Consider the following 72,089-nt stretch of genomic DNA (forward strand, 5'->3'; position numbering starts at 1 on the left):
TTAATCTTTCTTGTCCCGAACGTGAAGCTATGAGAGTGTATATCCAGGAATCCCTGGCCAAGGGTTACATTCGTCCCTCTTCTTCTCCGGTAGGTGCTGGCTTCTTCTTCGTAGGGAAGAAGGATGGTGGTCTTAGGCCATGCATTGACTACCGTAGCCTGAATAAGGTCACGGTAAGGAACCAGTATCCCCTTCCTTTGATTCCTGATCACTGTGGTCGGCATTGCACATACGGTAGTTTCCCTTGCAGTGTTTTTCAATGGAGGGTGCTGTTTGATGTGTCTAGTCACATGCCCATCCATCAGCGGCCATGTTGAAAATGGGAATGCCATACAGTCCTTGGAGAATGCTGTACTAGAAAGGGGGCGCTGCTTCACAGATGAAGATATCAGCACTGATCTTGGAAAAAATATGTTTTAGTTATCAGTGGCCATTTTCAGAGCGGGAGTGCCGTACAGTCCGTGGAGAATGCTGAAAGGGGTTGGGTATAGTTCTCGAAGACATCAGAGTTTTCAGGGCAACCAAGGCATTTGCGATGCGCGTAAAATTTATTTGGACCGATTTGAATCAGATCCGAAACAAATGTTTGGAAATTCACTCATCTCTAGGCACAAGTAATCTTTCAAATCTTGGAATTAAAAATATTTTCCCTTCCATACCTTCTAATAAAGGCCAATTGTCCACCACACAATGGGGCAGATTTAGTATTTAAAATACACCATAATTCTGGTCTATGTGCTGTGTGCCACATTTATTAACTGTTTAGACATTTTTTCTACAAGCTTAACAAGCCAAAAATGCGCCAAACGTTTAGCACAAAAAACTGGCGTAAACTAAGCCAACTAATTGGTGGTAGAAGGAAGAGAAAAGTCTCCAGCAAGATGACCCAAATTTATCATACAGCATGCACCACTGTGATATATTTGCCACATTTACACTGTCTAAATCTTACACAGTATTAGTAAATCTGCCCCAAAGTTTTTACCCAGGGGCGATCACAGACCTTCAGCTGTTATTGGATGTTGAGGTGAAGATGACGCGAGTGGCTACTGCTCCACTTTACAATATCTTCCACAAATTTTGTTTTTATTGTCCTACATTTTTTATATTAATCAAGCATTAATGTGCTAAGCAAAAAAAACAAAACAACACAATCTATTCTGTGTCCTGTAAATCATTTTTATTCTCTGCATCATTTTAGATTTATCATATTTTAGACAATGTTTCATGGAGATGTTTGTGTATCCCGTATGTTACCCTCTTAGTCAGCAGATGCCATTACATCCCTCAGCTGTTAGTTGAGGTTCATGAACTGGATGTCTTGAAAGTCATCTACAGTATTTGCAGTTTTCTTTGTTAATCCTCCTGGGATGACGTTTCATCACAGGAGACTGATGCAGCCTGTGATTGGGCTGTGATTGGCTGCAGCGGCCGTCACATGAGTTGAAGCATCATCCCAGGAGGCTGGCCTGGAGGAACAAAAACACAGACTTCTGGGTAAGTATAAGATTATTATTTTTTTATGAGTTGCGTTTTTTATGGAAGAATCGTGTGCTGAAAATATTATTACAGTATGGGACAGTTTTCCCGGATCGAGGCATGGACTCCTGGCGTCATACATAACTATGATGCTAGGAACCCGGCTCCCTGCACTGTGTTTAGTCCGGAAAATGCGGCCGACATACGGACCGTATATCACGGACTGAACATGCTCGTGTGTGTGGGAAGCCTTACGAATATATGGACATGAGGAACAGCCCCAGAGTCCCTGAGCAGAGCGCTAGTAGAAGATCTGCCTGAGGACTCCAGCCCTGGGAATGTGCCATATCCCACTATAGGCCTTCCAGTTGGATACGTTTTGGCTAAATTTAACAAAATCCAGGGCATTAATTGTAACTGCCTGCTCCATGGTTTTGTTCACTGTAGTTGACGTCATCACCAAAATCGATTAACGCGTATAACGTACAAACATGAGCGCCACACTTTCCATTGTCCACCCTCGGTAATGGAGGGGGCCCAGACATCTTGGATGTATGAGGCCAAGAAATTCCTGATGGCGGCCCTGGCTTAGAGACAATTTAGTATTAGAGATGGAGCTTGCAGAGGGGAAAACTGCTAAATAAAGCCACATGCAAGTCACATAATGGCCGGAAATGGTGTTATTCCTCATACACACACATATGACAGCTTATTCTGAAAAGTCACCTGAAAAGTTAGGTACACTTTAATGCCCTGTTCACACAAAGTTTATTGCAGGCAGAAATAATCTGCCTTCAGAATTCCTTCAGGAATTTTGAGGCAGATTTTGAACTGCCTGCACTTTTTTTCCCCGCGTTTTTGAGGCGCTTTCTGCCCACGGCCATTGAAGCTAGGACTGCAGGCAAAAAATGCAGCAAAAAACACTCAGATATGAGCGCCGCAGGTTTTTTCTGAGAGGAAGAAACCGTGGCAAGAAAGGACATGCCACTTTCTTTCCCCGAGACCGGCCAATAGCCGCCCTGGAAAAATCGCCTCTGCTTCCCATTGAAATCAATAGGGGGAGATTTCGGCCATCTTTTGGCGCTTATTCCGATGCGATTTCCGTGTCAAAATCAGCTCCAAATAACTCTGTGTGAACTGACCCTAAAATTATAGATGGCATTTTGAGGCAGATTTTTCTGCCTGCAAAAAAGTTCAGTGTGAACGGGGCCTAAGTGTGTATTCATTTATTGTGCTAGTGCACAGCACGAAACTGCTACACTATTGCTATACCAAAAATACATGTAGTTTTGTTGCACTTTTGTCACATTGGGCCATTGCCATTTATAGCATGATGACGGTGATCGGAGATATGCCTATAGGGAATATTGAGTCTGGTCACCTAATACTTAGACATGAAGGGGTTTGTCAAAATGTTCAGACACATCTGATTGGTTGGTTGCATTAATAACAAGTGGGGGTAATTATACCGGCTCTAGTTTAAATTACACATGGTCTTAGCACATGGCATACAACATACACGCGTAGGGTGTGGGAGATAAATCCCAAAGTTAATAGGGAAAGGTTCTTTACATACTTTACAGACAATCCATGGCACTGTAAATATTATGACAGCACAACATGTTCAATGTACCTTTTAAGTACTGCGGTTTTCTGCTGTTGTCTGCCGTTTTACTTTTCCCCACTGTGTGGCAATGATCCCAAAGAGTGAGCGGTGGGTTGAGGCCTTTGTCTCCCCATTGTCTGGTTTCCGATTGTGTGAACAGTGGTGGGTAAAGGTGAGATCCTGTCCACAGAACAGCAAGTAGTGAGCAGCCATTTTGCGGCCTACTCGGCCTGATTGCTAGACAAAACCCTGTACCAGGGAGGGACACTCTTGGCCCTGTCTGTGACATGTACTATAGCAAGCCACCATCTTAGCCTGCCTGAGCCATGTCTAACTGTAGCGTCTACCATATTAGAAGGAAAATATGTGTGGTCGAGTACACTATTGGTGCCGGCCTGAAGATAAAAGTTGGAAGTTCGCAGATACCTTCTGTCTTCATACCACTTATTCTGCAACATTCCTTCAGGGGGCTGCATACCACCTAGGCCGCACCTTACACGTGCCTCCAGGCAGGATGATATTTTAGTATGTGCTCTGCTTTTTTCTTGCAATGTTGATACTCTCCCTTGATAAATTGCCATTAGGCAGTAGAAATGTGCATGGACGTTTTTAAGATTGTTTACTCACCTACTAAGTAGTAAGATGAACTAGTGCCTGATAGCGGGAGTTGCGGCGTTGGTTGCCCTTTTCATCAGGGGTGCTCTGATTTGAGGTATAATACTGTAGTGAACATTGCGGACAGTGTATTTGATCCCACTGAACTATATCTGAAAACACCATGAGTTAAGCCTACTGTCAGTGAAGAAAAAGACTGAGATGACAACATTAGGAGCATTAGGACGATTTCACTACCATCACATAAAGATGGGGTAAGAGAAAAACAAATGTTCAAGATATTTTTCTGATATATGGCTTTTGAAATGGTGTACCTGCCGTAAATGATGTCTCGGGTAGCTGTAATATTTGTGATATAGCATCAAGGTTACGCTATATAAGGCTGGGTTCACACGAGCACATTAACGTCCGTAATGGACGGACGTATTTCGGCCGGAAGTCCCGGACCGAACTCAGTGCAGGGAGCCGGGCTCCTAGCATCATAGTTATGTACGATGCTAGGAGTCCCTGCCTCTCTGCAGGACTACTGTCCCGTACTGTAATCATGTTTTCAGTATGGGACAGTAGTTCCACGGAGAGGCAGGGACTCCTAGCATCGTACATAACTATGATGCTAGGAGCCCGGCTCCCTGCACTGAGTTTGGTCCGGGACTTCCGGCCGAAATACGTCCGTCCATTACGGACGTTAATGTGGTCGTGGGAACCCAGCCTCAAGATTAGAATTGTGTGTTGTAAATAAATTGTACCTGAATGTGAATATTGTTCTTTTAATATAATTTGATTTTAGTTTCTTCAGACTCTTCGGTGAATCCTATATACTTTATATAGTCAGGTAATTATGTAATCCAAGAGTATCTCTGACCTCTCCTGACACATCTGTTTTAGTAAATACTTGTATTTCTTAAAGAATAACAATTCTGGAGCATCTTTTCTTAGAACTAAGGCCTCATGCACACGACCGTGCTCGTGATTACGACTCGTAATTATGAGCACGGCCGTTCACGGGCGGCCACGGGCAGCCGGCCGCTTTTGCGAGCCGTGCTGTCATTATAAAGTATAGCAGCACGGCCCGTAAAATAGAAAAATAGAACATGTTCTATTTTTTTAACGGCACGGGCACCTTCCCGTGAGAAAACGGGAAGGTACCCGTGGCTAACAGAAGTATATGAGCCCGTTATTGCGGGTCGTAATTACGACCCGCAATAACGGGTGTTTTTACGGTCGTGTGCATGAGGCCTTAGCGTTCTGCTATTCTCTTTGATATTACTCTTGTAGATGTGTAAATAAATTGACAACTGAGTGTTGCCTTTCTTTTCCCCTTGTCATTGGGTCGTGTTCCTAAAAGTGCTGACAGTGTCACACTGTGTAGTGATACAGCCTATTGACCAGGGCAGTAATAACGCCCAGGTGTCTATTTATTCATACTTTTCCAGGAGCAATAACCGAGGAAAGCAGAATTCTAAGAAAATATGCTCCAGAATTGTTGTTTCATGGGGAATACGAGTATTTACTAGAATAGAAATGTCAGGATAAGTGACCATTCCATTTCAAGATTGTATGTTCGGTAAAATCTATGAAGGGCTGAAATGAATTTTTTATTAACGAGAATTTATTAGAAAGTTTTAATTTTAATATCGAGATCTGATATGTTCTGTGAATCAAAGGGACGCAAAGTTGTTCCTTTTTAAAGTCATCGCTGTCTAGTGTAAATTCTATTAACAGATAGTAGATACAGATCACTAGTCCTGCTGTAACATAAAATAACGGCTGTGTGCTCCAGCTCCAAAACCATATGATCCAGAGTGATGGTGCGAGGACACGTCTTATGGATCGTACACCTCAAGTGTAAAAAGGCCAAGTCCTTGGTTAAAAAATCCAAAGTATATTGTGCCATCTTAAAATTGGTAGAAAAATGCAGGAATAAGAACTGGTCTACATGTTTCAAGCGTGTAGCACTTAGTCATGGCCATGTTAGATGGCATAATAAACGTTGGATTTTTTTAACCGAGGAGTTGCTGGACTGTGCCCTATTTACACTTGATTTACAAATGGACAAAGTTACAAATTCGACCTGATTATTATTTGTATTTTTTTTACATTGTTTGTCCTTATTGAAGGTAATTTTTATTAGGCATTATTCAGGACGTGATTGGATATGTATTTGACGGCCAGCATTGTTTCTTCACAGGTCTCCTTAATCTCAGACTCAGGCAGAATAAAGCCATATTTTCCTGTGTCACGCAACTCGAATGTAAAGGAATATTTAATGCCCGCATCATAAGCCCAGTCATCAGAGCCCCCGGATGCTAGGTCTGTGGAGAAAACAAGTACATAAATAAGCATAAGCAAAATTATTATAGCAGAGGAAATGCAGTGTTTGTCACATCAATAAACAGCAGAAAATAAAACTGTGCTGTAGTTTTAAATAAGATTTAGGAAGTATGAGTAGGGTTGGACTGACCCTCCAAAAGGCTGTGGGGATACCATGGTTGGATGAGATATTAACACAATAAGAAGGCCCAAGAGATTAAGCAAATGACTACCTGACTTAGGGGTCATTTGCTGTACAACATCAAGTTGAAATGCATATGTTCTGTGTAGCTGGAGGGTTAGCCAACTAAATAATTTTTTTCTGGTGAGTCCAAGCTTTGATATAATAATGGAGCTTAGCCACCATAGGGCTTACGAGGACCAGTAGTGGACAATCCCATAAAAAGCCATCTCTCTACCAAGAATGGCAGCGTCTATTTGTATAAGTGCAGTTGTGGCATTTTTAGAGTAGGAAAACAAACAAAAATCCACTGGCTCTAGTGGCACCGAGTGTTCCCTTCAACGGTATTAGAACAGGGTTTTGGTTGGAGGCGCTGGGGTAGGGAGCTCTGGGAGGCTGCAGGTTATATACGAAGCTGCGTAACGCCCAGGCTCAATTAGGTTACCTCAGTGGAGCAGTTCTTATGAGGCATCCAGTTTGTTTTATTTCCCAGTCGCTGGCATTTTATCTTCCAAATATTGGGGGATGTTCTAGTTTTAGTGATTGCTGAGCTTGTTTATTTTTCTCTTATTCTTATTATAAGTTAATTGTATGGTTATTGATTTATAAAGATTTAGAATTTATTCACAACCCATAATAAAGTGCACGGCCATATTTATACCATGTGGCCATTACATGCAGATTATATATGCCAGTGTATATAGCAATTTAGTTTACTACTGTATATGGACGTGTGTGTTAAAGCATACCTCTCATTTCCGTTGACTTTCAGAATACGCCATCATATGTGTTTGTATGTGAGGAACAATAGTGACCATTATATGACTTAGGCTTTGTTTACATCTGCGTTGGGGTCCTGTTCTGACGTTCCGTCAGAGCTTATCGTCAGAAAGGGACCCTGAACAGACACAAACTGACACCATTGAAATCAATGGTGATGGAAACGGAAACCCCTCGTTTCCGTTCGTGTCAGTTTGTGTCTGTTCATTGTCCCGTTCTGACGGAAAGCTCAGACGGAACGTCAGAACGGGACCCCAACGCAGATGTGAACAGAGCCTTAGATAGACTTAACTGCTATGATGCCCATAAACAGTACACACAAAAAGAGGAGATAAAACTATAAAATTATTTTTGAGCAACACTGTTTTGCACGTTTTTGTTGTCACTTTTACACTTTTTAGTGGTTTATGTTGCACGTGTTTTTCTTTTTTTCACTTTTTAATTATTCAGCTTATTATGAATTTTTCATTCATTTATTTATTCTTTCACCTCACATCACTTTAGTATTTCTTCACATCACTTTCTAATTATATGTTTTTGTATTTTGCTTGTATATATATTAGTCTTTCTGATACTTATTATTTGTATACACATATATGTCTATTATTATTATTATTAGTATTGTATTTTTTAGGGTACTGCCATTCTACTCATATTCCCCTCATTTCATATCAGTCCCACCTAATAGTAGTTTCCATATGCACATTTTGTCTTTCATCCTGGTTGTCTTGGCTGTGGTATGTGCATAGACGCTCGATCGCGCATATGCTGTGGGACCTGCATCCGGGAGTGCCGCTTAGCTTCGGCGTTGTCATGGTGACTCATGTCTGAGGTCATCATGCTGCGCCCTGTCATCTTGACGTGCGGCGCGTCCTGTGATGCAAGTGTCTCTTGGCGGGCGTGTCGAGCACCAATTTGAGCTCATCACAGGTGAGAATAACCATCTATATACCTATATAAACCACTCGAGTTTTATTGTATGTAGCCTCCTGACAAAGCCGGTCTATAGGGCGAAACGCGCGTCGCGGCAATTTTTTCATCCAGTTACTGAGGTTGCCAGTTTTACTCCCCACTATGTCTCAGGGTATATGTTTACCTTCATTTTTGAACAATTGATTATTTCTGACGATTATTTCAGTTCACCTCTTTGCCTGTATTCTTTGTCAGGACATCCTACATTATTTATTGTGTATTGCATTTAGGTAGCACTTCCACCATTCATATGTGGGCATAGTATTCTAGTGCACACTATTTGTTTATTTTCTTTGCTGTGGGTAATGTGGGTGGTTTCCGGCCACTGACGGTTGGCTGTCTCTGTGTGTTACTGGTCTTTTACATCTGACCTTACCATCTTTATCTCCGTGTATGGTCCATCCTTTTTATTCCATATTATGTTATTGTATATTATATCTAATAAATATTTTCTACTTTTGCAAACACTTCTGCATATAATTTTTTTAGGGGCTATGTTCCCTTATGGTTCGCGTTTAGGTTGTCTACTTGTATAATAGGGACCCCTGTTTACGCCATTGGTTTGGTTAGAGGTTCTTGTAGGTTGTTCATTTTTCCACAACTGCATGAAACTTTTGCACAGTACTGTATATATATTCAGCAGTAGCATAAAGTACATTATTCAGCAGTAATGAGCAGTATTAGGGTCAGTTCACAGGTTGCGTAAATACCCCGGTTTTTCGGCATCGGAATTCATTGCGGAAAATCCGCAGCGAATACAGTAGATTCAAAGTGTATGAGATAAAACAAATCTCATCCACATGCTGCGTAAATTATGAGCGGAAAAAACGCTCAGAAATTGACCTGCGATGTGGAATTTTGTTCAGCAGCATATCAATTGTATTTGCGTAAACGCTGCTTATTTGATGCGGGTTTTCCCCATTGAATTAAATGGGGAGGTAAATCTCGCAACAAATAGCGTTTTTTTGCGGCGAAAAAACACAACTAAAAAAAAAGAAATCTCATACTTACCGAGAAGTCTGTGTTCCTCCCTCCAGCCTGGTCTGCTGGATGATGTTTCATCCCATGTGACCGCTGCAGCCAATCACGGGCTGTAGTGGCGGTCACATGGGATGAAACATCATCTCAGAAGGTCGGTCTGGATGACATCAGAGTACCGGCCTCCTGGGATGATGGTTCATCCCATAGGACTGCCGCTGAAGCCGATTACAGGCTGCAATGGTCTCCTGGGATGAAACCTCACCCCAGGAGGCCGGCTTGCTAGCAGACCGGCTAAGTACTGCTGTTTTCCGCAGCGGACTTTCTGTGAGAAAAACTGCACCACAGTTTGCGTGCTATTATGCAGTGTATCCGCCCCGTGTGAACTCAGCCTTTCTGTGAATACAGCCCTGGGGTGAGACAGTAGGACACTAGAAGCACCAGTGGTTTTTTTTGTGTGCGCTTCTCTCTTTCTCGCTCACTCTTTCTCTCTGTCTCTTTCTCTCTCTTTCTCTCTCTCCACATTCCCCTCCACCCCTACACAGACATCTATAGGCAGTAGTTGTAAACTGATCCCTGATCCCGGTGAGGCTGAAAATCTGTCAAAATGTGTCTTGAGAGAGACAGAGATTAATTCAGAGTGACTGATCAGTGCAGGAGGCAGGTGAAGGGGCAGAAGAGTCTGATAAGTGAAAACATTTACATTTTTCTGCAATGAGAAATATTACAAAGTTTCTTATCTACGCTTGTACTATTAATTTAAAGGAAAGGTGTCATGAATTTTTTTATTTTGAATCATTTATGTGTTTTTATTTAATAAAATTGTATTTGTACTATATTTTTTCCTGTATTTTTTATTTTTTTCATTAACACTTTTTTAATTCACTGTGGGCTGCCATATTTTATTTAATCTGTGTATGTGTCTCTCCACTCAGTGGCGTTGCTACCGCTGTAGCAGCCATAGCAGCTGCTAGAGGTAACACCGGGCATGAGGGCGCCAGTGCCGCCCATTGGGACGGGCCGGACGGGCCCACCCCATGGCCGGCGGTGCCGATAGCAACCGCTGCTACAGCGGTAGCAATGCTACACTCCATAGTATCTGCGTCCTTAGGACGTAGATACCATTGAACACTATAGCAGAGCAGGGAGGCCTCTCCTTGCTCTGCTATCTACTAGTGCCACTGTAGCTCCCTGAAGGAGCGGAATCCCTGTGTGGCCAGGGATTCTGCCCCTGGAAGGAGCGCTTGATGTCTCTGTCCATATATGTGTGGCACTAACTACAGGGGGCTGTGTGGCACTATCTACAGGGGGCTGTGTGGCACTACCTACAGGGGGCTGTGTGGCACTACCTACAGGGGGCTGTGTGGCACGATTTACAGGGGGCTGTGTGGCACTACCTACAGGGGAATCTGTTAGTGGGGACTTATGGTCATTTTACTGTGAGCGGGGTGCTGATGGTCATTTTACTTTGAGTAGCTGGCTGATGGTCATTTTATTGTGAGTGGGGGGCTGATGGTCTACAAGTGGTTTCCACCTCTGACCTCCAATTGAAATTAATAGGAGGCAGAAAATACCTGCGGCGCTCGTTTGGAGGGCTTTTTTGCTTGTGTCTTTTGCATTAGCTTCAATGGCTTAAAAAAAACTGCAAAAAAATGTCAGGTAACGCTGAGTTCCTGAAGGAATTTTGAGGCAGATTATTTCTGCCTTACAAAAAACTCTGTGTGAAGATACCCTAAGAGCGTAGTGCTTGTTTTTTTTTTTAGCAATTTCTGGCTTTCTCAAAACAATTTTTCGTAGGGGTGCCTCGAGTCCAAAAAGGTTTGGAAACTCTGTACTGGGCTACAGGATCACACCGGCCTACGCAAGGATCCCGTAGTGGAGCAGCTCAGTTCGTAGTGGGAACTGGGCCTAGGTGAGTCATTTTTTTTTGTTTGGAGGCACTGTCTACAAGGGGGAGGTGGAGGCTGTATGGCACTGTCTACATGGGGGAGGTGGGGGGCTGTATGGCACGATCTACAAGGGGGAGGTGGGGGGATGTATGGCACTGTCTACAAGGAGGAGGTTTGGGATTATGGCACTGTCTACAAGGAGGAGGTGGCAGATTATGGCATGTCTACAGGGAGGAGATGGGGGATTATGGCACTGTCTTCAGGAAGGCTGTATGGCACAATTTACAGGGGGGCATTATCTACAAGAGGGGATCTGTGTGTGGCAGCCAGGGGAGGGGGACATTATACTGTGTGGAGGCCACTAAGCGGACATTATACTGTGTAGTGGCACTACAGGGGGCAATATACTGTGTGGGCACAATTAGAGGACAAAATAGTGTGTCCATGAAGGGATTATAATATATTATTAAATATTATTGTTATTATACTGTATGGGGGGCACTAAAGGGACATTATACTTCGTGGGGGCACTATATAGGGCATTCTACTGTGGGGGCATTATACTTTTTATGTAGTATTTGTTTTATGATGGGGTGGAGCGCCGAAAGATAATTTTGCACGTGGCGCCATCTCTACTAAGGCCGGCCCTGGCTACAGGGCATAGGACATAACAAATGGGAGCCGTTCGTTACAACCTCTGCCGTCTCCCTCTGCACTGTGCATGCGCAGTTCAGAGCGACCCAGAAGAGAAGGTGGTTTGTAGGGGAAAAGCCGGAGTAATTTTGGAGAAGACCGGCTGCAGGTAAGGTGTGTGTATGTGTGTGCGCGCGCAGGGTGGGGGGGTTTGTGTGTGTGTATGTGGGTCTGTGTGTGGCGCAGTTTCATGTTTGGGGGGGTTTGTGTGTGTGTGTGTGGAGTACTCGCCGGAGCAGCGGTGTCCGCCGCTGATCCTTCAAAATAGCTGATTGGTGGCTGTGAAGGATCAGCGGCACACGAGCGCCGCTGATCCTTAACAGCCGCTTATCAGCTGTTTTGAAGGATCAGCAGTGAGCACCGCTGCTCCATCGAGTCCCCCCCCACACACAAACCCCCCAAAACATGCAGGTAATGTGTGTGCGTGCGTGATTTTGTGTGTGGGAGTCTGTGTGTGGCGCAGTTAAATGTTTGGGGGGGTTAGTGTGTGTGTGTGGGTGGGCGCTCGACAGAGCTGCGGTGCTCGCCACTGTTCCTTCAAAACAGCTGATTGGCGGCTGTTTTGTAGGATCAGTGGCGAGCACCGCTTCTCCGTCGTTCCTTGCTCCTACTGTGAACCGTCGTGTAACTACATGGCGATTCAAAGTAGGAGCAAGGAATGAAGAAGCAGCAGCATATTATTAACTTTTTTATTATTGTTTTGCAGGTTCATCTGGACTATATGGACTACGTCATAGATTTGTTGGACTACTTCAATGATCTACTATTTTTTTTTCTTTTAAATAAAATGCTTAACGAGGATGGTATGGGGGAAGTTTTATTTAAATAAAAAATAATTTTCTTATGTCTCTGTTTTTTTTAATACATTATTACCACCTTAGTAATGGCGGTTGTCTGTTTGACGATGTCCATTACTAAGGTGGGGCTTAGTGTTAGCCAGTAAAAAATCTAGCACTAACCTCTGATTATTACCCCGGTACCCACCGCCACCAGAGGTATCGGGAAGAGCCGGGTACGATCCAGTACCTGACCATCTGTAGCAATGGTTGGGCACTGGGGCGGCCGCAGGCTGGTATTATTAGGCTGGGAAGGGCCAAAAACAGTGACCTTCCCACCCTGGTAATGCTAGGATGCGGCTGTTTTATTGTAACTGGCTGGTTATAAAAATGGGGGAGGGGGACACCCCACGTCGTTTTATAAAAAAATAATAATAATAAATTGACGAAAACAACGTAGGGTCCACCCCATTTTCATAACCAGCCACATACAACATAGAAACAGCAGGCTAGAATTACCAGGTTAGGAAGGACCCAGCCTTATAGCACCAGCCTGCGGGTACCCCGGTGCACGTCCGTCACTACAGATGGTCGGGTACTGGATCGTACCCGGTTCTTCCCGATACCCCTGGTGGCGGTGGATACCAGGGTAATAATGGGGGTTAGTTGCAGCTTTTTTACTTAGTAAACAGACAATTGCCATTACTAAGGTGGTTATAAAGTATTAAAAAACAGAGATATAACTCCCTGTTCACGCAGAGCTTGCTGGCGCTGATTTCGATGCGGAAATCGCGTCGGAATCAGCGGCATAAAACCCCCGAAATCTCGCCGCATTAATTTCAATGGAAGGCAGAGGCGTTTTTTTTTCCGGGTGGCTTATGACCGCTCACGTGGAAAAAATACGGCGTTTCCTTTCTTGCGGCTTCCGCCTCTGACCTCCCATTGAAACCTTTTTGGGGGCGTTTTTCGTGGCATTTTTGCCCATGGTTCTTGCATTAGCTTCAATGGCTGCAGACGAAGACTGCCGTGAAAATAGCGGAGAAAAAGTGCAGGCAGTTTAGAGGAATTCTGAGGCACATTTTTTTTTCTGCCTGCAAAAAACTCTTTGTGAACAGGGCCTAAGAGTGTATTCAAACAATGCAGTTTTGCTGCGTCTTTCCCATGCGGCCGAAAACCACATGGAATAGCGCATGGATTTTTACCACAATTTTTTTGATGCGGTTTTCAGCTGCGTGGCGAAATCTCAGCAAAACCACACTGTCTGAATACAACCTAAGAAAATATTTTTTTATTCAAATAAAAACTCCCCCGCACAACCCTCGTTAACCATTTTATTATTTTTTTTTAAAACGTAGATCAGCGAAGTAGTCCAGCGTATCTACGACGTAGTCCAAACGGTCGAGCAGAACCTGCAAAATGACAAAATAAAGTTAGTAATATGAAAAATAAAAATCTCACCTACAGCGACTTCTGTCTTCTCCCTGCACCGCAATATAAACTACAGGCCAATGAAAAATAATTCCCTTAGGGCATGATCACACGCCGCTTAAAACAAAAACGATATGTAGACGTGTAAAAGCATGTGAAGCGCCTTTTAAAATACAGGCATTTTTTACGTTTTCTTCACGTGTTTTTTTTACGCATTTTACGTAATTAGAAATCCCATAGACTATGCGAACATTTTGCGCGCTTTACGTGCCAAAGAATTGACAAGATGCTTCTTTTTTTCCGCAACACGGTTTTTAAAATTCTTGCGTAAAAAATTGTGTTGCATGTACACTACCGTTCAAAAGTTTGGGGTCACCCAGACAATTTTGTGTTTTCCATGAAAACTCACACTTATATTTATCAAATGAGTTGCAAAATGACTAGAAAATATAGTCAAGACATTGACAAGGTTAGAAATAATGATTTTTATTTGAAATAATAATTTTCTCCTTCAATCTTTGCTTTCGTCAAAGAATGCTCCATTTGCAGCAATTACAGCATTGCAGACCTGTGGCATTCTAGCTGTTAATTTGCTGAGGTGATCGGGAGAAATTTCACCCCACGCTTCCAGAAGCCCCTCCCACAAGTTGGATTGGCTTGATGAGCACTACTTGCGTACCATATGGTCAAGCTGCTCCCACAACAGCTCTATGGGGTTGAGATCTGGTGACTGTGCTGGCCACTCCATTATAGATAGAATACCAGCTGCCTGTTTCTTCCTTAATAGTTCTTGCATAATTTGGAGGTGTGCTTTGGGTCATTGTCCTGTTGTAGGATGAAATTGGCTCCAATCAAGCGCTGTCCACAGGGTATGGCATGGCATTGCAAAATGGAGTGATAGCCTTCCTTATTCAAAATCCCTTTTACCTTGTACAAATCTCCCACTTTACCAGCACCAAAGCAACCCCAGACCATCACATTACCTCCACCATGCTTGACAGATGGCGTCAGGCACTCTTCCAGCATCTTTTCAGTTGTTCTGCGTCTCACAAATGTTCTTCTGTGTGATCCAAACACCTCAAACTTCGATTTGTCTGTCCATAACACTTTTTTCCAATCTTCCTCTGTCTAATGTCTGTGTGCTTTTGCCCATATTAATCTTTTCCTTTTATTAGCCAGTCTCAAATATGGCTTTTTCTTTGCCACTCTGCCCTGAAGGCCAGCATCCCGGAGTCACCTCTTCACTGTAGACGTTGACACTGGCGTTTTGCGGGTACTATTTAATGAAGCTGCCAGTTGAGGACCTGTGAGGCATCTATTTCTCAAACTAGAGACTCTAATGTACTTGTCTTGTTACTCAGTTGTGCAGCGGGGCCTCCCACTTCTCTTTCTACTCTGGTTAGAGCCTGTTTGTGCTGTCCTCTGAAGGGAGTAGTACACACCGTTGTAGGAAATCTTCAGTTTCTTGGCAATTTCTCGCATGGAATAGCCTTCATTTCTAAGAACAAGAATAGACTGTCGAGTTTCACATGAAAGCTCTCTTTTTCTAGCCATTTTGAGAGTTTAATCGAACCCACAAATGTAATGCTCCAGATTCTCAACTAGCTCAAAGGAAGGTCAGTTTTATAGCTCCTCTAAACAGCAAAACTGTTTACAGCGGTGCTAACATAATTGCACAAGGGTTTTCAAGTGTTTTCTAATCATCCATTAGCCTTCTAACACAGTTAGCAAACACAATGTACCATTAAAACACTGGAGTGATGGTCGCTGGAAATGGGTCTCTATACACCTATGTAGATATTGCATTAAAAACCAGACGTTTGCAGCTAGAATAGTCATTTAGCACATTAACAATGTATAGAGTGTATTTCTGATTAATTTAATGTTATCTTCATTGAAAAAAACTGCGCTTTTCTTGCAAAAATAAGGACATTTCTAAGTGACCCTAAACTTTTGAACGGTAGTGTACTAACAGCACGCCAAAAACAAACACAAAAAAAAATAGTAACACAAAAAAGCAACGCAATTCTTATACTTACCTTTCCTGTGTCTAGCGTTGGAGCCGCAATGTCAGCGAGCTGGGCCCTATATCTAATCCTATCATGCGTGATACTGTCTACTGAGCCAATGTATCTAATCCTATTCATAGCTATAGGGTCAGAGTGCTATATATATGCTTTCTCATATATACTAGTATATATATATATATATATATATATATATATATATATATATATATATATATATATATGTATATATACACACATACACATACACACACATACATACATACATACATACATACATACGCGCACACACATATTTTTTTTTTGCAAGGATACCTACTGCTGGGGCCCTGTATCTAAGTCTATCATGTGTGATACTGTCTGCTGTGCCGTGTATATAAGCCTACCATGCATGATACTGTCTGCTGGGGCCATGTATCTAAGCCTATCATGTATGATACTGTCTGCTGAGACAAGGAGGGTATGTGGGACTACCTATAGGGGACTTCATGGCACTGTCTACAAGGGGGATGCATGGCAGGGCGACTGTGTGTGGAACCATACAGGGGGGTGTGACACTATATACAGGGAGTTGTGACACTATATACAGGGGGGTGTCACACTATATACAGGGGGTGTGACACTATATACAGTTGGTTGTGACACTATATACATGGGGGTATGACACTATATACGGGGGGCATTGTGTGAATGCTCTACAGGTGTCTTTGAATAGAGCCCCGAGACATAACTTTGCTTGGGGCCCCAGAAATGCTGAGTGTTAGTACAGGGATACTTACTGCTGGGGCCTATATTTAAGGCTATATTCACACGAGCGTGACAGATTTACGTGCGTAAAAAATGCACGTAAATCTGTCGAGTGCGTTGCGTTTTGCATCAGTATGTTTTGCGTGTGGCATGTATTTTTCACGCACTTGCAAGCACTTTTTTTCAGTGTAATTGTTGCGTAAAACATGGACAGCACACGGATGTGCGTCCGTGTGCTGTCCGTAGTTTTCACGCACCCATTGACTTCAATGGGCAAATAGGTGTGTGAAAATGCACCAATATAGGACATTCAGTGAGTTTCACGCAACGGACACTAGCTGTGTGAAAACTCCTGCATGTGTGAATATGCCCATTGAAATCAATGGGTCCATGTGCTGTGCGTTGTTTCAACACACAGCATATGGGCGAGAATCACGCTAGTTTGAATGAGCCCTAAGTGAGCCCTGTGTGATACTCTCTGCTGGGGCCATATATCTAAGCCTGAAATAAATGTATTGCCTGCCGGCAACAGAAGCCCTGTTTTCCAACTAACAATTAGAAAATAACAAGTATTTATTAAATTTATGCAAAGAAGGACAGACTACATATAATTTAAAATTTAGAGTCCGTTGCTGACTACAATCAGCTTAGTGCAAGGTATAGAAAGCCTGGAGCTGATGGCTGCAGCACGCAGCACCAGACCAACCGTTCAATTCTCAGAGTCAGCAGGACACGTGTTAAAATTAGATTAGAAGCCCCCCCGACATGTTTCGCTACGAAGTAGCGTCTTCAGGGGTATCTTAGCCCCGATACCCCTGAAGACGCTACTTCGTAGCGAAACATGTCGGGGGGGCTTCTAATCTAATTTTAACACGTGTCCTGCTGACTCTGAGAATTGAACGGTTGGTCTGGTGCTGCGTGCTGCAGCCATCAGCTCCAGGCTTTCTATACCTTGCACTAAGCTGATTGTAGTCAGCAACGGACTCTAAATTTTAAATTATATGTAGTCTGTCCTTCTTTGCATAAATTTAATAAATACTTGTTATTTTCTAATTGTTAGTTGGAAAACAGGGCTTCTGTTGCCGGCAGGCAATACATTTATTTCAGGCTTAGATATATGGCCCCAGCAGAGAGTATCACAGCACTAAGCTGATTGTAGTCAGCAACGGACTCTAAATTTTAAATTATATGTAGTCTGTCCTTCTTTGCATAAATTTAATAAATACTTGTTATTTTCTAATTGTTAGTTGGAAAACAGGGCTTCTGTTGCCGGCAGGCAATACATTTATTTCAATTTAACCAATACGCCCACCAACTATAGGGGTCCTCCCCCTTGTGTGTATCATATATCTAAGCCTATCATGAATAATATTGTCTGCTGGGTCCATGTATCTAAGTCTATTATGTGTGATACTGTCTGCTGGGCCATGTATCTAAGTCTATCATGTGTGATACTGTCTGCTGGGGCCATGTATCAAAGCCTATCATGTATGATACTGTCTGCTGGGGCCATGTATCTAAGGCTGGGTTCACACGACCTATTTTCAGACGTAAACGAGGCGTATTATGCCTCGTTTTACGTCTGAAAATACGGCTACAATACGTCGGCAAACATCTGCCCCTTCATTTGAATGGGGTTGCCGACATACTGTGCCGACGACCTGTCATTTATGCGTCGTCGTTTGACAGCTGTCAAACGACGAAGCCTAAATTGACTGCCTCGGTAAAGACGTGCAGGACACTTCTTTGCAACGTAATTTGAGCCGTTCTTCATTGAAGTCAATGAAGAGCAGCTCAAGATTACGAGCATCAAAGACGCCTCGCATAATACGAGGAGGAGCTTTTACGTCTGAAACGACGCAGCTGTTTTCTCCTGAAAACAGTCTGTCTTTTCAGACGTAAAAGACAGTTCCCGTGTGCACATACCCTAAGGGTATGTTCACACGCTTAACAAAAAACGTCTGAAAAATACGGAGCTGATTTCAGAGAAAACAGCCTCTGATTTTCAGGCGTTTTTGAAGCTGAGAATTAAATTTGGAGCTTCTTTTGAGGCTTCTTTTGAGGCATTTTTCATAGTGTTCAATGGAAAATCAGGTCCAAATAATGCCTCAAGATGTTACATAGTTACATAGTTAGTACGGCTGAAAAAAGACACATGTCCATCAAGTTCAACCAAGGGAAGGGAAGGGAAGGAAAAATTTCTACACATAGGAGCTAATGTTTTTTTGTTCTAGGAAATTATCTAACCCTTTTTTAAAGCCATCTACTGTCCCTGCTGTGACCAGCTCCTGCGGTAGACTATTCCATAAATTCACCGTTCTTAGGGTATGTGCACACACACTAATTACGTCCGTAATTGACGGACGTATTTCGGCCGCAAGTCCCGGACCGAACACAGTGCAGGGAGCCGGGCTCCTAGCATCATAGTTATATACGATGCTAGGAGTCCCTGCCTCTCCGTGGAACTACTGTCCCGTACTGAAAACATGATTACAGTACGGGACAGTTGTCCTGCAGCGAGGCAGGGACTCCTAGCATCGTACATAAGTATGATGCTAGGAGCCCGGCTCCCTGCACTGTGTTCGGTCCGGTACTTGCGGCCGAAATACGTCCGTCAATTACGGACGTAATTAGTGTGTGTGCACATACCCTTACTGTAAAGAAGCCTTGTCGCCTCTGCAGCTTGAACCTTTTTTTCTCCAGACGGAGTGCCCCCTTGTTTTTTGAGGGGGTTTTACAAGGAACAGGATTTCACCATATTTATTGTATGTGCCATTAATATATTTATATAAGTTAATCATGTCCCCCCTTAGTCGTCTTTTTTCAAGGCTAAATAGGTTTAATTCTTTCAATCTTTCCTCATAACTTAAATTCTCCATGCCCCTTATTAGCTTTGTTGCTCTTCTTTGTATTTTTTCCAACTCCAGGGCATCCTTTCTATGAACTGGAGCCCAGAACTGGACTGCATATTCTAGATGAGGCCTCACTAATGCTTTGTAAAGTGGTAATATTACATCCCTGTCCCGCGAGTCCATGCCTCTTTTAATACACGACAATATCCTGATGGCCTTTGAAGCAGCTGACTGACACTGCATGCTGTTATTGAGTTTATGATTTACAAGTACACCCAGATCCTTCTCAACAAGTGAATCCGCCAGTGTAGCTCCCCCTACGACATATGATGCATGCAGGTTGTTGGTACCCAGATGCATAACTTTACATTTATCTACATTAAACTTCATCTGCCAAGTGGACGCCCAAACACTTAGTTTGTTTAAATCTGCCTGTAATTCATGAACATCTTCCATAGTCTGAACTATATTACATAGCTTGGTGTCATCTGCAAAAATAGAAATCGTGCTATTAATCCCATCCTCTATATCATTAATAAATAAGTTGAATAATAGGGGTCCCAGCACTGAACCCTGGGGTACACCACTTATAACCGGTGACCATTCAGAGAAGGAATCATTGACCACAACTCTCTGGATACGGTCCTTGAGCCAATTCTCAATCCAATTACAAACTATATTTTCTAAACCTATAGTCCTTAATTTACCCATTAGGCGTCTATGGGGGACAGTGTCAAATGCCTTTGCAAAGTCCAAAAACACTAAATCCACAGCGGCCCCTCTGTCTAGACTTCTGCTCACCTCTTCATAAAAACAGATTAGGTTGGTTTGACAACTTCTGTCCTTAGTAAAACCGTGCTGGCTGTCACTTATAATGCTATTTATTGTCACATAATCCTGTATATAGTCCCTCAATAGCCCCTCAAACATTTTCCCCACGATGGATGTTAAGCTTACTGGTCTATAATTACCCGGGGAAGACCTAGAGCCCTTTTTGAAAATAGGCACCACATTTGCCCTGCGCCAGTCCCTTGGCACTATACCAGTCACATGCAACTTCTTTTTATGGAGCGTCTTTTTACGCTCCGTTTTTTGACTGCAAAGCGTAAAATGACAGCTCGTCTGCACAGAACATCGTAAGACCCATTACAAGTAATGGGCAGATGTTTGCAGACGTATTGGAGCCATCTTTTCAGGCGTAATTCGAGGCGTAAAACTCCTCCATTACGTCTGAAAATAGGTCGTGTGAACCCAGCCTAAGTCTATCATGTGTGATACTGTCTGCTGGGGCCTTGTATCTAAGCGTATGTGCACACGAGAACTGTCTTTTACGTCTGAAAAGACAGACTGTTTTCAGGAGAAAACAGCTGCGTCGTTTCAGACGTAAAAGCTCCTCCTCGCATTATGCGAGGCGTCTTTGACGCCCGTAATCTTGAGCTGCTCTTCATTGACTTCAATGAAGAACGGCTCAAATTACGTTTCAAAGAAATGACCTGCACTTCTTTGACGAGGTAGTCATTTTACGCGTCGTCGTTTGACAGCTGTCGAACGACGCCGCGTAAATGACAGGTCATCGGCACAGTACGTCGGCAAACCCATTCAAATGAATGGGCAGATGTTTGCCGACGTATTGTAGCCGTATTTTCAGACATAAAACGAGGCATACGCAGCCTAAGCCTATCATCATACCTCCCAACTTTTGAATTCCGAAAAGAGGGACATTTTAAGCTACGCCCCTAACCATGCCCAATATCCCGCATAAACACATCAAATCACGGCCAGATCCTTCTTCAAATAACAAGATCATATTCTCACTGCGGATCTCTAGACTTACAATTACAAAAAAAAAATATGGATATCACCAATATTATGGATCAGGTTATATCGTCTTTATGTTACTTTTCCTAACTTGGGTATAACATAAGCTCATCACGGCGGCAGGACAAACCAAAAGGCTGAGAACAATGAAAGTCAAGAGGGAAACCCTGTAGTTGATGACATTTCAATTGACAGGTAGCAGAGTTACATGATGGGGATTTTTTTTTTCCAGTTGTGTAACTGCTACCGGTCAATGGAAAAATCATCCACCAGAGCCCCCTTGTAGATAGCTCCACACACAGCCCCCTGTAGATCGCTCCAAACACAGCCCCCCTGTAGATAGCTCCACACACAGCCCCCCGTAGATAGCTCCACACACAGCCCCCTGTAGATCGCTCCAAACACAGCCCCCCTGTAGATAGCTCCACACACAGCCCCCCGTAGATAGCTCCACACACAGCCCCCCGTAGATAGCTCCACACACAGCCCCCGTAGATAGCTCCACACACAGCCCCCTGTAGATCGTTCCACACACAGCCCCCTGTAGATCGCTCCACACACAGCCCCCTGTAGATCGCTCCAAACACAGCCCCCTGTAGATAGCTCCACACACAGCCCCCCGTAGATAGCTCCACACACAGCCCCCCGTAGATAGCTCCACACACAGCCCCCTGTAGATCGCTCCAAACACAGCCCCCTGTAGATAGCTCCACACACAGCCCCCCGTAGATAGCTCCACACACAGCCCCCTGTAGATCGCTCCACACACCGCCCCCTGTAGATAGGACCACACACAGCCCCCTGTAGATAGTGCCACACACAGCCCCCTGTAGATAGCGCCACACACAGTCCCCCTGTAGATAGCTCCACATACAGCCCCCTTGTAGATAGCTCCACACGCAGACCCCCTGTAGATAGCTCCACACACTGCCCCTCAGTAGATAGCTCCACACACCAACCCCCTGTAGATAGCTCCACACACAGACCCCCTGTAGATAGCTCCACACACAGCCCCCTGTAGATAGCTCCACACACAGCCCCCTGTAGATAGCGCCGCACACAGCGCCCCTGTAGATAGCGCCACAGACAGCCCCCCTTTTGTACATAGCACCACACAACCCCCTCCCCCTTGTTCAAAGTGCCACACAACCACCCTTCCCCCTTGTACATAGTGCCACACAGCCCCCTCCCCCTTGTACATAGTGCCGCACAACCCCCCTCCCGCTTGTACATAGTGCCACACAACCACCCTCACCCTTATACATAGTGCCACACAACCACTCTTCCCCCTTGTACATAGCGCCACACAACCCCCCTCCCCCTTGTACAGTGCCACACAACCCCTCCTCCCCCTTATACATAGTGCCACACAACTCCCCTCCCCCGTATACAGTGCCACACAACCCCCTCCCCCTTATACATAGTGCCACACAACCCCCTTATACTTTGTGCCACAATGCCGCCAGAGCGGATAGCGGTAGAGGTAGCCTACTGCTGCCATTCTCCGCTTTACTTTGACATCACTCACCATCAGAAGAAGGCAGGAGTCTTGCAGCGGCGCTCTCACTGGTGTCGATACCGGCCCGGGAGTGGACCAGTCCAGTCACCTGACCTTTCACCTGCCCGGTTATGTCAGATGACAAGTCAGATGACTGGACTGGTCCATTCCCGGGCCGGCATCGATCCCAGTCAGAACACCGCCGCAAGACTCCTGCCTTCTTCTGACGCTGATCGCTGCTGCAGTCGTCTGGCATGCAGGGCGCTTGTCAGCAGCGATCAGCTGTTTTGATACAGCTACAGCGGGACATTTTGCAGACCGCCCGGGACGGCGGGACCATGGTGAGGAACCGGGACTGTCCGGCCAGATCCGGGACGGTTGGGAGGTATGCTATCATGGGTGATACTGTCTGCTGGGGCCCTGTATCTAAGTCTATCATGTGTGATACTGTCTGCTGGGGCCATGTATCTAAGCCTATCATGTGTGAGATTGTCTTCTGGGGCCATGTATTTAAGTCTATCATATGTGATACTGCCTGCTGAGACAATGCATCCAATTCTATCTAGCGGTGCAGCTATAGGAGCCTTAGTCTTATAGATATGCTATCTCCGATATATATGTAAAAATGTATTAATTTTTTGTGTGTGTGGGGGGGGGGGTGAATATATGTCTTGGGGCTTGTGCCCCTGATCTTTTAAGACCCTAGCAGCGCCCCTGGTTGCAGGGAGACGTTTTTCTGCAAACTCAGAACATCTGCTCATGTGGAGTTCTTGTAGGGTCGTGAAGAGGTGAATACCAGTAAACAGCGTGGTCTAGGTTACTAAAAGTTTATTTTTTTTATACCAGCAGCACCTGTACTGCAGGCTGCCAGCTTTGCCTTCCTGTTCCTTATCCTGTGGATTGCTTGGCAGACAGACTCTACAGCATCAGCTGTCAGCCCATCATAGAGAAGATCAGTCAATATCATAGGCTCTGTGAAGATCCAGTGTGTGTGTAATTAGAGACCTGAGGGTATGTTCACACGCAGTGACCAAAAACGTCTGAAAATAAGGAGCTGTTTTCAGGCGAAAACAGCTCCTGATTTTCAGACGTTTTTGTAGCAACTCGCGTTTTTCGCTGCGTATTTTACGGCTGTTGGAGCTGTTTTTCAATAGAGTCAATGAAAAACGGCTCCAAAAACGTCCCAAGAAGTGACATGCACTTCTTTTCGCGGGCGTCTTTTTACGCGCTGTATTTTGACAGCGTAAAATTACACCACGTGGGAACAGAACACCGTAAAAACCCATTGCAAGCAATGAGCAGATGTTTGTAGGCGTATTAGGGGCGTTTTTTCAGGCGTAATTCGAGGCGTAAAACGCCCGAATTACATCTGAAAACGCTGCGTGTGAACATACCCTAAGGTGAGTGTGAGCAAGGGGAGGCATCGGGTCAAAGTAGAATAATTGTTTTAACACTTGTAACCAGAGTAGGCCCTATTTCCCTCAAGCCCCTTGTGCATCCTAAAACGTTTCCACCACTGAGATGTGCCTTCATTTTGCTTCCACTGTATAAATAATGTAAGATGTAAATAAATGCACAAAATACTTACAAATTGTTTTCCCTCCTGGTCCATAAGTGTAAACTGTACCATATAATGAAGACAATGCATTAACTGCTCCTTCTGAGAGAGACAGCTGGAATAGATAAATGATATAAATAAAGTCATTTATTTTAATAATTGTCAAAGACAAATGCACGTTATTGTAACATTCATCTTCACCCATTCAATCTTCTCTACTGTCACTTCGGGTTATGTTGTATTAAATACAATTTATCATAAATCACTTATCTAACTGCACGTGTTCATCACTCACCCATCTATAGGGTCTTGTGCTGAGAATAGATCATTACAGTCTGCGTCACTGATTAATTCCTTATGCAATCCGAGATTCAGTTTTAATCGATTAATATGAGCTGCTAAATTACTGGCCTTCACTTGACACTATATAAGTATGGAATACTATTTGTAATTCTTTATATGTGGTTTTGAAATGTGAATAATGTCTGTACGAATTAACAATTACTGAGAACATATCTTACTGCTCATTTACTTCATGTAGCTTATAAATTATCTATAAGGGTGGGCATCTAACTGCATGTTGGGGGTCACAATAATGACTAGCTGCCATTTTGGAGCCTTAAAGAGGCTCTGTCACCAGATTTTGCAACCCCTATCTGCTATTGCAGCAGATCGGCGCTGCAATGTAGATTACAGTAACGTTTTTATTTTTAAAAAACGAGCATTTTTGGCCAAGTTATGACCATTTTTGTAATTATGCAAATGAGGCTTGCAAAAGTCCAAGTGGGTGTGTTTAAAAGTAAAAGTCCAAGTGGGCGTGTATTAGGTGCGTACATCGGGGCGTTTTTAATACTTTTACTAGCTGGGCGCTGTGAAGAGAAGTAACATCCTCTTCTCTTCAGAACGCCCAGCTTCTGACAGTGCAGATCTGTGACGTCACTCACAGGTCCTGCATCGTGACGGCCACATCGGCAGCAGAGGCTACAGTTGATTCTGCAGCAGCATCAGCGTTTGCAGGTAAGATCGACTTACCTGCAAACGCTGATGCTGCTGCAGAATCAACTGTAGCCTCTGGTGCCGATGTGGCCGTCACGATGCAGGACCTGTGAGTGACGTCACAGATCTGCACTGTCACAAGCTGGGCGTTCTGAAGAGAAGAGGATGTTACTTCTCATCAGAGCGCCCAGCTAGTGAAAGTATTAAAAACGCCCCGATGTACGCACATAATACACGCCCACTTGGACTTTTACTTTTAAACACACCCACTTGGACTTTTGCAAGCCTCATTTGCATAACGACAAAAATGGTCATAACTTGGCCAAAAATGCTCGTTTTTTTAAAATAAAAACGTTACTGTAATCTACATTGCAGCGCCTATCTGCTGCAATAGCAGATAGGGGTTGCAAAATCTGGTGACAGAGCCTCTTTAAAGGAATGTATCACCTATTTTTTTTTTCTGATTAAAACCAGATAGTGAAACATACCCTTTTTTTCTAATCTGTTATTTTTTGATTGTTGATTTTTTTTTCTGTTTTTTGTATATTATTATTGGGGCAGCCATCTTGCCTGAGCTTGCCTGAACAGCATTAAGGCCTCATTAAGACTGCATACTATCCGCAATTGCGGAGCTGCAATTGCGGATAGTATAGGGCACATTCTATCCTATGGGCCAATGCACATGACAGTGGTTTCCGTGGTCCGTACATTGTCCGAGAGCCGGGACCGCAAAAAAATAGGACAAGTAATTTTTCGGGCTTCATTTGCAGTCCGGCCTCCTTACAGGGGTTTTCCAGCCACTAAAAATTAATGGCCTATCCTTATGATAGGCCATCAATTTTTAGTGGCTGGAAAACCCCTTTAAAGTTAATGCACATCTTGTGTGTGCACAGTCCATGATTGCGGACGGCCTGCAGATGACACTTCTCGGGTCGTCTGTGCCGTAATCACGGATCATGCACACGGCTATGGTCGTGTGCATGATGCCTTCGGGTATGTTCACACGGCCTATTTTCAGACGCAATTAGGGCGTTTTACGCCTCGAATTACGCCTGAAAAGACGGCTCCATTATGCCTGCAAAAATCTGCCCATTGCTTGCAATAATGGGTTTTACGATGTTCTGTTCAGACGAGGTGTAATTTTATGTGTCGCTGTCAAAAGACGGCGCGTAAAAAGACGCCCGCGTCAAAGAAGTGCATGTCACTTCTTTGGAAGTTTTTGGAGACGTTTTTCATTGACTCCATTGAAAAACGGCTCCAATTACGTCCGTAATGGACGCCGCGAAAAATGTGAGTACGAGCAATTACGTCTGAAATTCAGGAGCTGTTTTCGCCTGAAAACAGCTCTGTAATTTCAGACGTATTTGAACATACGCTAAGAGATATGTCGTGTGAACATACCCTAAGAGATATACTTTACAGCAGCTACATGGACCATAGGAACCTGTGAACAGGAGGGGATGTATTGACTTGGGAGAGTGTTCTAGGCATGCTCTGTGACTTGGGCAGAGGTCATTGTGCAGGAAGGGATATGAGGGGAGCTGTGTCCATCACCTATTCTCAATGATGGATCCTGTGTTATCTATATAGCTGTTACCTTTCATTGTTATCTTGACTGATCATAAGAGATGACTGCTGAGAAGTGATCTCTACAGAACAGGAAGGGTCAGTCTATTGTGAAACTCTGTGGCCAGAATGAAAACGGCAAGATTTTAGGATTCTTTTTTTAAATATAAATAATAACATATAAAATAAAAAAAATTACCAAAAATCGTAAAAAATATGTTTAATAAAAAGGTGATTTTTTTTTTCCAGTTGTGTAAATCTGCTACCGGTCAATGGAAAAATCATCCACCAGAGCCCCCTTGTAGATAGCTCCACACACAGCCCCCTGTAGACTTCTGTGTATTTTTCTGATGATACATTGCCTTTAATCAAGGAAGCAGAGTAGCAAATGCCCCATTACTTAGCCTGCCCACGTATTAAAAATAACTTCTAAAGACAATTCTCTGCTCTAAGCACGAGCACCCAGGGATAATTTTCTCAGATGCCGTGGTCGCTAATAATCACGGCTTCTAAGGATTTAAACGAGCGGGATCTCACTCGAGCGGGATCCCGCTTGTAACACTGAAGTTTGGACTGATTCATACAGCCAACACGCTCATTCAATGGAGTGGACATAGCCAGTGAGAGCGCTCCACACTCCTCCACTCGCCCTCTGCCGTATATACAGAGTGGATGTCGGGAAATATATAATTGAAGTTGCAAACATTTAAAGAATGTGCAGTGTTGACCCAGAGAAAAGCAAAACACCCTCTAATTTAGTTGTCAATTGTCTGCATATTAGAAGAAAAATCCTTCCTGACTTCAAATATGAAAATACGGTCCCCTCTGACCCCTCTCCAGCTTTGCTATGTCTTATAAATTGAACCATGGGGTAGCTATTATAAGGCTTAAGCTATGTTTTCATCATGATCTTATTGACAACTTTTTAACATGTACGCCAATACTTACTAGTTCATCATGATTCTGTGTTAGAGCATGCTTGTAGGAGTAGGGGAACAACAACATCTGGGAATAAGAGTGAATGGTCAGGTAGGCTTTGATGGAAGAAAGATTGCTACGGATGAAATCACCTAGAGCTCTAGTTTCACTCTCTGATTCCGGAATGGTGCCACAATAAATCTCACTGCAAGGGCTTGATGTTGCTCCAGCAGCTTAAAAAAAACATAAAACCAGTTTGAATAAATGTGTTACATTTATTACACATGCCCTTGATTTATTATTTTGGAATAACAAATGTCTATTACATAAAAGCTCAACATAACTCATTTTATTGTTGATAAAAGTGAATAATAATACAAAAAAGCCTGAGGCTAAGTCCACACTACTGTAAGTATACTTTTACCTCTCTTCCGTCAGAGGACGAGGGGATCGGAAGATTAAACGGAAAGCAATGTTTTTTTTGGCTGAGTTTCTTTCCTTTTGTCTCCGTTCGCTAGGTTTCCATTTTTTTGAAAGGAAACAAAAGTACAGTCTGCAGAAGTTTTGTTTCCGTTGAAAAAAAAGGAAACCTAGCGAACAGAGACAAACGGAAAGCAAATTAAACAAAAGAAATACCATTGAAATGAATGGTGATGCTAACGGAACCATTGCTATCCGTTTAATCTTTTGATCCTCTCTTCCTCTGACTGAAGAGAGGTAAATGTAAACTAACGCTAGTGTGAAAGATGCCTCACTGTCCAAAAATTAAGAAATTATGTGAACATCTTTTTTAAAGTAGTATTATGCTAAATAATAGACAGGACAAATGCTACTTCTACAAATTGAATTGAATATAGGCCATGTCATCAGTGAACTCTTGTACATTTTACTATTTAGCATATTGGACTATTAGACCATGTTCCCACATTGTTGCAGATTCTCCGTGCATATTTCATACCAAAAATCTGCAACAAAGTACAATACTAGATTAGAGGGTTTTACATAACCATATCTACATTTATCGGAAAAGTACAGTACATATTTTAGGACATTCTGTGAATTATAAAATCCATCTCATGCTCTATATGTCAAGGGTTTGTTGTAGAATTTTTCAGCAGATTTCACCCTTTGCAATACAAAGGGTAAAACTTAAAGAAAAATCCACATGTAACGAATGCAGATTTTGCAACAGTAAGCTGCAAATTTGTTTTTGGATTCATAAAAATCAGTAGTAATGGGGTGTTCACATCACCGTTCGTTTCCGCTGAAGGGTTCCGTCTGAGGTTTCCGTCGGGTTAACCCCTCAGCGGAATGTCAAACGGAAACCTTAGCTTCCGTTTCCCTCACCATTGAATTCAATGATGACGGAAACCTAGCTAATGGGTAATGGTTAAGATAGCTGTTAATCGAACAGTTGCTTAGTCAACAGAAATCTTTTAAATTAAAAACAAACAAACATGCATTTTCAAGTTATTTTTCTTACAAAATGATAGGCATCAACTCTTTAACTTCCAACTTTTTACTTACATTGAAGGCTGATGGTACTATTTAGGGCTTGTCCACAGACAACGGAATTGGTGCAGAAAATTTCTGCAGCAATTCCGTTGAAAGTTAAGGACTTTCCGCTGCGTCAAAAACGCGCTATTTCCTGTGGTTTTTGCAGCAGAAAATGGTGTGTAAATTGCTGCGTTTTTCCAAAAATTAAGAGATGGAGACATCTCCTATGAAAAACGCAACAATTCTGCACAGTTTCCGTAGCAGGAATTGACATGCTGCGGTCCTAAAATTATACACCGCAGGTCAATTTCGGCTCGGAAATTTTACGCAGCCTGTGGATGAGATTTATTAACCCCTTAACGACCGCCAATACGCCTTTTCACGGCGGCCGTTAAGGGTACTTATGCCAGAGCGCAGGCCTTTTCACAGCGCACTGACATAAGCCCGATACGGGTGTCCTATGCCGGCTAAAGCGGGTGTCGGGCGGTCTAAAGACAGCTGTGCACCTGCTCTAACGGGCGGGATCGATTTTAACACTAGGGGACTTCACTATGCGATCTTCTAATCACTTTTATAATACACTGCAATACTTCTGTATTGCAGCGTATTATTGCCTGTCAGTGTAAAGCTGACGGGCACCTGCTAGGTCATGCCTCAGGCATGGCTTAGCAGGCATGGCTTAGCAGGCATCCACTACAGGCAAACCTGGGGGCCTTTGTTAGGCCCCCGGCTGCCATAGAAGCCATCGGCACCCTGCGATTGCCAGAAGTATTGCAGTGTATTATAAAAGCGATCAGAAGATCGCATAGTGAAGTACCCTAGTGGGACTAAAAATAAAGTTATCAAAAAGTTTAATAAAGTTAATAATAAATAAAAATCCCAAATAAAAAAAAGAAAAAAACCCACTTTTTCCCTTACAAAATACTTTATAATGAAAAAACAATTTTTTTTAAAAAAACATTACACATATTTGGTATCGCTGCGTCCATAACAACCCCACCTATAAAGCTATTATGTTATTTAAGCCCCACGGTGAACGCCGTAAAAATAAAATAAAAAACAATGCCAGGATTGCTGTTTTCTGTTCATCCTGCCTTCAAAAAAATGTGATAAAAAGTGATCAAAAAGTCGGATATACTCTAAAATGGTACCAATAAAAACTAGAAGTCGTCCTGCAAAATACAAGCCCTCATACAGCTGCATCAGAGGTAAAAAATAAAAAAAAATGATGGCTCTTAAAACATGGCAACACAAAAACAAATGATTTTGAAAAAAAGTGTTTTTACTGTGTAAAAGTAGTAAAACATACAAAATCGATATATAAATTTGGTATCGCCACAATCGTAATGACCCACTAAATAAAGTTGTTATGTTATTTATACCACACAGTAAACAGCGTAAATCTAAGATGCAAAAAAGTGTGGCGAAATTTATGTTTTTTTTTTCCATTACCCCCCAAAAAAGTTAATAAAAGTTAATCAATAAATTATATGTACCCGAAAATGGTGCTATTAAAAAATACAACTTGTCCCGCAAAAAACAAGACCTTATACAGCTATGTCGAAGACAAAATTGTAAGGCACTTATGATTGATAACTATATAAATAGTTCCCATTACCCAAAGAATCATCTGAGATTGCATAATTCTAGTACACAGAAACAGATCTAGTTCAAGGTTGTGCTAAAGAGGAATAAATGAAGCATATAACCCAGGTATAATTCTGCAATGGTAAATGCACGTCCTAAAATCATTAGGAGTCAAACAATTATTGAGGCTTTAAAGGATAACTAGTAGAAGTTATTATAAAATAAAATATACCTCATAACCTCATAAGACCTTTTAATTGCAAAATATCGAATGAGGGACAACCACTCCAGGTTTCACATACCACAGCTAAGGCAGCCCGCAATCACTAAGGACAGGTACAATATCGGTAATAGAGAAAGATGTGGAGTCATGAGTATTATCACTGGGGTTATCATTATTTCTGCAAGTAGAAACCATAGTAGGGATAGCTGACGTTAATGTATGGGGATGTTGTCTCCTATAGGAAAGCCAAGGGCTCCAGAGATTGGAGTATTTGTCATGATTGCAAAGTTCCCAACCAAGAAGCTCCTTCATCCTGCAAATCATGTCTACCTTATCGGCCCAGTGCCGAACACTTGGGGGATCCTTGGACTTCCAGTTCAATGGAATAAGGAGTTTAGCAGCAGTAAGTAAGTGGGTAAGTAAAGTGTTACTTGTTCGGCTGAAGACCATTACATGGAAGGCAAAATAGTATCAATGTGGGTGTAATTGTAACCTTACGTTTAGTAACCTGAAAACAGATGGATTTAACATTCGTCCAGAATGGTTGTATAAGAGGACAGAACTACTATAAGGGTATGTTCACACGGCCTATTTACGGACGTAATTCGGGCGTTTTTGCCCTGAATTACGTCCGAAAATAGCGCCTCAATAGCGCTGACAAACATCTGCCCATTGAAAGCAATGGGCAGACGTTTGTCTGTTCACACGAGGCGTAATTTACGCGCCGCTGTCAAAAGACGGCGCTTAAATAGACGCCCGCGTCAAAGAAGTGACCTGTCACTTCTTTGGCCGTAATTGGAGCCGTTATTCATTGACTCCAATGAATAGCAGCGCTAATTACGCCCGTAATTGACGCGGCGTTCAAGCGCCTGCACATGCCGTTACGGCTGAAATTACGGGGATTCAGTAATTTCAGCCGTTACGGACGCCCTCGTGTGAACATACCCTAAGTGTGAAAGAGTCCCTGTATGTACACCACAGTGCCTACATGTATCAGGGATATTTGGATTCAGTCTATGTAAGAATGCTGGGGTTCTGTACCACCTAGACAACGTCTTGAAGGAATTTTCTTGTATTCTAAAACATCTTGAGAACCCTTGGGAATTTTGAAGGATCTGTTGAACCTCAGATCTAGAGAATGTTACATTTAGCTCCTTCTCCCTATCTACAATATAGTGAGGCCTCTCTGGGTTTTTTGCGAGGAGCAGACCAGAGTAAATTTTTGATAAAAGCTTTTTAGCGGGGGAGATAGGAGTGGATATGTATCTAAACAAGAAGTTCAAAAACATCTGAGTGAATTTTACGGAATGGTTTGCAGCTATGTCGGAAGTTGCTTTCATGAAGAAAGTTCACGGTGGCAAATTCTGTTGATGAGAGTAAATTACGTAGCTCAGGGGGTGTATCACTTTTAAATACTTTAGCAATGGTGCTCGGATAAATGACTCCAAAAGGAGTAAGGGGGTGATTGTGTTTGTAAAAATTTGGGAAGAAATTTCAGAGGCGCTAAAGCGGATATCGATCTGGAGGGGGTGAGTTGTGCTAAAAAATCATGGTATACTGAAATGGTCCCTTTGGTGGTGGGGCTGATCTTTGCGTTGTGAATAGGTGTAACTTTGGAGAGACAGGCTGAGTCAATCTTACTTAGTAAAGCACGTTCCGCAGAAACAAACGGTGGTGGATCCGTAGAACTGTTAAGATAAATCCATCTACTCGAGTGGAGCCCTATGCCGCCCGACTTGGATTTGAGCATATGTAACTTATATGCCAGTCTGGGGGATTTTTCTAGTACAGAGAATCTGGAGAAAATGCGTCTAACTGTATTGAAGTAGGACTTGGGGAGAAATATTGGTACCGTTTGCAGGACGTAGAGAAATTGGGGGAGGATGTAGGATTTTAGATAATTCTTTCTCCCTATCCAAGACAAGAAGGGGATATTAATGGAATTTAAATGAGTTTGTATTTTGCGTACTAAAGCTAAATAGTTTGCCAAGAAAAGTTTAGATAAGTCCTTGGTTAAGTGGATACCCAGGTATTTAATTTGGTGTGTGGCCATTGAAAGTGAACACGTTTTTTGGTTCCCCGACCTCTCGTGTAGGAGCCTGAGACTTTTAGCACTTCAGAATTGTTGTAGTTGATCTTGAAATTAGAACCTCTCCCCATGTTCTCGAAAATTTGGAGGATATGTGGGAAAGCCAAAGAGGGGTTTGAAACCATTAGGAGAAGGTCATCCCCAAACGCAGCTGTTTTATGAGTAAAGGCACCAAATTGTATCCCCTCTATTGCCTCTGTTTGAGTGAACTTCTGTATGAGTTTTCATGACTAAAATAAATAAAGTTGGGGACAGTGGGCATCCATGACGGGTACCAATTGTTATATGAAATGTAGGAGAGAGCGTACCATTTATTCTCAATCTAGCCGAGGGGGAAGAATCAAGGGAGAATATAGCTTGAATAAACGGGGGAGGGAAGCCAAATTTAGCAAGAGTGGCATGGATGTATGACCATCTAACCCTGTCAAATGCTTTTTCAGCATCAGTCACTAACAGAATCAGTGGAAGGTTTTTGGAGGAAGCGTGGTCTATCAAATTTATCAATCTAGATGTATTATACCTACCTTCCATTGAGGGGGCAAAGCCCCCTGTTGTGGGGAAATAAGTCTAGTTAGAAGGGGTTTGATTCTGTTAGCTAGGATTACAGACCACCACTTCACATCAGTATTCAGGAGCGATATTGGCCTGTAATTTCCGCAGATTGAAGGGTCCTTCCCCTCCTTTGGAATGATGGTGACAAAAGCTTCCAAGGTCTGCGGGGGAAATGGAGTTCCTGTCAGAAGATCATTACATACCGTGAGGAAGTGTGGCAGAAGTGTTTGCTGAACATTTTTATAATAGTCTATGGGCAATCCGTCTGGGCCGGGTGCTTTGCCTGGTACGGAGGACATCAGACAGTTCCTGGCTCATAAAGGGTCTATTCAAGATCTGTCTGTCCTCCTCTGAAAGGGATGGGAGATTAATAGAGTTTAAAAGCGAGTTTGTAGCCTCTTCTGCTAGAGAGTGTTCAGTAAGGTTATACTACGAAGTATAAAAACTAACAAACTCACTCGTGATACTACCCATATCCGATGCCAACCTGCCCAAACCTGTCTTAATATTATTTATATATGATTTATCAGTTTTCTTTTTTCATAAAGCAGACATGACCTTAGAGCCTCTGTCACCATGTGCGTAAAACTTAAAAGCACTTCTCTGGTATGGTTTAGCAGATTTAATATTTAGAAAATCCTTCAATCTATTTCTAAAATTGGCTAGATCCTCCTGAACAGATATCACCTTAGAGCGCTTCCTGATCCTCTCCAGAGTGAAAATCTCAGCCAGGAGTGAGTTTAATTCTGCATAGTGTTGTTTTTTTAAGTTTGGAACCCAAGCAATTAGTTCACCTCTAACAAAGGCTTTGTGCGTCTCCCAAACAACAGGTGAAGAGATATCAGGAGTTATATTTCTGGCAAAGAAATCGATCAGAGAGGATTGAAATGACTCAACATGTTGAGTTTTATATAACAGAGTTTAATTAAGCACCCACGTCCATTCTCTTGGTGGGAGACTAGCAAAGGATATGGAGAGTGAGACAGGGGCGTGGTTTCAAAGCGTGATAGAGCCTATGGATGAGTTTGTAGCAGAAATGAAATACCTTCCTGATAACATTAAGTAGTCCAGTCTGTGATGTGAGGAGTGTATCTGCGAGAAGAATGAGTAGTCTTTGGTATGTGGATGTTGGACCCACCAAACATGTATCAGATCCAAGAGGTTCAGACATGTCTTAAGTTTCCTTAGTGCACCATGTGCCAAAGCAAATCTTTGGGATGAAGTATCTACTAGAGGATCCAAGGCTAAATCGAAATTTCCTCCCACCACCAACATACCCTCGGCAAAGGATTTAAATCTCTCAAAAATTTCAATTAGGGCCTGTTCACATCAGTCGACTGCGCTATTAATTGAAAAAACGGAAGCCTGCTGGAACTGTGAAAAACGGAAGCCATTAGCAATCTTTCCGTCACCATTGATATCAATGGTGATGCAAACGGAAGCTAAGGTTTCCGTTTGACTTTCTTTTGAGGGGTTCCACGATGGAAACCTCAGACGGAACCCCAAAATGGAAAGCGAATGCTGATGTGAACCAACCCTTAGCCAGGTGATCTTGTGATGGTAAGGGGCATATATATTGGCAATTGATTTTGATACCTGCTATGGTACCCTTGTGGAAAACCTCTACCCTCTGTAAATGAATTTGAGGCTTCATGAATAAAAGGTAAATTTTTGTGAAAAGCTACACTAACCCCTTTAGAGGCAGATGTGGAGTGGGCACTGTGGTACCATCTTGGGTACTGAGAGAAAGAAATGTTAGGGAGATGATGTAGGTTAAAATGGGTTTCCTGCAATAAGAGTATTTTACTCTGGTGTTTCTAGAATTTAGCCCCTTTTCCTAGGGTCATTGAAGCCCTTGACGTTGTATGAGGTGAAAGTTATATCCTGCTTCGCCATAAAGAGTAAATTAGCCTACGGACGAGAACCAATAGAGTGAAAACCTCTTTAAACCTCTTATCTGTGTAGTTGGGAGTGGGAACAAAACAGCCCCGGTACAGGGAAAACAAACATTTAAGAACAGGAACTTGAAACATGTCAAACCTATAATTAGGTAGGATGATAAACATCATAAGGGGATATGCACCAGAGTAATATAATAGCGCAAGAAAATATATAAACCACTTATCAATTATTGAGATATACAGTATGTTAGTGAGAAATGGGTAAATATGCGTCTGGTTAAAATTATAAATATTACATGTCAGGTGTACCTCTGAACATGAATAGGTGTAATTAAACTCAGTAGTGTCTGTGTATATGAATACAGACAGGGATATGTATGCTCTTTTATATGAAAGCCGTAACAATTACACGATAATGCTGGACTCATCTTACTTGGAATTACTGTGAGAAATTATGTAAACCGCTCAATGGTCGGTATAGATGACGTGGCCTGTGATAAAAGGCCTCCCATGGCGTTCATATGCAGTGGCAGAAAGCAATGAACAAAAGCAAATGACCCAGGACAGAGATATCTGCCATGCCACGGGTTACTCTTTAGCAGCCATTTCCTGAAAGTAGCCTTATGTAACAAGACATATGACCTAAGGTCTCAAAGGCCAAGTATGTAAGATGTGAAGATATGTATTTGGAGAATGATACTGGTTAGCAGCTAACCTGAAGAAACATATAGCCTGCCCTGAACTAGTACAATACAGCCCAGCCATTAGAAAATTCAGAAAATAATTTAAGCAAGGCTCGTACATGTGCAAATGAAAGCCATATCAATTCAGTACTACGATTATATAACGGTGGAATTTAGCAGACAAAAAGAAGAACATCTCACATGTCAATATATGGAAATAATCATGCAGGCTCCATGTTGATCTTCCTAGGGGTGATCTTGCCTAGACGCTTTTTAGCTTTAGTAGGCTTACTTTGGTTGACAGTCTCCTACAGAATGGGGGGGAGGTAATAGAGGGCAGACATCCCAGATCCTGGACAGCTGACCAATCCTGGACTACCAGGTTAGTTAAGTTTAGGGTCTCCAAGATTTCCAGGAGATCAGTGAAATGGCGCAAGGTCAGTCGCTTCCCCTCTGTTGAAAAATGTAAGCCAAGTGGGAAGAGCCATCTGTATGGGATGTTCTTATTCCTCAAGGCATCTGTTAGGGGTTTAAGCATTCTCCTTTTTGGGAGTGTGACATTTGCTAGATCTTGAAAGATGAAAATGTTCGCTCCTTCACAATGAACCGTCCCAGACTCTCTGGCTGCTTTGAGAATACCATCTCTCGTTTTAGAGTTAAAGTGATGGCAGATAATATCTCTCGGGGGTTCTTGTGGTTTTAGTCTAGGCATCAAGGCTCTGTGAGCTCTTTCAATAGAAATGTCCCATGACTGGCTATCTCCCAGAATTTGAATAAAAAGGAGTCTGACTGAGGAATGTAGAGTTTCTTGGGGGACCGATTCTGGGACACCCTTAAGTCTAAGGTTATTACGTCTGCTTATATTATCTTGATCCTCTATCCAATCGATTATTTTGTTTAGATGACCCTGACAATTGGCAAATGTTGAGGTGGAAGCCTCCGTATCTGAGATGACCTGTGTCTGGGTGGTTTCAAGTTGGTCTACTCTGTGACCAATTTGTCTGACTTTCTCCTTTATCTCCCGCAGGTCACTGACAATGGGATGTAAAGCTTTCATGAGTACTCTATTGATGAAGGATCTCGAAATGGGAAGTTCATTCAGGGATTGAAAGCTTTCCTCATCGATGTCGTTATCTTTTAGAAATGAATACACATTTTTTAAAGCTCTTGGCTGTTCAAAGTGCGCAACCATGGTTGGAGGTTTTTGAGTGTCTCGAGGGTTTTTCCTAAGGTATCTGCCCAAATTGTTATGCTTGGTAGTCAAGCTGCTCTCTCTTAATTTCTGCCGACCAATCTTGACCATTGTCAGACTGTTAGAGGAGGAAGAGCTTAAGGCGCCTTTACATTTGTGTGCAGAAGATCAGCTGAACAGCATAGCTCGCTGTCAATAAGTGATTTCAGATACTCCAGTGCATGAAAATAGAAGTTGGAGGGAAGGTTACATCAGAAGCAATCCATATATGGCGTAATGATGGCAAACATCCCACTGACAGGAGGGGGGGGGGGAGTGTTTGTGGGCATATGCTCCAGATAGATTAAATCTGTGTCCCACCTGTTGTGTCTAGCCCATCAAGGTAGAACTGCAACATGAGGATGTACTGTAGAGTAGGTGGTTAGATATAGTCAGTTGGAAAGTGATGGGCGGTATGGGGGACAGGTGGCAAATCTGTATTGGCAACAGATCACAGTGTAACTCATTTATAAGGCAGTTTGTTAGTGGGGGAGAGAGGGATAGGCTGAAGCTCCGTAAACTTCAGAATCCTCTATAGTACTTATATGATATCTCCAAAACTTTGTCAGCTATAGTGCAGGGTGAAGGAAATAGATCAATTGTATTGTGCAATGCAGCTTGTAGAAGGGGGTGAGGTTTCACTTACCCACTGTCAGATGAGTGGCGACCGTCTAACCCCGTCAGCAGGTTCTGCAAACAAAGCTGACCCTTGAGACGTTATATGGAGGAGTTCAGGGAGGACTGAAGAGCAGCTCCAGTAGTCGTCGGCAGTGGCTTGTAAAATACAGGTCACAGCTGCAACCCAGGGTAGGCCGCAGGTGCTTATACGCTGGTGACGATCTTCTGGACTCCCCCTATCAGGGGAGAATCCGCTTCAGGTGAGAGCACTCAGCGGATCAGGCCAATTTGGGTGCGAGTTGCCAGAGCTTTCCATCTGCTCCATCTAGGGCAGTTTGTGGTGTACCTGAAGGGTATGTAGTCTGCCAGTCTAAGTAGTAGGCTGTCTCCCCCAGGTAGCAGGGAGGTTTTGGAGGTGTGCGACCGCGTTTCTGAACTGCTGATGCAATGCTCTCCACTTCCGGTCCGGATGATTTGAATATGTAGATCCGTCCTAGGCCGCAATTATAGAGGAGTCGGAGGTATCTCAAATTTGGTATCGATTTTATAGAACGCAGTGCTTGGGACAAATCTGGGGTTTGTTGGTGCTTTGGGATAGCAGGGGCTTCAGATACACCAGGAATAGCAGATTCAAGCTCAGGAGCTCTGAGCAATGATGTCCGCCCCAGACCGCTGCAAGCCATGCCCTACCGGGCATGCCCGCTGCTACTGCATTCTGCTGCGTTTTTTCCGGCCGGAGAAAACGCGGCAATTCCGGAGCGTGTGGACGAGCCCTTATATGTAGCATGAACACTACATTTCTCACTGTTTCACAATATTATTATTTAGTATATAATCCTTTTAACTTTTCATTGATAACCTAACTGGGAAATACATTTTTAGTCCCTTGTTACAAAAAGAAGTTAATCAACTCAGTGACATAATCTTTACTATAAACATTACAGTGAAGTAGAAGTAAACTTTATGCTTATTTTCAACTTACTGCACCATCCAGCATCAAAGTTTCGGTTGGGGTCGGTACCAACACAAGTGTCTTTTTTGTTAGGAGAACGAGTTTTCCTCCACATACGGTCCTGTAAAAATATTCCATAGCTTTAGGCAATGCTAAATAATGCATGTTAATAAAAAAAGGTTAAATAAATATAACTCACAGTAGTCCAGGTGTACACGTAGCCATCAACGTTTAAGACTGGTAGAACATAGAAATCCAGTGTGTCAAGCAGATTGGTAAACTCCTCATCAGAGCCATAAGAGTTAACAGCCTTTAATGTCAAGAAGAAAAAATTGAATACACTCAATCATGAAGATTGGAACTATTTTCTTAAAAGAGTATTACAGTATCAGCAAATTAAGCTTTATTTTAATTGCATAACGAAAATGTATACAATTTTCCAATATACTTTCTATATCAATTCCTCTAGGTTTTCAAGGTCTCTGCTCGCTGTTATTCAAAAAGAGCTTTTATTGTTTATTTCCAGTGCATAAAAAAATAAGCCCTAAAACTGACAGGACCTACAAATAGTAATACTCTATTGAAATTCTCCACAGTCCTGCATGTTATTAGCTGCACCTCCCTCCCTTATAGGAAGTATTTTTGCTAAAAATAATAATAAATATAACAGGTTATTGTCATTCGTGTCTGTTCGGCTTTTTCTGGAAATGAATGTATCGGAGTATGGGCTCAATAGAAAGTCCATGAGCTCGTACTCCGATACATCGGCTTTCCGGAGAAAGCCCAACAGAAACGAATCTGCTGAGCGCTCACACAAACACTTCTGCCGCTACATTTTAGCGATTGGTGGGGGTCTCAGTGCTCGGACCCCCACCAATCAAAGCTTCTGACATGTCACTATGACATGTCAGAACTATGTCAAACGTTTAGTTGCACAATGGAAAAAGGTGAGGGATCAACGGCGCTCCTCCGATGCTATGCCTGGAGTGAAATGGTGTTGGTGGCCGGCTGCCACCCACTGCAGTCCCTCGGTACTAATGCCTTTGCAACGGGGACAGGGTATGTAGAAGATAAAAGAGCAGGAAAAGAGCAGTATAGTATCGGGTATCGGCGCCAGGCTCAGGAGACAAGGAACGAGGCCAGGTAAGTTTGATCAAGGAGATCTTTAATTCAAACGCTAACGCGTTTCTGGACCGGACAGGTCCCTTCATCAGGTCAGTTAACAATGTTTGCACATGTAATGTGCACATATATGCAGTAAAAATCCGGGAACAAACCGGTGCACAGCAGTTGATTTTTCATTCAAAATCTCAGATGGATGGAAAACGAGATAGACGGAGGATCAATATGGAACGAGTCACAAATGTATTCAAATTAAGTATACGTATGATGTACACTATAGACAATACATAAATAAGTAAAGTGATAACATTGTTTTTATAAATACATGCTTATATACTTTTATTTTCACTTTAAAAATGGGAATAAATATTGACCAGGTGCAACTTTGGGACACTAATTCATTATAAGAGTTGAAAATATCTCTATGAATAGATGCATATGAATAATGTGAATTACATGTAAACCTGATGTTAAATTTTAAGCCGCGGAGGGTTTCGATCCCGTAACGGCTTCAGAGATTTTGAATGAAAAATCAACTGCTGTGCACCGGTTTGTTCCCGGCTTTTTACTGCGTATATGTGCACATTACACGTGCAAACATTGTTAAATGACCTCACAAAGGGACCTGTCCGGTCCAGAAACGCGTCGTCATTTGAATTAAAGATCTCCTTGATCAAACTTACCTGGCCTCGTTCCTTGTCCTCCTGAGCCTGGCGCCGATACCCGATACTATACTGCTCTTTTCCCGCTCTTTTATCTTCTACAAACGTTTTGTTGGCCTTTAAGATTTTATATATATATATTGTAGTAGTGCAACTACTGACAGTGCAACCAGAGAGCATGTACAGCAGAGAGGATTTTCTCTGCTGTTCCTCGGGTGTAAAGCCCGGAATAGGGCCTGGTTTGCAGGAGTGTGAAGGAGAAGGGCGGCTTCCACTCCATACAGACAGTCCGTGTCATGGACTGCCTGATGAGCCTAGTTAGGCTTCACCTGAGACGGCTCTTTAAATCAGTTGTGTGCTATTAACACAGGGCTCTCAGTCTGGGCTAGCCTGTGAAAGTCACCACCGTGTAAGGTAAAGCTGTCTATGTTTTGAGGTACTAGGCACAAGGCTCAGGGTCTCTTAGTGAGGGACACTGAATGTATCAGTTAGAGGCTGGACGGCCTAGGGTTTATTTTGTACAGCTTCATAGTAAAACTGCTTGCTGTATTGAAGACAATAAAGCTGACTGCGGCTGGTTTAAACCCCTATCCAATGTGTTGGAGTGAGCTTTCTATGTGTGCCAACCATCTCACCCTGGAGATGGCGATCCCATGAGCTAAGTTGTCCCCCAAGTTGTCACTATATATAAGTCACTGTAGAAACCTGAAAACGGCTGACGGTCCCCATCCAACCTGACAAAGCTTGAGAGAATCTGCAGAGAAGAGCAGAAAATCCCCAAATCCAGGTGTGCAAACCTTGTGGCATCATACCCAAGAAGACTGGAGGCTGTTATCGCTACCAATGGTGTTTTAACGAAGTACTGAGTAAAGGGTCTGAATACTTATGTCAATGCAATATTTTAGTTTTTCTTTCCAATAACTCAGCAAAGATTACTAACATTCTGTTTTCACTTTGTCATTATGGGGTATTGAGTGCAGAATGATGGGGGAAAAGCTTAATTTTTTTTATTTTAGCACAAGACCTCAACATAACAAAATGTGAAAAAATAGAACAGAGTTTGCAAAAAACCACTTAACCCCTTAACGTCGAGCGACGGATATATCCATCACAAGCAGGTGTTAGTTCCCGCATAACGACGGATATATCCGTCGCTCTGATTGGGTGGGTACTGCCAGTGTACCAACGTGATCAGCGGCAGGAGGACGGCTGTTATACACAGCCTGGCTCCTGCCCCAACTGCTGGAATCGAAGCGCGCTCCAATTCCGGCAGTTTAACCCATTAGCTGCCACTGCCAATAACGACAGCGGCATCTAATGCGTTTGACAGAGGGAGCTCCCACTGTCACCCCATCTGCGCCCTCGCAACGATATTGCGAGGCGCCGATCTGTTTCCATGGCAGCCGGGGGCCTAACAAAGGCCCCCAGGTCTGCCTTCAGCAACTGCCTATTAGGCCATGTCAGATGCCAACTGTTTAAACCACTAGATACTGTAGTCACTTTTGGAGTTTGACAGAGGGGGCTCCCTCTGTTAGCCCATCGGTGCCCTGCTGACTCGATTACACGGTGCTGAATGCTTACTATGGCACCCGGGGTCCAACAAAGGCCCCCAGGTCTGCTATAGGTGATGTCACTTAGTCAGAGGCATGGCCTAATAGATTGCCTGTCAGTTTTATACTGACAGGCAATAATGCTTTGGTATACTAAGTATACCAAAGCATTATACATTTCGATCAGCAGATCACATGGTGAAGTCCCCTAGTGAGATAAATAAATAAAAAATGTAAAACAGTTAAAGTTCGTGAAAAAAAAAGATTACAGTAAAAATAAAACCACCTTTTTTCCCCAAAAAGTGGTTTTATTTAGTAAAAGTGTAAAAAAATAAATAAATAACATACACATATATGGTATTGCCGCAATCATAACGGCTCAAACAATAAAGTTAACACATTAATTAAACCGCCGGGTGAACGGCGTCCAAAAAAAATCCGCAAACATCTTTGCAATGGCAAAATGCTTTTTTTTTCGTTCATTCCCACCATAAAAAACAAAATTTAATTGATAAGTCCCATATACCCCAAAATACTATCAATGAAAACTACAGCTCGTCCCGCAAAAAACAAGCCCACATCTTGCTACATCGGTGGAAAAATAAGAGTTACGTCTCCTGGAATGCAGCGATGCAAAAACAAGTCATATATTTTTTTTTAAAAGGGTTTTTATTTTGCAAACGTAGGAAAACATAAAACCTTTACATATCTGGTATCCCTGTAATCGTGCCTACCCATAGAATAAAGGTAACGTGTTATTTACGCTGTATAGTGAACAGTGTAAATTTATAACTTGATAAACAACGCTGGATTAGCAGTTTATTTTCAATTATTTCCTAAAATAAAAGTTAATAAAAGTTAAACAATATATTATATGCACCTAAAAAGGGTGCAATTGAAAAATACAACTCGCCCCGCAAAAAACAAGCCCTTCCTTATATGTCGACGGAACAAAAAAAAAAAAAAATACTATACTCACCTTCCTGCACCTCAGGATGGTCTCTGTACAGCTGCCATTCTGTGGTTGGCTGCTGTACAGAGACCATCAGGGGACCAGGGACGTGTTGCCACAAGAGCGTCACGGGAGGTGAGTATAGTCTTTTTATTTTAAACTATGAAAAAATACTGGGTCATTTTTTGGGGACTTGACATTTGTTGCATATTTAGATAGACACGAGATAGATAGATAGATAGATAGATACAGACATACACTGATAGACAGACAGAATACACACACACACACACACACACACACACACACACACACACACACACACACACACACACACACACACACACACACACACACACTTCATAGGTCAGCAATGATGGTTGCCTGGAGTTCAGTAGTCAGGAGGAGGAGGGGAAGAGAGCCTGCAGATACAGTGCTGCCCCTAGAGGAGATCAGGAAGAGTGCACACCAGGCTCTGTTATTAGCTTCTAGCTGTTATCACTGCTTAGGTCCGATATGAAAGGAGAGCCTGATGTGAACTTCCGTGACCTGCTCCCTGCCTGTACTGTACCTGCAGGCTTCCTCCCCCTCCCTCCTGCTCACCCCGGACTGCTGACAGCTAATGATAGAACAGCAGGAGCAGAGAAGGGACATGCAGTGTGGAGAAACAAGTCCTGCGTGATGCAGCAAGAGAGGTTTTAACCAGCACACTGGTCCAATGTTTACAGCGTCTGTGTGGTGGCCTCTCGTTTGCTGCTCCCACACAATGCTGAAAGCTGCCGCCTGAAGCCAGCAGCTCAACCTGACACATGGCATGTGCGCCCGGCGCCCCCCTACCTTCTCTCTTAGTTGCGCACGGGGCACATGCCCCGCCGCCCCCCCCGAATGCATTATATATATATATACACATATATATATTCCAAGGATTATACCTTAGCTTATTAGCTGACTAGTATACTGTACCTCTTTGACAAACCACTGGCAGAATGCAGGACTGACCCATTCTCTTGCATGGAATCCACAATCCATAAACACAGCATTTTTGTTTGCACCAGGATTTCCAACCTGAAATAATCGAGTTATAAAGTCAAAGTCTTATTGAGACCTACTGTATATTAGTCTGTAGTGAAGAAACTCTAACATGGGTCACTTATATACTGCACAACATGCACATTTAGGCCACGTTCACACGTGGCAGAATTTTTCCGCAGAAAATGTTGGTGCAGATTCGGGGGAAAATTACGCAACGAATCTGCACCAACATTTGCATATTTGACAGGTAATTCAGACGTTGCAGATATCATAGCGGACTTGCCACAGATTCCAGTTTTTGCATTGCAAAGGCTGAAATCTGCAGTGAAATTCCGCTTCTTCTCCGCAATGTAATGAGTATGCTGCGGAGGGGAAATTCTGCACCGCAGCCTAATTTCCGCACAGTTATTTTCTGCAACGTCTGAACTAAGTTTCCTAAAAATGTATAGAAACAAATGTAAAAAACGGCCGCTGCAGAATTCCACAGCGGACTGTCCACAGTGGAATTCAACAGCAATTACGCCACGTCTGAACGTGCCCTTAAACAACTATGAGAGAAATAGCATTATAGAAAGATTTGTACCTACTCCTGGGTATGGCTTTTAAATACTGAAGAGAAATACTGCTGTGGGAAAGAGACCTTAAAGGGATTTTTTCGTGTTGTAATGTTAGGGCAGGGCCTACGGGACCCCTACCAACCACCAAAACAGCGATACAAATATTTCTTTGGAAATTCTCATGCACTGAGAAATTCTGAGGATTGTTGGGGTCTTGACAGTTAGACCTCATTAGGAAGTGATACGTCATCCCTTTCCATAGTGGGAAAAACCACTTTAAATGCATTATACTATAACACATAGTTACAATTCTATATAAAGATGTATTGAATACAACAAGAAAGTACTTCATAAAGAGCGACCATATATAAATAAAAAAAACATTCTGTACACTCAATGATTCAGTCTACATGATCCTCTTAAACCATTCATTATTCACATGGTATTCCAGAAGTGAGACAAAGTGCAGCACTTTATTTCAATTAATCACTGCCCATGATAGTATTTACTTCATGACGATCACAGAAGACTTCCAGATCAGTAGTATTAAAGTTTTATGGAAAATATGATGCATTAGAAAATATAGAAAAACAGTACTTTTTAATACTACACCATCAAAAGATGGACATAGGGTCATTTATGTTGAGATTATCTGTCAAACCTACAGTATAACTATGCAGTATTATATCAGACTGTATGCAGTGTTACTTATATACAATATATTAGATAAGTGTTGTGTGTTATTTGTGGGAGATGAGACTTTATATACAGTAGTGTGGATAAGCTTATTCACCTTTTTAAGTAACTGAATGATTACATAAACTCAATTCAAAGACCATCGTACAAGAATGTATTACGCTTTCATTTGATGATCTGCACAGTCACCTTGAACAGTCGATTTTACAGAGTCTCTTAACATGACAGGTTTCCCTTAGATTAGTGTGCCTCAACCATTGGCCTCATGTGGCACCTGGGTTTTCTGTGGCTACACAGCTGTCGGCTCTAAGCTCCCCACCTGTTGGCATATTCAGTATTATGTAACATTGATGAAATTGGTGTAAAAAAATGATCCCTCACCATGGGGATTGATATATAGCAATATATACTCTACAGAAAGTCAGGGAAAAAAATCACTGGAAAAGGAATTGGAGTTTGTGATAAAATATAACTTTTACTGCAGTATAACATAAAATAGATGTAACAAAACTACATGCAAAAATAAAAAAAAAAGACACATTATAATGACATCCTCATTGATGAAAAAGACAGGGTTAAATAAGCATAAGTAGTGCGAGTATAAACATCATGTTTTATGAAGAAAGAAGCCACAAATTATGAAACATGTATAAAAGATTGATGGATTGTGATTTGAAAGCTGGTACTCCAAAGTATTGATCCTAATATGTTACCAACATATATGAAAAAGGACTTGCAGTAGCTATGGGGTTTGTTGTGTATCACCACCACCCCCCCCCCCCACCCGTTCCTGTTGTGGTCTCCCTCAATCGAGTTGGATAGATTAAGATGGAATCCTGTTCACATCCTCAAGTTTGGAAAGATTCTCCCAAACATGACAGGTTTCCCTTAGATTAGTGTGCCTCAACCATTGGCCTCATGTGGCATCTGGGTTTTCTGTGGCTACACAGATGTCGGCACTAGGCTCCCCACCTGTTGGCATGGTCAGTATTATGTAACAGCAATACCTAATACTTTGCTCTTGAACTGCCACTTGGATTTATACACACTGTTTTCTATTAGGCCCTGTGCACATGGCCGTAGCCATGTACACAGTCAGTGATTACGGCACGAGCAGCCCTAGGAGTGTCATCTGCGGCCCGTCCGAGATCACGGACTATGCACACAGAAAATGTGCATTGACTTCGAGAAGCCCGGACCGCAATCGCGGTCCGTAAATTGACATGTCCTGTTTTTGTTTTTTTTGCTGTCCGGGCTCTGGGCAATGCACGGACCGTGGAAACCACAGCCATGTGCATTGGCCCAAAGTACATAATGTGCCCTATACTATCCGCGATAGTACACAGATGTCGTAAATGCACGGTCATGTACATAGGGGCCTTAGAGTGATTCATTTGTTGTTCAAGATTTTGGCATTTTCCTCAAATAGAAGAAACCTGTAAGCAGTAGAAAAATAAAAGAAATTCCAATATTCTTTGGCTACATGCACACCTTGTGGAATTTACTGCAAAAAATCTCAATCAAAACCACAGATAAACGCAGGTAATTCCGCAGGTAGAATCCGCACTTAACATTGCAATTTTTTAATGTGTTTTTAGGTGCAGATTTTAAATTTTGATGCAGAAACAGGTGCACATTTTATGCTGCGGATTTTGGTGCAATTTTTTTAAATTAACTTTTTAGAAAATGCAAGATAAATTGACATGAGGCAGATTTAAAATACGCATCACAGGTCACTGTACCTGCGGAAAAATTCTGCTACGTGTAGATGTGATTACTTGAAATTTCATTTAATTTGCTGGTACTGTATTACGCTGTGGATTTGCTGCAGAGAAATAGACTACAAATCCGCACATAATACGCAATGTGTGCATGAAGCCTTACCGTTAAAATTTTCCTCCTTGTCTTGTGGTGCCGCTCGTTGCTGGTCTACATCAGCCCTTTATATACACCAGGCCTCAGTGATACAACATAACGTGCTGTGTTGTCTAATCACAGAATCATTATGGATGAATGTCACTGCAGCCTGCAATGAGTGGAAAGTGCTGCCATCAATATTGACCCAATGGAGATCCAATAGGGACCGGTAACGAGCATAAGTGTGTGACAGAAGGAGGACTTTAACTGTTAAGTATATTAGGTAAATGATTTATTTTCCTATTACTTACAGGTTTCTGCTATTTGGTGGGATAACCCCTTTAATGTTCTTCTGGTCCCCTGCTTGGCACTTTGAGGGAATTTACTGAGTGCAGTTGTGTCCACTAATTCAACTTCTAAAAGGACCCACGTAACTGGAAGTAAACTTCTGCTAGAGAATGTGTATGTTAGTGCGGGATTACTAAAAGTCTGCACTGGGATAAGAACACTGTATGACATAAGCCAGGATAAGTTTTCTGCCTCAAAAGTAATTCTTCACTTCACTAATGATGCATTTCATGGTTTAGGTACCTTCAGCAAGTAAATAGGACGACCCTCATATGACGTTCCAATCTGTAAGCGTGAGACAAGGTCTGGATTTTGAGCTGCAACATTAGCAGACCAGGCATAAATCTGTAAAGGAGAAACTATTTTATATATTGTGCCTCCTAAAATACATTTTCATAAAATGTGTTGACAGATTATTTACTGTTGTACCGTTTCAAGGTCATTGTACTTCTCGTAGCTATGCGCCGAGCGGATTTTACTATTCAGTTGACGTTCCATGGCCACCTGCAGATCATCAATCATGATTCTAAAAAAATGCACATATATGGAATATTAATATATCACATGAATGAAGACACTCCAGTAAACATTTGATAAATTCTTAAAGGGAATCTGTCAGCAGTTTTGAGGCCTCACAATTGCTGACACAGCGTTATATTGAAGATGGGAGGGCATTGTAGACATATCTAAATGATGTTTCGCTTCCCCGCAATCACAAGTGCTACTAAGGCGGGCACTTGATGTGCAAGTGCTCCTTTGTTGCTTGCTGCCAGCCCCACCCCTCTGCTCTGCATGACAGCTTTAGCTGTCCCTGATTGTCCGCTAGAGCTGTCACTCAGAGCACAATCTCCGCGCTGGGGTAAATAAACATTGGTTTCTCGCTAATGCAACTTGTATGACCGAGACAATAGGAAAGTTTTGTGCTCTACATTGCTCTGTCAGCAGTTTTGAAGCCTCAAAACTGGTGAGAGATTCCCTATAAGCAGAACCCACTATCTACTATGATTCCTTATTCCTAAAGCAAAGTAGAATGTAGCGGTAGACCCTGAGTATAGGGTCATCAGAATAAAACTGGCAATAGGCAAATTCTGGTAATTGTTCTAAAATGTATTGTCAGAACATCTGTCTGAACACACTAACATATTTTGTAAGGCTAAAAAAACATAAGTCCATCCAGTTCAGCCTATTATGCTGCAATGTTAATTCAGAGTAAGACAAAAACCCCATGAGGCAGGAGCCAATTTTCCTCATTCTAGGGAAAAATTCCTTCCTGACTCCAAATACAGCACTCAGAATAAATCCCTGGATCGTGGAACCATCTACAGTAACCTAGTAAACATAACTTGTAATAGTATTACTTTCAAGAAAGCCATCCAGGCCCATTTTAAACTGACTATGAATACAAAATAATTTTACTATTGTTACGATTGGAGCAAAAATCAGTATGATTGTAATTTTCCAATAATCAGACATCAGTGGCCGTTAGTTGGTAGACACTACTATCATGCTGGCAAAAAACAGCATCCAAGAATTTAGTCCAGCCAGCTATATTTATCTAATAGCTTGACTCTTTATTTGCAGCTTTTGCTCTGCTTAGGCTTCGTTCACATCTACGTCAGGGCTCTGTTCTGGTGTTCCGTCTGAGCTTTCCGTCAGAACGGAACCCTGACTGAAACAAACGGAAACCGTAGGTTTCCGTTTGCATCACCATTGATTTCAATAATGACGGATCCGGTGCAAATGGTTTCCGTTTGTCTCAGTTGTGCAAGGGTTCCGTCGTTTTGATGGAAGCAATACCATAGTCGACTGTGCTATTGATTCCGCCGTCAAAACGACAGAACCCTTGCAATATTGAGACAAACGGAAACTTTTTGCACCATATTCGTCATTATTGAAATCAATGGTGATGTAAATGGAAACCTACGGTTTCCGTTTGTTTCAGTCAGGGTTACGTTCTGACGGGGAGATCCGATGGAACAGCAGAATGGAGCCCTGAATCAGATTTGAACGAAGTCTTAGAATGCAATATACTGTAAGCAGCCCTGTCCTTGAACCTGTATAAACAGTCTCTGCCTCTTCTGATAAAGTAGTAACCAACTTGGAATTAAGTGCTATGAATTTATGTAGACATATATGTATATTATGTGCACACAAGTCCTGATATCTGTATATTCTTCACAGCACTGCTCTTGTTCATGTGCTTTGTATGGTATTGCAGCTCAGCCTCATAGTATGGGTCTCAGTTGCATTACCAGGCACAGTGCCAGGACAAGAGTGGTGCTAGGTCAAAGAAATGCCCAAGGGGTTGAGGCACTCCAATAAGTGATGTGGCCCCTTTTGTATTTGTATCGACTGGGATTCACAATGGTCCAACCCCCACCAATAACACATTGGGTATATACTATCAATTTGTGAAAATAATGTCTGCTTACATGTCTTAATCCCTTAGGTTGGACATACAGGCAAAGTAAAGGTCATTGATCTCATTGTCCAGGTAGGTATATTTTTGCTAAAAAGAGCCACCACATGTTAACATGTTTCACATCTCAAATTTAAATTAATTTGACAATTAAATCAACCAAAATACTTACTCATATGGCAAGTCATTTTGGACAAAAAGAGCTTGAATATCATATGCTACATCATATTCAGCACGAAAGTCAGCACTCTTTCCCACCTCCAGAAGCAATGCAGAATCTGGTTGCCAGAAGTCAAGCTACAGTATCAGAAAAAGTAGAGTGATATAACACTTTATAGCAAGTATATAAAATTAAAAATGTATCACAGTTGCTTAAAAACTTTGTTTGCTAAATGTAAATGATGCAATGCTAAGGATAAAATCCATTAAATAAAATATTTTCAAAAGCCAAAAGTAGCACAAATAATAATGCATGCATACCACTTAAAAACTCAAACATTTAGGTTAAGCCCAATATCTTACCACTGACTATGTCATACTCACAGATTTGTTGTGTATTCCCTGCAATGTATCCCCTGCATTGTCGTACTAAAGTGATTTCCGAAGCGCCAAATATGCTGTGCCTGGAAAATCACTTCATTACGTATGTTGTACTCACAGAGATTCAGAACAGTGATATATAGAAAGTTGTTTTAAGAGGTCCTTAGGGTATGTTCACACGGCCAAATTTCAGACGTATACGAGGCGTATTATGCCTCGTTTTACGTCTGAAAATAGGGCTACAATACGTCGGCAAACATCTGCCCATTCATTTGAATGGGTTTGCCGACGTACTGTGCAGACGACCTGTTATTTACGCGTCGTCGTTTGACAGCTGTCAAACGACGACTCGTAAAAATACAGCCTCGTCAAAAGAAGTGCAGGACACTTCTTTGGACGTTTTTGGAGCTGTTTTCTCATAGACTCCAATGAAAACAGCTCCAAAAACGGACGTAAAAAACGCAGTGAAAACGCAGCGAAAACGCCGCGAAAAACGCGAGTTGGTAAAAAAACGTCTGAAAAGCAGGGTCTGTTTTCCCTTGAAAACAGCTCTGGATTTTCAGACGTTTTTGTTGACTACGTGTGAACATACCCTTACACTGGAAAACTGTTTTATTTGGCCCTGCGCTGCTTGTGATATGGAGAAAGAAAAATATTTGCCACAATTTTGTCAATTGGCAGTAGCAAATATATATAAATTCTTACAAGGCAGAAATGTAAGAAAGATGCTGTACTAGTTACGCTATATTTTCTTGTAAAGACACCTCCTAAATATTTCAATTAAGAGCATTAGTTTAGAGACCTAAACATGGGTTTGGAACCACTATTTGTCAGTGACTTTATTCCTCTATGCAGGCATAGAAACAGTTCAAGCTCTTTTCTTTTTGTATACCGCGCCAAATCACTTGTATCTGAACATTACAGACCTGTATGTTGTAAAGGACTATTTTGTAGTGGCTACTCCAGGTTTTGTAGAAGACACAGCAGGCCATAAGGGTTATGTCCATTTTACCAATTAAATATTGTTGCCCTTATTTAAATGCTATGTACACCTTTGAGGGCATTTTTTTTAATAAATAGATTAGTCCGTGTGATTAGTGTAACTTTGTCGTTTTTTATTAAAAATTAGTTTTACTTTTGGAGATACAGCTGTTCTGTATTCGCTCGTTTTACACCGAATCCGTCAGTCCCGCTGACCTCATGGGTTCGGTGTCGGTGAGTCTTGCGTGTCTCTGAAAATGCAGGATCCACCTGTAAACGATTGCATCTACGTTATGAACTTAGATGTGATCATTTACAGGTGGATCTGCGTGTCACAGACACTGAACCCGTCAGGTCCGCGGGACTAACGGATTCAGTTTAAAACGAGCGATACAGCAGTTCTGTATATAGAATACAGAACAGCTGTATCTCCAAAAGTAAAACAATTTTTTAATAAAGACTAATTACAAAGTTACACTAATCACACTGACTAATCTATTTATTAGAAAAATGCCCTCAAAGGTGTACATAGCCTTAAAACGGAAGCCTGGTGCCAGTAATAGTATTAAGGTACTGTTTTTAGCTCCCTCTGTGCATTACTGACACCCTGACCACTAAATTTTCATCTGTTTTTTCTTGACTCCTCTTTCTCCTGCTGCCTCATACAATCAATTGTTGCTGACCCCGCTCCTGAATGCTGCTTAAGTCTCATGGTTTGATACCTTGCTGCTCGCTGTTACTGGCATGGCTTGATCCTAATTTGGCACCAATGTTTTAATTTACAAACATCACCTAGCCTAGGCTGGCCTTGCTGGGCAACGAGATCTACTTTTCCTTCACTTCTATGTGGGGGCTGGGAAGTAACAACCTCTCTAAGCACTCTCTCTCTCTCTAATAGAACAAGTGCTACTTTTTAGCTACGCTTGGCTATTATTCATGGTGGACACATGATGCACTTAAAAAATTGTTAACATTCACACTCTGCAATCTAATTCTGCTAGTGTGTCATATTGTAATGTGTGTGTACAAAATGGGTGGAATTGCTGTGTATATACCAATATAGAATTATCTATCAATCCTATCTATCCTATCTATCCTATCTATTCTATCTATCCTATCTAATTTATCTAATCTATCTAATTTTGGCATTTTTAAAGATCTTACGTCCTTGCACACGTTGATTCTCCAGTGTACCCTCCCAGATCTCTATGTTCTTGGGCTAGCCTTCCCCTGACATTCTCACACTTGATAAGCAGTAAAGTTGGATGGACTTCTGTGTCTTAAGGGATTGTCTAGAGCGTTCTTGTTCCTCCAGTAATAATGGCTGTACATCTCCTTTGTGTGAATGAACATGTGAAATAAAGTTTCTGAACGCTTAAATAATCTAAGTTCTTGGTTCTCCTAGTAACCTACTTCCTATCATTGTATACACATGAAATAATAAAATGCTTAAACAAGGCAGCATAGGATAAGGACAAATTCACTGTAACTAGTGCTGTGGCGTCTTCAGTCGGTGGGTTAGAGGGGGTCTGACTGCTGGGATCTGCCATTACTTTTAATAATGGTACTAAAAAACCCCTTTAAATCTTCCTACCTATTTACAGTAACTATGTCCGGTAATCCTGGCCAAATTTTTAAAATCTGCCAAATACTGTATCTAATGTGTGATGGCCCCTAATGTCCACTGAAACAAAATATTAACTCAAGTAGAAATGTTTATATAAATGTTGCTGTCTCGATGGAATTATATCATTACTGCTATATATTTATCCTTGACATTATTTTCTAGATCTTCAGATATCTGTGTGTACAGTGACTATTATTTTTGGAATGAAGACTGTAGGAGTGTGTTTCCCAGTGATCACCATGTAGTTAATGAATGACTCCTACTCTCTGAGAGATAATTAAAAAATGTCATTCCACATTTCCGGCAGTGAACATTTTATACCACTCAGCAATTTTGCAGTTTGTATGTATGTGAGTATGCATAGGCTTAAGAAATAAATAGTAAAGTCTGGTGCAAGAATCATAGGAGGGTGAAGTAAATCTATGATATGTATATATAAGGCAGGTCTCTATTTTTCATTTGATTTTTTTTTTTTTTATTCTGAATTAAGGTAATCACTGAAAAAGAACTATAACAATTAAAAATCACTGAACAGGCCATACTTACTCATAAGGGCAGGTACACACACCACTTCCCAGCAGGATGCAAATAAACCACAATACTATATAGAGGGAGATTGCACAGGTGCAATATACTGATGAACAGACACTCTCACATCTACTATTCATGAGGGGGTGGCTGCTTAGTATTATCATGCACACAGATATAGCTTTTATAAGAGTGTCAGTCATATGGTTACATGTAGTGCACCATGCTGGCATACAGCCTATTAGTTACGCCCATATTATTAGACCAGGTGGGCTGCCCAGCACCTTCTAAGTGTACCAGACAATATACTGACACGCTATTCTCTCCCCGCACTACAAAGCCTGGCTGCAACCTGAAAAGATATCCATTATAAACATGAGGTATTAGTTGATATTTTAGCCAAAGTACGCAAGCTTGCAACCCGTGTCAAAGGTCCCCATTGTATTGCGAGTCCCTACAATCCTATTACAAACAAATCACTGAGAAAGAACTATATTAATTTAAAATCACTGAACAGGCCATACTTGCTCATAAGGGCAGGTACACACACACCACTAACCAGCAGGACGCAGATAAACTACAATGCTACATAGAGGGAGATCACTCAGGTGCAATATACGGATGAACAGAAACTCTCACACCTACTATTCATGAGGAGGGGTGGCTGCTTAGTTCAATGATTTTAAAATTAATATAGTTATTTTTCAGTGATTTGTTTGTAAAAGGAGTGTAGGGACTCGCAATACAATAGGGACCCTTGATATGGGTTGCGAGCTTGCGTATTTTGGCCAAAATATCATCTAATACCATCAATTAATATCATTAATATTTATCGTTTATCATGGATATCTTTCAGGATGCAGCCAGGCCTTGTAGTGCTGGGGGAGAATAGTGTCTCAGTATATAGCATGGTACACTTGGAAGGTGCTGGGCAGCCCATCTGGTCTATTAGTATGGGCATTACTAATAGGCTGTATGCCAACATGGTGCACTACATGTAACCATGAGACTGGCACCCTTATAGAAGCTATATCTGTGTGCAATGATAATACTAAGCAGCCACCCCCCTCATTAATGGGAGGTGTGTGAGTGTCTGTTTGTTCATCAGTATATTGCACCTGTGCAATCTCCCTCTATGTATCATTGTGGTTTATCTGCATCCTGCTAGGAAGTGGTGTGCGTACCTGCCCTTGTGAGTATGGCCTGTTCAGTGATTTTGAATTATTAACGTGTATTATGTGGTGAACCTTAGGTGACCATACACTTACATTACGTGACCAAAAGCAGTGATGTAGCTCTAGGGCTAGAAAAGTTTGAATGCCAATAGTCTGTCTAGCCACATAAGCAAGCCAAACTATATGAAGGTGGTGAGATGTTGCAATGATTTCTTGTAAATGCACAATAATGTAATCAGTTTAGTCTGGCTTTCTCACTATAAGAATTAATTTGATAATGTATATAGACGCCATATAGCAAGTCATCCTTACAGTGACATGTAAATTCATTGGTAGTTTGATGGAGAAACCAGGCATTTTTTTTTTTTTTTTAAACCAAGGCCAAGAAAATCTAAGCTACATCCTTGGACAGATTTTGGGGCACCCCTTCTACCTAAGGAGTTTACCTATTGCTGCAATCAAATGGCTGTAATACGGCTATTTGCGGGAGTCATATATTTAGAGAAAAAGTTGGGAATTGATCTCTTCTTGTGTACTCTAAAAGCTTTGAAAAAGGCTTTCCTAAATTATACATGATATCATGTGCAATAATTAAAAAAAAAATAATAATACTCCAAATGCTTTTTGCCAAATAGAAAGTTTGGTGGAGGAGGAATGGTCTGGGGCTTTCTTTCATGGGTTAGGCTGGGCACTTTAGTTCTAGTGGAGGGAAATCTCACTGCTACAGCTTACTTTAACGTTCTAGTAAATTGTGTGTTTAAAACTTTGGAAACAATTGCAAGATGTTTATTAGGCAAGTATATGATTATACAGTATACAGCGGTATATAAGGAGACTACATTCTATATGTTTCCCTTATCACCCAGAGAGATGGTTTTGTGAACCAAGTTTATTGAAAATGTATAGATTACCGGTGTTGTTTTTCTGCCAAAGTTCCCTTTGGCACACTGTCTCGCATATATGCCTATATAAATGGTTCCATGATTAATTGGGAAGCTGACTTTGAATTACCACCTTCATTGCCAGAATTGGTGGATACCTTCTACAGGGTTGTAATGACGCAGGTGATTCTTACATATATGGCGGCCCTATTGTGGGTTCTGGCCTAGGATGTGGATACTTATCTCCTGCACTTTAGGTACTCTCTGCAGAAAAACACTCCCAGTCTATCAACTAAGGGACAAACCCTTGAAGGGTGCTATTGTATGCTCATATATTATTAGAGTACATAGTAAAGGCAAGAAAACAGAGGAAAGGATCCAGCGCTGAGACCATGTGTGTCTGTTTAAAATTGGAAACTTCTTCCAAGTTTTATTGGACAAACGAAGTTAAAATAGGGTAGTCCGTGTATCTTTGGTATCCGTGGTTCATTGGGATAAATAAGCAGGTGCCTACGCGTTTCAGACTCGGTCTGCGTCCTTAATCATGGCTTTCCGCGTCTGAAACGCGTAGGCACCTGCTTATTTATCCCAATGAACCACGGATACCAAAGATACATGGACTATCCTATTTTAACTTCGTTTGTCCAATAAAACTTGGAAGAAGTTTCCAATTTTAAGCAGACACACATGGTCTCAGCGCTGGATCCTTTCCTCTGTTTTCTTGTCTATCCAGTACGTGTGCCGACACGAGGACCCGAGCGCTACAGGCAAGGCAAACTACCTACCCAGGTGAGCTGGAGGACTCCTCCTATTATCTCTACTACATAGTAAAGGCAGCTAGAATCCACACAGCTTAAAATGTGGTGCAATCTGTTAGCCTGAAAGCAGTTCTTAGCTGAGTTAATAGGATTATGCTTAATGAAAAAATGTAAAGCGTTCGATTTCATTTAAAAATTCTGCTTTCGTAACACTGCCATATGAAGAATTATCCCACATACAAGATTTACTAGCATTTTGTTCACCACCAAGGTAAGAAAAAACAGGGGAGCTCTAGATGTGCCCTGTCCACCATTTTCATCATCTCCAGTGGACCACGATAACCGAATTGTGACTATAATTTACTTTCTGCGGACTCAATGGACATCTTTTTCTACCTTTGATTCCTGGGGTGTGTATACCACAGATTTTTTATACCTCTATTTTTATTATACTGGTACCTTTTTGTTTTTGTGTTTGTTTGCTATCTGTGCAGTGACTTTGTTTACTTACTATGTAATATTTACTATTTGCCAAGTACCCAATATAAGCATTTAGGAACATAAGGAGCAGCAAATACTTGATATCAATATCAATAATAATACAATTTCAGAATAATAACTGATATAGCCATGTGTTATTGATTTAAATCAACAATTATTCATACAAATGTTGGAAAGGTATCTGGATTCCTTGACATTTACAAATATTGATGAACCACCATAAAATATGGTATTCATCGTAAAATTTCCTGGTCATTGGCAGTACTGATGTTCTACATAATGATTCAGACTTTTTATGTATTTTGGGAACTAGGTAACATGCTAGAGTTGGTGATATATATTTTAATATAATTTATTGATTCATATTTCAGCATTTTATGTTTCATAATATCATGTCCCTGGTTGATGGAGAATATGTTGGCAGGTTGAGGCTCACAAATGCACTAATTCTGAAAGACACGTTAATTAATTCTGAAAGACACATTAATGTATGACTATTTAGTTACCTATGAGTCACATTTTCCTGTAGCACAGTGACAAAAGAGTGACATGCCAGACAAAGAGATTAGATTGTAATAAAAATAATATAGCATTATTGTGGTATGCCAAAGTTACAATGTCTTCTAATCTGTCTCCATAATGGAGACTCCAAATATTAGTATTGTTAAGCAATTTGTGTCTGAAAGTCCAGGAACAAGCATTCCTCAAGTCTACATCATCCCAGTGATTCTTCTAAAAAAATGTAAGCAAATTTGTGAGCAACTCTCAGGGATATGGGGAAAGTCTTAATAACCGTTAATTTATTATATTTAGTTTCCTTTAATTGTTGTTGTGTAATGTGTAAGCCCACACAAGGAAAAGTACTGGAGGGTGTGTATATCTCACTGGGTGAGATGGGTAAGATATAGAAATCCAGAAAAGCTTGGTTTCCTTAGCAAACCCAGTTTGCTGAGAGTTTTTAAAAAAAAATGTGTGTGTTCTGCGGCTGGATTTCTATGGAATGGCATAATGGTAGGATTGGTAGTGGGACCTATAATTTCCTTAGAAACTTCAATACATGCGTCACCTCTACCCCATTTAGCTCAGGTGAAACTACTGGACTCGCCATAAAAGCTCTTCAGTTAGTGCAGAGAGGGTCAGAGCCTGGGAATCCGCACAAGGATAGTGTGAAAAGCCTGATCCAAGGTACACTGTACTCATAGTCTATCATAAGTGAGGAAACCTGCTATTTAGTTAGTGCCTAGACGGACAAGGTGTGTGCTTTCTTTATATGCTGCAATTCTTGTATGCTGGATTAGCACTTTATTTTTTTAACTGCAATAAAAGCCAAGCGTGGACTTCATATTTGTACGATAACTATATTTTCATTGCCAACCACAACCCCCATACGAACAGATCCTGACAAATGTTTATTTAGTAACCGGTAATATCATATGTGCACAGCCAGAATATATAATTCTTAGTTTATGAGATATGGAGATAATTATAAAGTTCCGTGTCTTGGGATATAGGCATGATCGGGCAATTATAGTTTCGATGCCAACCATATTTATATCTATTCTTAGGGTCACAGGGAGCAGTGGAATAATACATACTCTATGCAGCAGAGCTAAATTTGTTGCTCAAGTCTTTGAGTGTTTGCACATTATGATACGGTAGTTCTCTGCGTTAGGCCTAGTTCACACAGTTTTTTTGCAGGCAGAAAAAAAAATCTAATTTTGAGGCAAATTTTGAACTGCTAGCATTGTTTTGTTTTAACGCTTTTTTCGCATTTTTCATGGCGTTCTTTTGCCTGCGGCCATTGAATCTAATGCAAAGACTGCAGGAAATAAACACCACAAAAAAATGCTCAGAAACGAGCGACAAAGTTTTTTTTCTGCCTCCCATTAATTTTAATGGGAGATCAGAGGTGAAAACCGCTCAAAGAAAGAGCATGCCACTTTCTTTTCCCGTAAGCGGCCAAAAGCCACCTGGGAAAAAAAAATCCTCTGCCTCCCATTGAAATCAATGGGGAGCGATTTGGGAAGAATTTTCGTGCTGATTCCGACGCAGTTTCTGCATCAAAATCTGCGCTAAAAAACTGTGTGAAATGACCCTTAAGATAACGTGGTGGTTTAACCTAAACGACAGATAATAGAATGTAATATAGGGATAAGCTGTACGGATTGATATGCTACATCTGTATATTGTCATTCATACTGTATCACATTCCTCCTTTGTCAAATGCATTAAAATAGATTGTCGGTAATGAGCTAGAAAACTAATACTAAGCTTATATCCGAGCACACATGTACGTAATTAAACAATAGCGCACATTTACGTATTGAAAGAACAGCGCATGCACATACCTTTGTATAAGCTGCGATGGATTTTAGAAGTTCCACATCGTCAGAATTTTGTGGCACTACTCTGAAAACCTTGTCCCTTAAGAGAAATAAATAAATGTCCTTCAACAACAATAATTATGATTCTTAAACCTCGGCAATGAAGATTTCATGTCTAAGCTTACCCATGGAAGGTTACAGGTTCAGCAGAAGCTAATGCAATGCTTGCTATTAGAAGTAAAGTCCACATAGTGCTTAGGTGACACTCACTTTACGTGCAGTTGCTTTTATACCTTTAGTTTATTTGTCTTTTTATGTATTTCGATGTTCTTTTTTTTCCTCTTCACACATGTTTAAATATAGCTGTGGCCCTGAACCTTCATAAAGTGCTCATGTGAAAATTTTCATGACAAACATATGGCATGGGAAGAATTACAACACTAAAATACCATGGATTGATTGTGATAAATATCTTAAAAACACAACTGCACATGGATACTGGGATTTTCAGTCATCGCCTTGATGAGGCTGTTACAAATTCTATTTTACAAGCTTTTCCATGTATCCACCATTACTATCTCTGCAGAAAGTACTAGTGACAAAACTCTGGAAAATACTTGTAAAAGAAAGTCATTGAACAAAGTAGTATTAACCCTTTTTGAAGGTTTCATGTTTTATTGTGTAACAGCATTGGCTTTCTGTTCTTTACAGCGATCTACATTTACAGCAAAAATGAAAAAAAAAATAATAATTTAATACTTAAAGAACTCAAGTTAATATTTAGTAGAAAAACTTTTGGAAACAATTAGTTTTAGGCTAAATGATCACAGCTGTATGACGGCACTGTTTTCAACTTACCTGTCTCCGTTCCTAAGATGCCCCTCCGCGTCGAGCGGCGCCGATCTGGTTCTTGTACATTAAGCTTTGACCCCATTCGTCCAGCTATATACAATGAATGTTCCTACTGAATAACAACAAGCAGAGATCTTGAAAACCGTACAGAATTAATACAGAAAGTATTATGGAAAATTGTATAGATTTTAATTTGACAAAAAAAGAACATTTATTTGCTGAAACTGGACAACCCCTTTAAGAGTTCTATATTGCTTATAGTCTCTGTAAAGGGATTTATAGAACCATCCTCCTCTTTGTAAAAAAATAAAAACCTAAAAACCATGCTTATACTGATAAAATATATAATTTTATTGGTACAAAAAATAAATAAATAATTAAATTAATTAAATTATGTCATGAGTCACCGCTGACGTCACCAGTAGTCATGGGCGTTTTCTAATATATGCCCTCCCCCCATATAATATATTATATATGACCTACTGATATCTATTTAGTTTCTTTATAGAGGGGTATTTAGGTTGGCAGGGTTTTTCTTTGTTGAGAAAAAAAAGGAGGACTGAGGCCTTGCATAGATTTGAGTAAACTTAATAAGATTATGGTAAAGTACCAGTATCTGTTACCTTTAACCGCTTCCCGACCGCCCACTGTATATTCACGTCGGCACTTGCTGGGCTCTGTGCAGTGCCGACGTGAATTCACGGTGGGTGTTAAAAGCGCGATCCGGGTGTCTCAGAGTAGCGCTGACACCCGGATCGCGCTGTTATCACCTGCCTCTGGTCCCGGAGATATGATCGGGACCTGATTAGTTCAGGTCCCGGTCATGTGATCGCAGGGAAAGTGTGTTGTAGCAACGAACTGGAAAGTTTGTTGCTATAACAAACTGGAAAGTTTGTTGCTACAACAAGCTTTCCCGGGGACCGATTGCAGGTGCTGCAGTCGGTTATAAGGCAGAACCGGGGGCCATATAACAGGCCCCGCGTCTGCCATGCACAGCAGCCTATGAGAACCAGCCGGATGCTGGTTCTCATATGCTTCCTGTCAGTGTGACTGTCAGCGTCACACTGACAGTTTATAATACGTTACACTACCTAGTAGGTAGTGTAATGTATTATAGCAGCGATCAGTGCTGCCAGGCTTCAAGTAAAACAAGTAAAAAATATAGTAATAAAAAAGTTTTATAAAAGTGTAAAAACAAGTTATAAAAGTTACAAAAATGCTTTTTTTCCTATAATAAGTCTTTTATTATAGGAAAAAAATGAAAATGTTAAAAAAAAGTACACATATTTGGTATCACCGCGTTCGTAACGACCCAAACTATAAAACTATAATATTATTTTTCCCGCACGGTGAATACCGCAAAAAAAATAATTAAAAAACAATGTCAGAATCACTTTTTTTAGGTCATCAACCCTCCCAAAATATAGAATAAAAAGTGATCAAAAAGTCGCATGTACCCCAAAATAGTACCAATAAAAACTACAACCCGTCCCGCAAAAAACAAGCCCTTACACTGCTTTTTTGACCAAAAAATATAAAATTATGACTCTCAGAATATGGTGACACAAAAAATAAATAATTTGATCAAAGTGATTTTATTGCGCAATCACCACAAAACATAAAAAACCTATATACATATGGTATCGCCGTAATCGTATCGACCCGCAGAATAAAGTAAAATGTCATTTATACCGCACGGTGAATACTGTAAAAAAAAAAATACAAAAAACATTGTCAGAATTTATGTTTCTTTGTCACTTTGCTTCCAAAAAAATCTAATAAAAAGTGATTAAAAAAAATCACATGTACCCTAAAATGGTACTAATGAAAAGTACAGATTGTCCAGAAACAAATAAGCCCTCACACAGCTTCGTTGGAGAAAAAATAAAAAAGTTCTGGCTCTCAGAATATGGCGATGCAAAATGTGCAGTGTTCCAAAAGCGGATAAGATCGGGCGCGATTTATCAGTGCGACACCGGCCACATATCTGCGAATTATTATTTATGTACCCCATTATTATACTCTCTTATTATGCCCTGATGTACCCCGCACAGCTTACATATACCCCCACATCATAAACTGAAATACCAGCAAAACCCCAAACAGAACAGTTACCAAGCAAAATCTGCGCTCCAAAAGCCAAATGGTGTTCCCTCCTTTCTGAGCCCCACAGCGTGCCCAAACACCAGCTTACGTCCACATATATGAAATTTTATATCCGGGAGAACCCGCTCAACATTGTATGAGGTATTTTTCTTCAGTGGCACAAACTGGGCACAATATATTGTGCATTAAAATGGCATATCAGTGGAAAATTTTAATTTTCACTTTGCACCATCCGCTGCACATTAACGCCTTGGCGCACCACGACTTAATAGCATGTCGTGGTGCGAGGGGTTATTTATGGAGCGGGCTCATGCGCTGTGCACGCTCCATATTCTGCAGGTGTCCGCTGTGTATTACAGCTGACACCCGGGACTAACGGACAGGAACAGCGATCGCGCTGTTACAGGAGCCTGTAAAATGACATTATACTGCAATACAGTAGTATTGCAGTGTATTGTACCAGCGACCTAATGATCGCTCGTTCCAGTCCCCTAAGGGACTTTTGGGAGGTTTCCACTGTTTTGGTACCTCAGGGCCTTTGCATATGCGACATGACACCCGAAAACCATTCCAGCTAAATTTGAGCTCCAAAAGCCAAATATTGTTCCTTCCCTCCTGAGTCCTGCCGTGGGTCCAAACAGCAGTTTATTACCACATATGGCGTATTGCTGTAATCAGGACAAATTGCTTTACAAATTTTGGGGTAATTTTTCTTCTTTATTCATTGTAAAAATTAAACATTTCTATGTTTTTTCAGAAAAAAGTAGATTTTAATTTTCACGGCCTAATTCCACAAAATTCAGCAAAAAAACTGTGGGGTCAAAATGCTAACTATACCCCTAGAACAACTCCTTGAGGGGTGTAGTCTTCAAAATGGTGTCAGTTTTGGGGGGATTCCACTGTTTTGCTTACTCCAGGGTGCTTTTTAATCTTTATTCCTTGCAAATATAATTTTTTTTTATATTTTTTCAGAAAAAAAGTAGATTTTCACTTTCACAGACAAACTCCAATAAATATAGCAAAATACCTGTGGGGTCAAGATGCTAACTATACACCTAGATAAATTCCTTGAGGTGTGTAGTTTCCAAAACCGTCTCACTTTTGGGGGATTTCCACTGTTTTGGCACCACAAGACCCAGTGGCGGATTAAGTAGACCATGGGCCCTGGGCTGTCACCCAAACTTGGGCCCCCCTTCCTCACCATAACTATTTTTAACACTACCTTTTTGGGCAAGCATTAACAGTGTTACGATTCCCCTTGTCACAGCGCGGTGTCCCTACATACTGACAGGATCACACTGTGCAGGGACACAACCTTCTGACAAGGGGAATTGTCTATCAGTCCTGGACCGCAGAAAGACTTTTTGTGAAATACAAGGATTTCCTATAATAAACATGTCAGGAGAGGTGACAGATTCTCTATAAATCTAGTGACTCACAGGTGACGACGTCTCAGATTCTAGTAGTTTTTTTCCTCTTTTCTTCTCCATCCGGTCCAGCGCTCATGACGACTTCTCCCGGCCATGACTCATTTCTGCAGAATTTGCCACTTAGACGTCTCCTCACTTTTCCAACATTTCCACACCTATAAACGAAAATAAAGTTATCATGGTGCCACATAGTGTACCCCTAAATATAATAGCACCAAACACTGCGCGCCTGAATATAATACCACACACTGTAAAACACCATACACACAGCCCCCTGTACATAGTGCCACACACAGCCCCTGTAGATATTACACACCCCCATAGATATCGCCATACACAGCCCCCTCTATATATCACACATCCTCCTCGTAGAGAGCGTTACACACAGCCCCCTATAGATAGTGCCATACAGCCCCCCTGTAGAGAGCGCCACACAGCCCTCCCCCTCTTGTAAATAGCACCAAAAAGCCCCCCCTATAAAGAGCGCCACACACATACCACGGTGGATAGCACTACACAGCCCCCCCTTGCCTCACAGCGCTCCCCCTTGTATATAGTGCCTCACAGCGCTCCCCCTTGTATATAGTGCCTCACAGCGCTCCCCCTTGTATATAGTGCCTCACAGCGCTCCCCCTTGTATATAGTGCCTCACAGCGCTCACCCTTGTATATAGTGCCTCACAGCGCTCCCCCTTGTATATAGTGCCTCACAGCGCTCCCCCTTGTATATAGTGTCACACAGCGCTCCCCCTTGTATATAGTGCCACACAGAGCTCCCCCTTGTATATAGTGCCACACAGCGCTCCCCCTTGTATATAGTGCCACAAGGTTATGTACACATTTAAAAACTTTATATTATAATTATATATATATATATAGTATGTCTGTGTATCAGTGTGATTGATTGATTTTATTAAAAAATATTTTTACTTTTTGAGATACGGCTGCTTTGTATCCTGTATCCGTCAGGTCAGCAGGACTGACGGGATCAGTGACACGCAGGATCCACCTCAAATCTATCACATCTAAGATTATAATTTAGCGCAGGGCCCGTTTCACTGATCCCGTCAGTCCTGCTGTCCTGACGGATACAGGATACAAAGCAGCTGTATCTCAAAAAGTGAAAATATTTTTTAATAAAACGTAATTACAAAGTTGCACCAAACACACATTTTTATTAAAAAAAAATAAAACCGACGTTGTTTTTGCGACGTTTTTTCCGTAGACAATGCAGGTTTCGTTTTTTATCGTTTTTATGCACACATTTTTTGCCATTTTAGAATTTTTATTCATAAAGTTTGAAAATAATAGTAAAAAAAAGAAGCTTTTTTACGTTTCAGCTATTTTTTTTTGGTAATAACATTGTTTTACCCTAAAATAGACCTTTTATCTGTGATCGTCATTGTCTACCGTAAATTTTAATATATTACATGTCTATATTAGGGTAATTGGGTCAGCGCTAGCGTTACAACAATGATTGGCGGGGGGGGAACGTTTTTTTTGGGGTGGGTATTTTATGTGTATTTATTATTATTTATTTTTTTTGCACTTTACTATTTTTTATTACTATGTTCTGATCCTCAAAGGTCAAAAAAGACCTTTGGGGAACTTTATATCTACTTTCTCTTTGTTTTACACCATGTTTTTCCACTGTAACTGGAGCTGCACAGCAGCCCCAGTTACAGGGGAAATCAGCCCTCTCACAGTGACGATTGACACTAATAGGGCTGTGCTGGGTCTAGTAAGACCCAGCAACAGTCTGCCACTAACGGCACCCGGCGATCATGTGACCTGTCACATGATCACCGGGAGGAATAGAGACAGCGCCGCTGCTGCTGTCTCTATTCCTGTACACAGCGTTCATTGAACGCTGTGTAAGAAGACATCGGAGAAGACAGAAGCAGCGAAAGCTGCTTCTGTCTTCTCCTCAGGGTCCCCGGCAGTCACTGACAGCCGGAGACCCGACATTCAGCTGCCCGATCGCGCGGGCAGCAAGTTAAAACCCGAGCCGTAGAAAGTCTATGGCTCGGGTTTTAAGCACCCGTCCCTGACCGCTGGCCGTAAAAATACAGCCAGCGGTCGGGAACCAGTTGGGCAGGAGGATAATCCTGTACTGACCTCAGCACCGGTGACCGCCCGCCGGCTCTTCTCTTGCTGCTTTGGAGTAACAGAACAGCCGTCCGTCGCTGTTCTGTTACTCAATGGCGGCGGCCCGCACTGTCAGGGAGGCGTGTCCTACCCCTGGATCCCGGCGAATTCCCTGCTCCTCCCCATCTTCGGCCGTTAGCAGCGCTAGCGCGCTGAATAGATTTACGAGATAATGTGCGTTTCGGGCTGCCATGGGCCCCCTGGAAGCCTCGGGCCCCGGGCGGCCGCCCGAAACGCCCATATGATAATCCGCCACTGACAAGACCTCTTCAAACCTGACATGGTGCCTAAAATATATTCTAAAAAAAGGAGGCCCCAAAGTCCACTAGGTGCTACTTTGCTTCTGAGGCCGGTATTTCAGTCCGTTATCACACTAGAGCCACATGTGGGATATTTCTAAAAACTGCAGAATCTGGGCAATAAATATTGAGTCGCATTTCTCGGGTAAAACCTTCTGTATTACAAATGAATTTCAGCAAAAAAAATTCAATTTGTAAATTTCACCTCTACTTTGCTTTAATTCCTGTGAAGCGCCTAATGGGTTAAGAAACTTTCTGAATGCTATTTTGAATACTTTGAGGGGTGCAGTTTTTAATATGGGATGATTTATGGGGTCTATCTAGTACATAAGGCCCTCAAAGCCACTTCAGAACTGAACTGGTCCCTGTAAAAATAGCCTTTTTAAATTTTCTTGAAAATGTGAGAAATTGCTGCTAAAGTTCTAAACGTTGTAACGTCCTAGAAAAATAAAATAATGTTCAAAAAACTATGCAAATATAAAGTAGACATATGGAATATATAAAATAGTAACTATTTTGTGTGGTATTACTATCTGTTTTACAAGCAGATACATTTAAAATGAGAAAAATCATAATTTTTGCAAATTTTCTCTACATTTTGGTGTTTTTCACAAATAAGCAATGAATTTACTGACCAAATTTTTCCACTAACATAAAGTACAATATGTCACGAGAAAACAATCTCAGAATCGCTTGGATAGGCAAAAGCATTCCGGAGTTATTACCACATAAAGAGACACATGTCAGATTTGAGAAAATGGGGCTGGTCATGAAGGTCAAAATGAGCTCGGTCTTGAAAGGGTTAATTTAACCAATTTCAGGGGGCAGGATGTTTTACCAAGTTGGATCTTAGAGGGGACTATTATTTAATCTGTAAAAGAAAGGTTGATGAGTGAAAAACGTTTTTTTTTTAATATGCCGGAGGGATACTGGAAATTCTGTTTGATGGATTGGAAACTTGCACTTTAACCCCTTAGTGGCCAGCCTATTTTAAACCTTGATGATCAAGCTATTTTTTATGTTTTTCCATCGTCACATTCCAAGAGCTATAACTTTTTTTATTTTTGCGTCGACATATCTGTATAAAGTCTTGTGTTTTACAAGACAAGTTGTATTTTTTAATAGCACCATTTCCACCACAATTTTTTTGTGTTTTTCATTTACGCCGTTTACCATGAGGTATAAATAACATAATAACTTTATTCAGCGGGTCGTTACGATTGCAACAATACTAAATTGATATAGTTTTCTTATGTTTTACGAATTTGACACAGTAAAACCGCTTTGATGTGTTTTTGTGGCTCCATATTTGAAGAGCCATAACTTTTTTATTTTTCCGCCAATTTTTATTTTTTACAGCGTTCGCCGAGCGGGTTAAATATCATAATAGCTTTATAGTTGGGGTTGTTACGGACGCGGCGATACCAAATATGTGTAACTTTTTTTCATAATAAAGCAAGTGGAAAAAGTGTTTTTTGATTTTTTTTTCACTTATTTATTAATAACTTTATTAAGCTTTTTTTTAAAACTTTTTTACTAGTCCCACTAGGGGACTTCACTATGCGATCGTATATTACTGCCTGTCCGTTTACAACGGACAGGCATCTGCTAGGTCATGCCAGAGGCATGGCCTAGCAGGCATCCACTACAGGCAGACCTGGGGGCCTTTATTAGGCTCCCGGCTGCCATAGAAAACAATGGCACCCTGCGATCTCATAACAGGGTGCCAGTGGTGTGAACTCCCTCCCTCTCTCGAAAACCACTTAGATGCGGCGCTCGCTATTGAGCGCCACATTTAGGGCAAAGCCCCACGTGGCGGAATTGCTCTGGAATTCCGTGGCGGAATTGCTCTGGAATTCCGCTGTGGACACTGCGGACCTGTTTCTCCATTGCATTCCACTGCTTTTTAGTAGGGTACGTTTAGACAATGCGGAAAATTCCGCTGCGGAGCATAGGCTGCGTTGCGGAATTTGGTTTCCGCAGCATACAATGGATGTTGCGGACGTGTGGCGGACTGGTTGCGGACTCATTGCGGAAGTTCTCCATTGACTTCAATGGAGATTCTAAATTCCGCAATGAAGTCCGCAGATGTCATGTACATGTTATGTGTGCTGCGAAGCGTATTGGTTTTACTAACATCACATTTCTTCATTCTGGCTGGACCTATGTATTTCTAGGTCTACAGCCAGACTGAGGAAGTCAATGGGGCTCCCGTAATTACGGGTGACTACGTGTGTACACCCATAATTACGGGTGACTACGTGTGTGCACCCGTAATTATAGGAACGTTGCTAGGCGACATCAGTAAATAGTCACTGTCCAGGGTGCTGAAAGAGTTAAGCGATCGGCAGTAACTGTTTCAGCACCCTGGACAGTGACTACCGATCACAATATACATCAACCTGTAAGGCTTTACAGGATTATATTTTCCCTCTATCTACACACCAGGACCATACTCTAATGGACTTTTAATGAAAACTAAATTAAACTTGGAAAAACCCTTTTCCATTTTACCTCTACCGAAGCGCTGGACTTAACCTCCTTGTTACCTCCTTTCAAAGGTGTACATAGCCTGTAAGGGTACTGGCGCTCCAGCCTAGGTCTAGTTCATCCTGAAGGAAGTTTTAGATGCCTCAAGTATTCAGATTGTCTAGATCTGTAGAGTCAGACCCGTACCATGAACATAATCTTTTCCAGTATTTTAAATATATTTTTGATGTTAGATAGAAAATGGGAAGCACTACTACTGATAATACCAATGGATAAGGCGCCAATTGCACTAAATACATTCTCCAGTATCCTCAGAGACTCAAGATTAGAAATACAAATATTTTTTATGTTATTTTCTTTCTACTTTGCTGGACAGTAGATAAAACTTTTTTTCCAAAAGGGCCTTTATTTTTCAGGATGAACCTCTCAGGATTCAAGCAGATAGCTGAAGGTTTTGTATCTTTGGATGCAAGATGGGTCCCTTGATGCAAAAGATCCTCCTGATTTGGCAGAAGAACGGGAGAGTCTATCACCATCTTTTCCGGAAGGGGAAACCAGATCCTTTTGGGCCAGCAGGGAATTATCAGTATGATCGTCATCTGTTCCTGATGATTTTCTTCCTGACTATAGTAATCAGCAAATGAGGGGGAAATGTGCATGCTAGTTCCATCCTCCAGAATTGAGAGCGTTTATCCCCACCGCTTTTTTTTTTCATATTTAGGGAGAAATATTTAATCTTGCATCTTTTCTGCATGCAAATAAATTTACTTGGGGAAAACCCCATCTGTTTGTCAGGCTCTTGATTACTCTCTGGAATCCAATCTTTGGTGACCTAAGTAATCTGCCCTGACCAGGGGCATAACTAGGAAAGACTGGGCCCCATAGCAAACTCTTGACTGGGCTCCTCCAGGTGCCACATGCAGCCCACCTTATAGATAGTACCCCCTGTAGAATGTGCCATACAGTCCCCCCTGTAGACAGTGCTATACAGCCCCACCTGTAGACAGGTTCACACCCCACTTGTACATAGCGCCCCCCACCTCTTCTTTGTAGATAGTTCCGTACAGCCCCCAACTGTAGATATCACCATACAGCCCCCTCTGTATATAGCAATATACAGCTCCCACTGTATATAGTGTCAAACAGCTCCCCTCCCTTGTATATAGTGCCACAGCCCCCCTTGTATATAGTGCCACACAGCTCCCCCTTTTGTATAGTGCCACACAGCTCCCCCCTTTGTATAGTGCCACACAGCTCCCCCTTTTGTATAGTGCCACACAGCTCCCCCTTGTGTATAGTGCCACACAGCCCCCCTGTGTGTATAGTGGCACTCAGCCTCCCTTGTATCTAGTGCCACAGAGCCTCCAAGTAGTACAAGGCAATGGAGCATCCGAGAAAGTTGTATCAGCCAGGGAGATATCAATCAAACATGGAAAGGTGGGTTTGGAGGCAAGACTATGTGACTCTTCAGGAAAGCTCCACTGCCCCATGACCCTTTAATGAGTAATTAGCATATAGTGTGTGCCATTTTAAAAGTTGATTTGAAAGATTTTGTTGCATCTGAAAAAACATACATTTGGAAATATTGTCAAGTCATGTATAACCGTATGGTGGCGGTTCAAGGGGTTAAAATGATCTGATAGGTTCCCATGAAATATACAATAAATTGATAACAATTCCATCTGCCCTGCAATTTTGTTATTATAAATATATCCTATATAATTACAGCTCCAGAACCAAGCTCATACATATATACAGTACCACAACCAAGCTCAGTATATAAATACAGCACGGGAGCCAAGCTCAATACATATATACAGCACCAGAACCAACCTCAGTACATAAATACAGCACCAGAACCATGCTCAGTACATATATACATCCCCAGAACCAAGCTCAGTAAATATATTCAGCACCAGAACAAAGTGCAGTACATAAATACAGCACCAGAACCAAGCTCATATATATATATATATATATATATATATATATATATGTATATATAAATATATATATATATATATATATACTGCACCAAAACAAACCTCAGTACTTAAATACAGCATAAGAACCAAGATCAATTGGACAAAACAGTCTCACAGGACACAAGAGTATAGGGGTGGGATACAAAAGATCTCAACCACACACAATATTTCAGAGATACGAACTCCAAACAATATTATATATAAATTTGAGAAAAAGAGTCCAAAGTATCCAAATGTTTACGAAAGTACAAAAAAATCTTTATTGATCAACATATAGGAATCTAAAATACATTAATAACTAGATCAACAATAAACATACGTTTGGTAAAGATTGAATACAGGTAGTACATGGCATGGATAGAGGTTCAGTACATGTGATATATAACATAAAGAATCACTTTTATAAACATACTCATGTAAGTGGGCATATGTCAGGACAGAAAAGAAGTAAAAGTAAAAAATAGGAAATCACAGTTCACGTCTAGTGAACATAGACAGTGTACTAGTTCTCTATAGACAACCAATATGTACACAAGCAGGAATCGTGTGAACTCCAAAAAAATAATATATATATCTTTATATGTCTATAAAAGTCAAGGTAACACACATAGTTATATCTATAGACTGAGGAGAACACACATATAACCCAATATGACCTGGTACTCTGACCATAGCATTACTACGAAACCTATAGAGAAAAAAGGTAAAGTACACACAAGATATTGCAATAGAAAAGATTCTTTATTAACAAATTCAAGAAACAGGACAATTTAAAAAATTAGTCATACAATGTAAGTTGGCGTCAGCCCATGTTGTGTATAAATATTAATGGTAACACAATGTCACAAATGAGTAACAAGACCCGGGATCAGTACTGTTGTATATCAAACAGTCTTTAAATGCATATGGCTATATGTAACATATCATGAATAGGTGGTGCAGGTGGTGCAGATCCTCAGGTTGAAACCACTATTTCGGGGACGAAGGCATCAGCCGAAACGCGCGTCGGGACTGGCGTCTCCCCCATGTTGGCTATATGAATCCGGGTACGTAACACTACTTTCTTCCTATGCATCTGGCTATCTGCTGGTATTATGACTCAGATCTTCGACTCTCACCTGTATTTGCTTTAGTGCTACCAATCACACTCATGACTTACATTCTTCAACATTTGTAAACTGTATACCTTATATATGAATGATTTCATCCATGTGTATTGGCCACATATATTTATAACCTCTATACAACAG

The 72,089-nt window shown here is 41.6% G+C and overlaps 1 protein-coding gene across 1 annotated transcript; it reads right to left on the reverse strand.

Annotated features, from left to right (window-relative positions):
- Nucleotides 1-5,699: 5,699 nt before the first annotated feature.
- LOC142760810 (carboxypeptidase B-like) lies at nt 5,700-59,780 on the reverse strand. Its single transcript, XM_075863988.1, has 11 exons — nt 59,716-59,780; nt 59,555-59,630; nt 50,388-50,512; nt 48,226-48,322; nt 48,040-48,141; nt 44,270-44,371; nt 39,220-39,330; nt 39,051-39,141; nt 27,718-27,920; nt 24,238-24,322; nt 5,700-6,012 (listed from the first exon to the last, which is right to left on the reverse strand). Exons 1-11 carry the CDS (start codon nt 59,778-59,780, stop codon nt 5,828-5,830), a joined length of 1,242 nt encoding a protein of 413 aa, XP_075720103.1. The 3' UTR covers nt 5,700-5,827.
- Between the last annotated feature and the right edge of the window lie 12,309 nt (nt 59,781-72,089).

This window comes from Rhinoderma darwinii, chromosome 4 (genome assembly GCF_050947455.1).
Source record: "Rhinoderma darwinii isolate aRhiDar2 chromosome 4, aRhiDar2.hap1, whole genome shotgun sequence".
NCBI classification, from domain to species: Eukaryota; Metazoa; Chordata; class Amphibia; order Anura; family Rhinodermatidae; genus Rhinoderma; species Rhinoderma darwinii.

Excerpts from the sequence above, each read along its gene's own strand:
- LOC142760810 (XM_075863988.1), bottom strand. The coding sequence starts at position 59,780 with ATGTGGACTTTACTTCTAATAGCAAGCATTGCATTAGCTTCTGCTGAA. Across the intron at positions 39,142-39,219 it reads ACGTGTACACCTGGACTACT|GACCGTATGTGGAGGAAAAC; the intron begins GTGAGTTATATT and ends ATATTTTTACAG. Across the intron at positions 27,921-39,050 it reads CTTTGATGCTGGATGGTGCA|CTGCTGGAGCAACATCAAGC; the intron begins GTAAGTTGAAAA and ends GTTTTTTTTAAG.